Source organism: Castanea sativa, chromosome 2 (genome assembly GCF_040712315.1).
Source record: "Castanea sativa cultivar Marrone di Chiusa Pesio chromosome 2, ASM4071231v1".
Classification (NCBI taxonomy): Eukaryota; Viridiplantae; Streptophyta; class Magnoliopsida; order Fagales; family Fagaceae; genus Castanea; species Castanea sativa.
Window position 1 is genome coordinate 24,129,409 of NC_134014.1, and position 71,315 is coordinate 24,200,723.

The window sequence follows — 71,315 nt, forward strand, 5'->3', positions numbered from 1 at the left end:
ATCCCGCCAATGAGCTCTAGCTCAATTGGCACCTCCTTCCCTTGTAAGTGCTAGGTGGAGGGTTCAAGACCCTCGTAACTTAACAAAAAAAAAAAAAGAAAAAGACTCCTGATCCCAAAATATCTTTTTGCTTATATGAAGTCCATAAGTAGAGAAAAAAAAAATCTTATTAAAAGTCCTGTAAGACACAGCTTATACATATAACTAAATCTCCATCAATACCTTTTCAGATTTCAGTATCCAACCCTCAGTACCTATGTCGTAGTAATGCAACCATATGGATAGGTGGATACCATGATACAGCCTTGGCCAGTAATGATACCAACCCCAAAGAAATTTATAGAACGGGAAGCAAAAAAGGAAAAAGGTAAAAAGATTAGGAGGATCTTACCTCTTCATCAATAAGTATCAAGCTCAGCATTGGCCTCTTAAAACTAGACCTAATTTCTCACACCTATGATGTTCACAAACCCATTACCCACATTAATTGCCCCCCACAAATTTTCACAACCCAGAATTGGTACCAAAGATCAAAGAAAAGATGGAGCAAAGAAAAGAAAGATGAAAGGAAATGGAGAGAAGGGAGAGAGGCTTACCGGCGGTGTTACGGCGGACCGGCAGTCGGTGTAGCAGCAGCTGAGAAGCGAGAGAGAGAGGGTTCTGAAAGAGGAGAAAGAGCGTTTGAAAGTGACAGATTGAGAGAGAGCGTTTGAGAGACTGAGAGTTGAGAGATTGAGAGTACTGAGAGTTGAGAGACTGAGAGTTGAGAGATTGAGAGATTGAGAGATTGAGAGTACTGAGAGTTGAGAGTTGAGAGTTGAGAGATTGAGAGTACTGAGAGTTGAGAGATTGAGTGTTTCAGTTACGCGTTTGAAAGGTAAAGTGGGGGAAAATTGTGTGGATTTCGAGTCTTATAAACTCGATTTCTACGTGGCTAAATTCCGACAAACCCAATAACTCGAGTTTTAAAAACTCGATTTTTAATACATATTTCGAGTCTTATAAACTCGATTTCTACGTGGCTAAATTCCTCCAGGTGGAAACTTTGTCCACGTAATCGAAGAACAAACACGACAACTCGAGTTTTAAAAACTCGAGTTTTAATTAAATCTCGAGTTTCTAAAACTCGAGTTGTTAGTTTCCCACATACTTTCTAAACCCAGCCAACTAACGAAATCATTTGCATAGTAACGTTATTTGGAAAGGGTTTCCCTCTCCTCTGCCTTCAATGTTGGGACTCAAGAATAAAAAACACAGCTTTAAGCCTCTAACAGTAGCTAGTTTTGATTCAACTATAGTTCTTGCACTATCTATAGTCTCTGTTGCTATTTACTTGTTTAGGAAGATTAAGAACACGGACAAAGTTAAAGATTGGAGATTTGAATTAGGCCCACATCGTTACTCATACCAAGAACTAAAGAAACCACCAACCAAAAAAATAAAAGAACTAAAGAAAGCAAGTAAAGGTTTGGGAGGAAAAAAGATACTCTCATTTGGCCTAGATGGAAAAAACCAATTATTTTGAGAAATATCATTAACTATTTTGTCTCTTTAAAAAATTTAATTAAAAAATATGCTCCCACAGATCAATTAAGTATAAAGGCAATGTTAATAAATTAATAGTGTTTGACTTTTTAAACATAACAAATTTTGAGGCATCCTAAAATAGAAGAAATTATAAAGTCTTCATGGTGGATCACGACTCTCACCTATTTAAAATTGCTGAATCAATTTTTATTTAAAACTTTACAATTTTAAATAAATAGAAATCTTTTACTGAAATGATGTACCACATCATTTATGCCCAACGAGCACCATGTAATTTCTCAATACAGGCTAAACAATTTGAGAAAAAAGGAGTACTTGTAGCGGAGGCCTTAGTCAAGTTTACAAAGGTACCCATACCAAACTCAACCACAATCCCAAAGCTAGCATGTCCTTCACAACTTGATATAACCACATACCAAACACAACAAAATCCAGCCACATACCCATAACAAATCCATTACCAAACCCACAGCTACAAAGCTTTCAAAGAGAGTCAGAAAGAAATTAATAAAAGGAGCTTCAAGTCAACCATTAACATACAAAGAGCTTTAGATCAACCATTGAAACTCCACAAAGAGTTTCAGATCCGTCACAAATCCGCCATTGAAACCCACGAAGAGCTTCAGATCCACCATTGACACCCACCACCACTGACAAGTGACGACCCACAACCAAAGCTAAAAATGAGGGTTCGGTAAGAGTGAAAGAAGAGAGAGGCCTAAGGTGAGAGAGGAGTCTAAGAGAGTAAAAATAATAAACAACTTGTAGATCGTTTGTGTTTTTTTTTTTTTTTTTTTTTGAGAATAGATCGTTTGTGTTAAATGACTAATTTAATCAATACTGAAATGTTTTGAACCTACTTCACATTAGCTCAAATTTTATAATTAATTATGGGATTTTACTCAAATAATAATTAATTGTTCAAACTTAAGGGTCCATTTGGATATAACTGAAAATGAAAAAAATTGTAGTGAAATAATTTTTTAATGTGTAAAAAATATTGTTCACGCCTAAAATCACTATTCATAGCCAATGAACAATGACACGTGTGCGTCCAGCAAAAAAAAAAAAAAAAAAAAGCTGAAACGCAAACGCAATGTGTTTCAGCCCAAGCCAAACTCATCCTAAATATATAATTTATACGACCTACATTAGCTCAAATTTTATAATTAACTATTAGATTTTACCCAAATAATAATTAATAGTTTAAACTTAAATATATAATTTATAGGCTATCAAAATGGTACTATAAGTATAATAATTTGAGCAAGACTTATGTAGTGTTACTTAAGTTCCCCTTTTAAGTGATGTAGATTTTTTCTCACGGAATGGATGTGTATTTTTAGTTAAGTAGCCACATGTCTAAATTTTAAAAGAAGCACCTAAGAAATAGTATCTAAAATACTGTAACTAAATTTTTTCCTAATAATTTATATTTTTGTTTTTTTATGGACAAAATTTTTCACCAAACTACTTTGGAAAGAAACTTTTTAAACTTTTCGTATATTTCTTTTTTGGATGTGAATTTTGAAAATCCAACTATTAAATTTCATATTACTTATGTTCTTAAGATGCATATCAAATTTCATTCAAATCGGATATTATTTACTATTTGATCAATTAACTTATTTTTTACTGTAGATTACAAAAATTTGAAATTATAACATTTATTTGATAACATAATAATTGATCTTTAATTTTCTAAAAATTTTATAAGTATTAAGGATGTAATAAAAACATGCAATCTAATAGTTAGACTTTTAAAATTTACACTCATGAATATATATAGTTTGTAAGGTTTTTTTTTAAATTAATTTGGATGGAAATTTTGTTATTTTATTTATTTATTTATTTTGGATACTTACTTATACCATAAATAAGTACACTGCCAGCAACCACGGAATCTTTAACACCAAGCAAACTTGCATGGTTCTAGTGTTCTACACCCGGTAGACCACTGAACAAAAAGCATATTCTATTATTCATCACAGATATGCCATACTTCATCACCAGCCGATTCGCTTTCATCCCAAACTACCAAACCCCCATCTCTTTGATTGTTCACCATGACCAAACTGCTCTTCTCCCGACAACCTTAAAAAAACCATTACTACCAACAACAATCAAGAAAAAATAGTAACCCCAATGAAGGACTTCAAGCTACGGATGATCACTTTCTTGATCATCGCAAAGATGGTGGTCACTGAAAGCCAAATACCCACTACTCTAGATGGCCCATTTAAGCCTGTGACACGTCGCCTTGATCCTTCTTTACGTAAAGGCAGCTCGGACTTGCCAATGGATGATCCAAGGATCAAGAGAAAAGTCACCTCAAACTTCCCAGAACAGATTGCTCTTGCTATTTCTTCGCCAACTTCAGTTTGGGTTTCTTGGGTTACTGGTAAGTCTCAGAAATTCTCAATCTTTTACTACTTTTCTTGTTGTTCTTTAGTGATTTTGGTGAATTGGGTTTGTTTGTATTGGTTTAGGGGATGCTCAGGTTGGTTCAAATTTGACTGAGCTTGATCCTTCATCGGTTTTGAGCGAGGTGTGGTATGGGATAGAAAGTGGCAAGTATACGAGTGTTGCAAAAGGGGTTTCCACTGTTTACAGTCAATTGTACCCATTTAAAGGCCTCTTGAATTACACCTCTGGGATCATTCACCATGTGAGGCTCAAAGGTACAAACTCCCTTTTTAGTACTTTAAATTAATTTGTCATTGTGGCTTAGAATGATTTGTTGGTAGGCTTTTGCATCATTATCAATTGCTATAATGCTATGGCCTTAAACTGCTACCGCTTGATAGTTGGTCCGTTCTCTCGAATCGATTAGCATGTTCATGAGAAATTATGATCGATCTACTTCTCATATGTGGTCTTGTGACCTTCTATTATCAATGTATTACCATTAGTTCACATGTTAGAGAAATTATCAAGGGGGAGGAAATATTTTATGTAGGTAGTCAAACATGAAACCCAATATTTATACTCAGCTACCTGCTCAAACTATTTGTATACGTCTCATAGAGACCTAATCCCAACTGAAGTTATTTTATTTAGGTAGTCAGATATGCCAATGAGCTCTCAATTGGTACCTCCTCCTCCTTGGAAGTGCTAGGTAGAGGGTGAGGTTATGGGTTGAAGACCTATTGGGTTGTGCGTGTAAATTACCAATAAAAAAAATAATAGCTGTCAAATATGAAAACCAATATTTATAGTCAAATACTTGCCCAAACTGTATATATACGTCTCATAGAAACCTAATTTCAACTGAAGTTATTCCCTTTTGTGATGCAATTTGAGTGATGCTTTCACCTCAGTTGTGCAGCATTTAGTCATTTGATGTTTCTTTGTACTAACTTAACTCCAAAGTATATATATTTTCATCCATTCCTAATCAGCTAATTAGGTCTTTCACCATATGAAATATGATCATGCTTAACTAGAGTAATTTAAAAAACTTGGGTAAATTACACAACCCTCCCTTGAGATTTGAGGGAATGACACTCCAACCCAAATTTAAGGGAAATGACCCTCCCCTACCTTGGGGTTTGAGGAAATCAATACATTAATCCTTCCATAGTTCCATTAATAACAAGAATAGAATTCCAAATATTGAAAAGAGTCCATTGACCAAACCCTAACCACGAGTTAGTGACAAGGAACAATATTTAACCAAAAAACTTGAACTAACCATGGTTAGGATTTGGTCAAGGAATCTTTTCAAAATTTGGAATATTCTTTTATTGTTATTAACAGAAGGACTAATGTGTTGATTTTCTTAAACCTCAAGGGAGGGGAGTATCATTTCCAAGAGATTGTCATTCCCACAAACTTCAATGGAGGTTTGTGTAATTTACCCTAAAAACTATTTGTATAAAAGCAAGTATGAAATGGACCACCATATAACTGGGTGGTAATATTATGCTGCAAATTTCCTTCTTGAGGAATGCATGTTAATTTAATTTGGCAATTTCTTGAAAGTGCTATGTTACATCAAGTAGTTATTTTAAGTAAAATTTTACATTAGAGAATGGTCATCTCATTTATTAATCAAACACATAAGAGAAAGTGATAGAAGTTACAGTTCACCAAGTGGTAATTAGCCAAATTTCTTGTTGAATTCCATTAAATTGGGCTTTGTATTTCTTTGCAGATCTTCAACCCAAAACAAAATATTATTACAAATGTGGGGATAGCTCTATTCCAGCTATGAGTGGAGAAAATGTCTTTGAGACATTTCCAACGCCTAGCCCAAATAGTTATCCTCATCGAATAGCAGTTATTGGAGATTTGGGTCTCACAAGCAACACCACAACAACCATTGATCATTTGATTCAGAATGATCCTTCAATGATATTAATGGTTGGAGACTTAAGTTACGCAAATCAGTATCAGACAACTGGTGGAAAAGGAGTTCCAAGCTTCTTGCGTGCATTCCCAGATGCACCTATCAGAGAGACTTATCAACCCCGCTGGGATGCATGGGGAAGGTAACCTTTATGCAATTTTTTCAGTTATGCCTGTGTAGGTGGACATTTGGTGAACCCTTACCATGTACAATCATAGGTATGCTGGCTAAAGATATGCTTATGATATTCCACGCCCTAAGGTCTGTTTATCATTCTATTAAACAGGTTAGCTGCACATTTTGTATTGATGAATTCATTCTAATGAGATGGCTATCTGTCAACCATTGGCTGAGATGCAGTTGTTGAGAGGTATTTAGTTGAATATCAGGTTGAAAGCACCACTAGGCCAAGAGTCCTTGGGCAAGAATTAGTTAAATTATAAATGAGTAAGTAGTAACTGCGCTGAACTAATTTGTCACTGCTTGTTCCTGCGTTGAAAATGGCAAATTTTTATGTAGTCTTGACAATATGACTGATTGGTAAATGTATGATAATAAGTTCCCTGCAGTTTTTGCTGGCCAATTACTTCTTTAGAATAAAATATTTAAAAACATTTTTTAATTTTTAAATAAAGATATCCTGTTTATGAAAAGAGTTGGGGTATGCATCTGTAAAAGACCAATATTTTTTTCTCTGAATTTTAGTATTGTAATAAAAAAAAAAAAAAAGGGTAGAACTTCAAGGACCATTCCAATTACTCCAAAATATAAATAAAATAGAACTTATGTGAACTGTATAAATGGCATAAAACGTTTTGGTCTTAAGTGTTGTAATAAAGTTTTGGAGTCTGATCTCCAAAAGACTCCAAAACTTTTGGAGTTGTATATAAAAAAAAAGATTTAAGAATCTGTAAAAAAAAAATTTTGGAGTCTGATGTATGTTGTTCTATCAATCCTATTAATAATTTTTGCACTAAAGGGAAAAAAAATCTTGATGGAGGAAGTAAAATCAGGAAACAAGAATGCAACGAGGAAACTAAAATGGAGACTGCAACCAATTTGCATTTGTTGGATGGCTGATTTCAATTTTGTATGCTATCCTTTATAATGTGGTGGTTTAAATGATGTTTTTGTCAGAATTTTGTTCATTGAGGTCATTAAAATGGAGGCTTGTACTTGAGGGAAGTCACTTCTCCCCTGTAAGGAAAACTAAGACATCCTGCATCAGAATATCAACATGATCAATTGAAAATCTATTTTTAGAGTCCTATGTCCAAATCCTTTTGTCAGGTTCTTTAAAAAGGCAATGATATCTTCCTTATATGCTCTACACCATGATAACACATTCCCAAAAGCTTAAGCTGTAAATGAATGGCTAGATTTCTCTAATTAACATTTTATTTTTCCTTATCTCCTGCATTAAAGCTTGAATATGATCGATTGAAAATTTATCATTAGAGTCCTATTTCCAAATCCTTTTGCCAGGTTCTTTGAAAATACAATTAGATTTTCTTTATATGCTCTACACCATGATAACAAGTGTTCCCAAAATCTTAAGCTTTGAATAAATGGTGAGATTTCTCTGATCCATCATTTTCTTTTTACCTAAATCTTACTCTCACCAATAAAGTCTTCATATTTTATGTCACTCTCAAGTTCCATTGGAGTTTATTTATAGCCTTATAACCCTTGTAACAAGAGATAACTACCAGCTTGAGTAAGTTCCCTCAGGTACTCTTGACTTTATTGCCTCTAAACTGAACTATTTTCTTATATGCTAGATCTCAGTAGATATTTTTAATGTGTCTCCTTATGCACCATAAACCATTATTACCTTCTACACTTTTCCAATATCAGTACGGTGTGAATTATTGGTGTGGTATGAATGATTTGACAACCAATCCCGCATGCTTTAAATTAGAAAGCTAACAAATTTGGGTTGACTTTCAGATTATTATTAATGTGTTTTCAAATTTGGGTTGACTTTCAAATTATACTTGTGTTTTCTCTTCATATTTTCATTTGTATGTCTATTTCTGATTTCATTTTTTCTACTGCTGAGTTTTTAGTTCATGCAACCAAAATCACTAATTGGATTTTTGGATGCAACAGCGCTTGAAACTGATAGAAATCGTACAATCAGGCTCAAGTAAAGTGCTAGTGACCTTGCCATCTGTTTCATAGCCACACTTTGGAAATAAGCTCTAGATTGACTGGGGGGAATTTCTTCTGATCTAAAGATTACTTTATTATTATTTAATTCTATTGTTGCCTCTCGTCATCATTCAATATTTTGTTATTTTGCTAAGCTTCCATTTATTTATCCATTAACTTATAATCTGTGCATCCAAATTGAAGTTGAAGTTTCTTTTAGTAGGAAAAAAAATGTTATTTGAAACAAGATGAATTTTATCTATAAAATAATTTATTTGTGAATGCATATGTTACTTGATTTGATTGTATGTGATATGTATTTTTTGTTTACATCCTGTTGAAATCAGATTCATGGAGCCATTAACCTCAAGAGTTCCTATGATGGTCATTGAAGGCAACCATGAGATTGAGCCCCAAGTTTCTGGGATCACATTCAAATCATATTTGACGAGATTTGCAGTTCCTTCAGCAGAGAGTGGATCTAAGAGTAACTTATACTACTCTTTTAATGCTGGAGGAGTACATTTTATCATGTTGGGGGCATATGTTGACTATAACAGTACTGGTAACTGATACTGTCACTTCTATAAATATATAGACCAAAACCACCCAGTATGTTATTTTTTAGATTGTTTTGTGTGACTGGAGTTTTTCAATTAATCTTCTTTCAGGTGCTCAATATGCTTGGCTAAAGAAAGATCTAGATCTAGTGGACCGCACTGTAACCCCTTGGCTGGTAGCTGCATGGCATCCACCATGGTATAACAGCTATTCTTCACACTATCAGGAATTTGAATGCATGAGGCAGGAAATGGAAGCAATTTTGTATCAATATGGTGTTGATATTATTTTTTCTGGACATGTAAGTCAAACTTTATCCTATCCTACACTCATTGATTAGAGAGCATGTGATTGTAATCATTTAACATTTTAGGTGCTTATTTATCAGAGGTAAAGAATTTGATGTTAAATAATTGTCCTTTTCCGCCTTCCAAAGTATTGCTTAGTTTACTTCTGTTTTGTTATTATATAACAATTATCACACAAAATGGAGCAACAATGGCCATTTGCATAAATCAGTAGACATGTGGTGGTCTGTTCTGTATTTATGATATGATTGAGTGGATAGATATAAGGAGAACTGGAAAATACCTTAAATATTTCAAAAGAAATTTTCTTCTATATTGAATGAAGTGCCACATATTTTCTGCTTTGCAGGTGCATGCTTATGAGCGAATGAATAGAGTTTATAACTATACATTGGATCCATGTGGGCCTGTCTATATAATAGTTGGAGATGGTGGCAATATTGAGCAAGTTGATGTTGATTTTGCTGATGACCCTGGAAAGTGTCCTTCAGCTGGAGATAACACACCTGAATTTGGAGGGGTATGTCATTTGAATTTTTCTTCTGGTCCTGCTAAAGGGCAGTTTTGTTGGAACAGGCAACCAGACTGGAGTGCATATAGAGAAAGCAGCTTTGGGCATGGAATACTTGAGGTACAATCCTAGCCTGTCACATTATGTACTTTTCCGGTATTCCTCTCCTAGGTTTGTCAACTCATACCCAAATTTTTATCCCTACTGCCTAATCCTAGTGCTACTTGGGATTATAGTGGGGACATCTATAAAATTTAGTTACTTATTTGCCCTTGATGCAGAGTTGAATTTTCTAACTCAAAAATGTTATTTGAGCTCCAGTGGAAATCAATTTGTTCCTTCTGTTTATACAGTTTTTGTGTATCAGTTTCCTACTACCATTCTCTACATGGCCCCATTTAAGTTTATTGTAAAATATGGGGTTCTCAAGACTCTAGATGTACACCTCACACTTCATTGACCTAGCCCTTCTTTTAAATGATCCCCAGTAACATGAGTACTCATTGGTTCAGTCAATAAATAGCAATATGTTTATCATGAATGGTAGTAAGCCTAAAGTCTAAGCTCGCCTTTGATGGGTAACTTATGTATGAGGATCTTCTCTTTTATAATTCAACTAAATGGGACTGCTTTCTTGACCATGAGTGATTATGAGGTTCAACTTTTGTTTTTTGCGTTTGGAAAATGTATTCTTATAATTAAAAAGAGAGAGGTGTTTGGAACATGTATGTTGTGCATGCAAACGTTTGATAATTCTAAGCACATCATCCAGTCTGCAGTGGCTCAAATGAAAAGTTTACAGATTTTTTATCTAATTAAGAACAAAAAATGCTCAAAACAATGAAGAGCCTGTTGGTTTACATTTCCATTATGATCTTTTATGACGTCTGCCTTCATATACTTACCATTCTTAGTTCCTACTCCCCTCATTAATTGCGTTTCTATTTCTTAATGCAGGTTGTGAATTCTACATATGCTTTATGGACTTGGCATAGGAATCAAGATGTATATAATGAAGATAGCCACGGTGATCAAATATACATCGTGCGACAGCCAGAATTGTGCTCTAAAACTTTAAAAGTGATTTCTTAGTTCAACTTTAAACTTTATCAAACTGTTAAATTTTTTCTCTTTTCATCAAGCAGAGGTAAAAATTCTGTTCACACAATAAATGTATAGGTCATTATAGAGTGCAACATAAAACAATAGATACTGAAAGCATAATTGTTTATCAGGGGCCAAAAAAAAAGAAGTATGCTGAAATATCTTTTATCATTTTTCTATTCATTTAAGTTGTTTTTGATGAATGACCTCATTTTGGCCATTGATGGTAACCTTTTGCTGGCGGCAAAGTTCCTGGCAGTTAAAGAAGGCTGTCAGCGAATAATGCATTGTTAATTCTTCTTTTTTTTGTACCTGGCAGCCAAGCACCCTTCACTGGGAAAGGGATACTAACACAATGAATTTGTCAGCCACCAGCAAAAAGTGTCACTAAAAGATTTTGCCTAAAGGGCTTGTGCATTTCTTGCCATAAATTTCTGATGGGGGGGGACTTATAGTGACAAATGCCATTGCTAAATAATGTAGTCAGTAAATGCATGGAGCTCATTATATCTCTCTCACTTGCAGCCCTCTATCGCGCAGGCTCCAAGCTCTCTCCCTCCCTCTCCATCACTCTCTGAGGCATGTTTTCACCACCACTCTCTATTAGTAAGCTCTCTCACTCTCTCATGGAAAAATTTTGTGTTAATAACAAAACGTTTCTAATTTCAAATTTTGTTCTCTCAGATATTCTCTCTCTACTCATTACTCATAGGGGCTCTCTCTCTCTCTCTCTGCCACTCAGGTAATCCCTTCTTTTTGCCTATAATCCCAGGTCTATTCTTCTTCTTTTTTAAATCTATATTAGAATGATGATTTTTTTTTTCCTTTTTTGAAGCTTAATGAGGTCGTTAGGCTCATGCTCTTTTCCCCTTTTTTAAGAGGTAATTGATGCAAAACCATACGAAAATTGCTTGGATTTTTTTTGTAAAATTTGTATAGTGACTATTTGGTTGCTTTGGAAAGGTAGACATTTTTTTGAGTTGTGCAAGTGGGCAATTGGGTTTTTATTGATTGTTGCTGATTTAAACTCATTTGTAAGATTCTGTTTCAGTTAAATGAAAATTTTCTTGGTTTAGTGATGATAATCATATTTTGTGAATTTTTTTTATGCCATTTGGCTAAATTGTTGATAATGAATGACAAGCACAAGCTTTATAAACACTGGTCTTTGTTGGGTGGAGGCTTACTCATAAATGTCAACCGTCGAGCTTCTCGTACTACGGAGTTGATGAATAAACAAAGATGACAATGATGTTGCAAACTAGTCAAATAGATGGTTTTTTTTGGGCAAGTGCATAAATTTTGTGGATGCAAATTTGCTAAAATAAAAGTTAAGTTTTTTTTTTTTTTTTTGAGAAACAAATAAAAGTTAAGGGTGTGTTTTTGGAGAAATTATCAGGTCTATCAAGAAGATTGTTAAAGTGGTCCTCCTAGTTCTTTTAATCAATGAAATGTGGCTATATATACAAATGTAACATTACATAGTGGTTTTTTATTTTTGATTTTTATACTAATTAGGAATCTAACTCACATATTTACATAAATGACATTATGCCTGTTTATTTCAGCTTTCGCAACTCAAAAAACACGTTTTGAAACCATATATGCGTTTGGTGGAAGCTAAAAAGCAACTTTTCAAAAAAAAAGTTGCGTTTAGCTCATGTGAAGAGAATGCCTGTTCTCTTAATGGAGTTGTGAGGAAACTTTCCAAAAGCCCGTGCATGTTGAGAAATCATACCGTTGGACCCTTCATATTTTATTAAAAATCTAACTTTACCCTTTGATAAATCAAAAGATAAGTTTCACACCATTCCTCATTCCTCTCATCTCTCTGCTCTACCCTCTGCCGTCTCAATAACAAATTTCCAAATCCAAACACAAAAAAAATCTATAACAAATTCCCAAATCAGCTAAGGAAAAAAAAAAAAAATCAATCCCTTGCAAATTAAGATCCCTCAAAATGCAAAAAAAAAAAAAAAAATCATAATATAGTAAAATCTTTCAAATGGAGTTTGTACCCATCTTGTAGTAGATGGATTATGGAGGTTAGGAGAAGAAGTTGAAAAGTCTCTTCAAGAGGACGAATGAGTTCTTGCAAGCACTTATTGATGAGCAAAGGCATAAGGAGGAAGAGGGTAACTATATGCTTTCACTTGCTCTGCTCTAATCCAATCTTCCTGATCTATATCATCCTGTTTGTAAGTGGTTGAATTTAGGGAAAAAGAAAAGAATAAAAAAGATCAGGGTGAAGAAGTGCATGGGTGTTACAGACAAAGTGCTAAGAGGGGGAAAAAAAGAAGAATGAGAGCTATGTGGAACGTTCTGGAGTTTGGAGGAAGTGGTAGGAAAAAAAGAGGAAAGAAAGGAAAGAGTAAGGGTACATGTGTGGAGGAGAAAAAAAAAGAGGGGAAAAAAAAGGAAAAAAAAAGAGAAGGAAATGTGGTACGTGGAGGAGAAAAAAAGTGGAAAAAAGAAAAGGAAAAAAGAAGAAAATATTATCATAATACTTTCATAATAAATTTTAAGTGGTAGGTTATTACTTGCTAATATTGGTGAGAAAAAAATAATTTTTTTAGAAAAAGAAAAAAATAATTTTAATAGTACATTCAAATTAAAATTAGTATCAATTTTTATCACAATATTTTCACAATAAATCTTAAGTGGTAGGTTATTATTAGCTAATATGGATGAGAAAAAAATAATTTTTTTAGAAAGATAAAAAAAAATAATTGTAATAGTATTTTCAAATTAAAATTAGTATCAATAATCACAATATTTTCACAATAAATCTTAAGTGGTAGGTTATTATTAGCTAATATTGGGTAGAAAAAAATAATTTCACAATATTGATTTAAGTATGAAATAAACTCATTTATATATACATTGTATTTTTTGGTAATTTACCACTCAAATCACCACTTTTATAAGTGCTAAACAAACACTCAGCTTTTTTCAAAAAGAACTTGTTAACAATTTTTACCAAACATTCAGTTTTTACAAAAAACCTAGTTTCATACCGCACTTTTTGAAAACCCAACTTTTTGAAAAAACCCAATTTCAAAAAATTAAACCAAACTCACCCATTATTTCATTAGTTAGGAGAACCACTTTAGTAATCTTCTTGATGGACCTAATAATTTCTCATGTCTTGGCCACTACCTCAAAGTTCGGGAGGTTTGTGAGCATTTTTCCTGAATTTAATTAATGAAATTCATTATTATGTGAGAGGAGAGAATATGTATTTATTATTGCAAAATGCTAAAAAATGCTTTTAGTGCTTTTAGTGCTTTTAGGACATTGTTAATATTCCATTTAAAAAAAGTTTTTATGAGAAAAGAAAAAAAAATTAATGTTTTAACAAGTTTTTTCATTTCCCATAAAAATAGTGTTAAAATTTTTAAAAATAAATTATTAATCTATACTCTAAAGGCACTCGTTAGCATGACTTTTTGTTATTTACATCCCATCTCTTTCTTTCTTTTGAGAATGATTTGGCCCACAGTGGTAGAACCTGGTGAACAGGCCTACTACTTCCCAACCTTTGCCACTTTTTTTCTTGTTTGGATGGGAATATAGATCCTACTTACACTTCGATTGTTTCAACATTGAAATTTTATGAAAAAAAATGTCTTTTGTAGAAAACTACCTAATTTTCTTATATTTAATGGGTGTTGTTTATGTCCAGTGAAAGTTTTCACTGGACACGTTGAATGGTAGACACGTGTTCGAATCCGGACATATCCAGTGAAAATTTCCACTGGACACAAGCCTTACCCATATTTAATAACATCCTTAAAATAAGTTGAAAAACTATCACTTTACTTTCCTTATTTATCTTAGTATGAGATAGAGCATTGAGCTAAATAGAAGAAGCCAATAAATAATTTTCCTTTGAGCCTTTTTTTTCCCCTGATATTACCAAACCACATATAGGAAAACGCAAAAAATTGTTTTTACATACTATTTTCCATGGAAACAAACGTCAAACATCTAAATCAATAGATTTTTTATTGGAACATTATTTTTTGGGACCAATTATATATATATGAGCTGGCCTAATGAGCAGTCCTTTTAATGTTTGCATAGGTATTAATTAGCTATCATTTTAGGGAGTTTCTTGTGAGTTGTATTTCTTTTTTGCTATTGTTAAGCATTCCCATCAAGAGTGTTATAAATGATAAAATGCTATTTTTAGCATTAGCATTTATAACCACAAAAACTTACTCTATTAAAGATGTCGTATGCTAAAAAATTTAATATCCTGCTACAAAATTTAATATCTTGCTACAGTGAACTCTCATTTTTGAGAGCACACTGTAGCTGTGGGGGGGTAAAAAGATCCTGATGGGAACATGGGCCTTTTGGGCCGTGTTAAGGAGGGCCGACCTGACCCTGGGTTTAGAAGTTGTTAATACTATGGGTCGGCCCATGCGCCGAGGATCCGAGGACCCAGCCGAGGGTGAGCTTACCCTCGGGTGAGCACCGAAGAACTCGGGATTTCATAGTAAAGGTTAGGGGATGGCACAGTTAAGGCCAATGGTTAAAAGGGGGAAACTCTAGAATGCCCCAGAAGCACCGGTGTTGAAGAAATGTCAAAGATAAAGGCTGCTACCTCCACATTAAAGACCCTACACCTACCACCCTGGCCGCATTAATGGGGAGGTGACACTTGAACAGTGAAAGGGAAACTTCTAGTTACTGTTCAAAGGCACTAAGAAAAGAAATATCTAGGCTAAGGGAGGAGTTGGGGCAGCACGTGTAGAAAGTATTAAAAAAAAAAGAGTATTTAAGGGAGGACCTAGAACAGAAAGAAGGAGGACTTTTTGTAACCTAACAAGAAAAAAAGACAAAGAGAGAGAGATAATATAAGAACAGCTCTCGGCTTACGTCCGAGGAGACCTATTTACGTTACTCCTTGCTGTTTCCAAATACCGCCAATCTTTAGTTTGTCATTTAATCTTCACTCACTTCTAACCTGGGTTTCAAGCCCACTCTCTACAAATTTTTATTGTTTAAGGCTCATTGGGCCTGAGCCCATATCTGTTCTTGGGTCCAGGTGCAATTGTGCACTTACAATTGGCGCCGTCTGTGGGAACCTAGTCTAGAAGTAGTAGGGATATTATGGCAGGCTTAGGCTCTCACCATGCAGAGTCATAAGGATCACAACCGGAAGATCATTTCGAACGTCTTGAACATCTTAGGGATCGTGAGGGAAGCGTCCATACAGATTACCCAGGGGCTAGCCATACTCAAGGAGGGGGTAGCACTACCCACGATGAGGGCTCTAAATCCATGCGAAGGAAATTAATCGTTTAAAGAGGAAGTTACGCCGTGCTAAACGTAAGGTTTCCCCGTCCTCATCTAGTTCTTCCTCGAGAAGGATAGGGGAGTTGGCTACGGTTCAAGGTCATATTCCCCCACTAGCGCAACATCCTCCGGCGAGGAGGACGACCAATCAACTCGCGGACGTAAGAAGCTTCGTTCTAGGGGCTTGGGCAATGATACCATGAGTAGAGCGTTGCACCAACTCTCTAAATCTCCGTTTTCACGGAGGATTGAGAGGGGAGGCTTCCCGGGAGGTTCACCCGGCCCACCTTTACCATCTATAATGGCCGGACTGATCCGGTGGAACACGTGAGTCACTTCAACCAAAGGATGGCGGTGCACTCTCATAACGAGACTTTGATGTGTAAAGTCTTCCCCTCCGGCTTGGGACCCGTGGCTATGAGATGGTTTAACGGTCTCAAATCGGGGTACGTGGGCTCGTTTGGGGAGTTAACTAGGGCATTTGCTTCGCGCTTCATCACGTGTAGCGAGTCCCTCGGCCATTGGATTCGTTGCTATCCATGGTCATGAAGGAAGGGGAGACAACGAAAGCATACTCCGACAGATGCGGGAGATGTTTAATGAAATAGATGGCGACTTTGATGAGGTGGCGCTTAATACCTTTAAGGTAGGCCTCCCTGCGATCACGACCTAAGAAAGTCTTTGACGAAAAAGCCCGTCCAGGCGTACGCCGTCTTATGGATCGTATTGATGAATATAAAAGGGTAGAGGAAGACCGGCGGCAAGGAAAAGGAAAGGAGAAGGTTATCCCGCAGAGAGAAGGGATTTCGGGTCGGACAGATATCACAACAACAAGCCGAGGAGGGATTACTTCGGACAATCCGGCTCGGCGGCACCCAGGTGTAAATGCGTGTTCCGAGAACCAGTGCATCAGTTATTAGAAAAAGTTCGTAAAGAGCCCTTTTTCAGATGGCCCGGCAAGATGGCAGGGGACCTTGCGAGAAGAAATCAAAACCTTTTCTGTCAGTCCCATCAGGATGTGGGCCATACTCCTGAGAACCTGTCGGACCTGTGGAACCATCCGGAGCAGCTCGTCGGTGAGGGAAAGTTAAAGCGGCACTTGTGTCGGCCCACCGGGCAAGTAAGTCAAGTTGGTTCAAACAACCGGAGGAACGATTCATCTCGGCCAGCATTGGGAACAATTAATGTTATCTTCGCTGCACCTGGTAGGACCGGTTCGGGTCCCACTAGGATTATGGCAGTTTCTCATCCGCAGGCCGAGGATGTAGGTAGCAGGCCGAAGAGATTAAAGAGCACTTTACCTGTCTTGGGTTTCTCCGAGGAGGATAAAGTAGGGACTATCCAGCCCCATGACGATGCTCTTGTGGTTACCCTCAGGATAGGGAATTATGATGTGAGAAGGGTGATGATAGATCAAGGCAGCGGTGCAGATATCATGTACCCTGATCTATTTAAAGGACTGAGGTTGGAGTTGGAAGATTTAACTCCTTATGATTCTCCACTTATAAGCTTTGAAGGAAGGGCCGTTGTGCCGAAGGGACAAATCCGTCTACCCGTTCAATCCGGCACAGAAACGATTGAGGTAAATTTCATTGTGGTTGACGCGTACTCTCCATATACAGCCATCCTCGCCAGGCCATGGCTGCACGCTTTGGGAGCTGTTTCTTCCACTTTACATGTTAAGTGAAATTCCCCTCGGGGGAGCATGTTGAGGAAATCCTCGGCAGCCAGGTAGTTGCTAGGCAATGCATATCGGCTGCGGTGCTTCGTCAGTCAGAAATGGAGTCATCAACCTTGCCCATCCAGGAGTCATAGCAATTAATAGCTCCGGAGGCACCTGGAGCGATGACAGAAGATGAGGCTGTCTGCGAGGAGTTAGAGAAGTTTGTAATAGCAGATGATCCAGAGAGGTTCTTCCAAGTTGGCATACTTTTGCCATACCAAGAGAAGATGGAGTTGTTGGAATTTCTGAAGGATAATTTAGATGTCTTTGCATGGAACCCCTATGAGGCTCCAGGTGTAGATCCGAACTTTATTTGTCATCATTTAAATGTCAATCCGGCCATTGTTCCGAGGAGGCAGCCACCTCGGCGATCTTCCCGAGAACATTCTGAGGCTGTGAAGGAAGAGGTTCTTAAACTCAAAATGGCGGGGGCTATCAAAGAAGTTTTCTACCCTGAATGGTTGGCTCATACTGTTGTCGTTAAGAAGAAGAACGGCAAGTGGAGAGTATGTGTGGACTTTACTGATCTGAACAAGGCCTGTCCTAAAGATTCGTTCCCAATGCCACGGATTGATCAACTGGTAGATGCTACTGTCGGACATCCTCGGATGAGTTTTTTGGATGCCTTCCGGGGTTACCATCAAATTCCCTTGGCGTTAGAAGATCGGGGAGAAGGCGCTTTCATTACACCAACCGGGAACTATCATTATAAGGTCATGCCATTTGGGTTAAAAAATGCTGGGGCTACTTATCAAAGAATGATGACCCGAATGTTTGAACAGCAACTGGGGAAAAACATAGAAGTATACGTGGATGATATGGTGGTAAAGAGTAAGACGGTACCTTCGCACATGACAGATTTGGCCGACACCTTCCGGATGCTGAGGAAGTATAAGTTGCGCCTTAACGCCTCCAAGTGTTCTTTTGGCGTGGGATCTGGAAAGTTCCTAGGATATATGATCACTCATAGGGGCATAGAGGTGAACCCAGTGCAGGTTAAGGCTATTCAGAATTTGCAGCCGCCTCGGAACCCAAAAGAGATTCAAAAATTGACCGGAATGATTGCTGCGCTGAATAGATTTATTTCTCGGTCAACTGACCGGTGCCGTCCTTTCTTTCAGTTGTTGAACAAGTGGAAAGGGTTTCAATGGACCGAAGATTGTGAGTCAGCTTTCCAACAGCTTAAGCAATATCTTTCTCGCCCGCCCATCTTATCTCGTCCTGAGGTGGACGAGGTTTTATTCGCTTATTTGGCCGTGGCTGTTCATGCGGTGAGTTTAGTCCTTATAAGGAATGAAAATGGAGTGCAGAGACCAATTTACTACGTTAGTAAGTCCTTGAATGAGGCCGAGGTGCGCTATTTGCCCTTGGAAAAAGCGCTTCTGGCAGTAGTCCACGCCACGCGCAAACTTCCTCACTATTTTCAGTCTCATACTGTGGTTGTTTTGACCCAGTTGCCTCTCAAGGCTGTGTTGCGTAGTGCTGATTATTCTGGCAAGGTGGCAAAATGGGGAACCATTTTAGGAGCCTTTGATGTTAAATACAAGCCTCGCACTTCGGTGAAGTGGCAGGTCCTCGCTGATTTGGTGGCAGAGTTTACTGAACCATTGTTAGAAGAAACTTCAAAGGAAGCACACATGGGTGAAAAATCAGTTGGTGTGATCACAGCCGTATCGCCCTCGGCTTGGAAAGTTTATGTGGATGGGGCTGCTAATCATAAAGGGTCTGGGGTTGGACTTGTTCTAATGTCCCCTGAAGGGATTGTCTTTGAAAAATCTTTGAGATTGGCCTTCTCGGCTACTAATAATGAGGCTGAGTATGAAGCAGTCTTGGTAGGCATGCGAATGGTACATAAGATGGGTGGCAAGGAAATCCATGTGTTCTCGGACTCTCTGTTAGTGGTCGGCCAAGTCATGGGGACCATGGAGGCTAGGGACCCCAGAATGCAGGATTATTTGGCCCAGGTTAAACGTCAGCAAGCTGAATTCGACTCCTTTGTCTTAGCTCATGTCTCTAGGAGTGGAAACACTCATGCAGATTCCTTGGCTACATTGGCCACATCCTCGGCTCAAGGTCTACCAAGGGTTATTCTCGTTGAGGATCTGGTAGAACCTTCTCTTGTAACTGCTGATGCACCTCGTATCCATCTAATAAGGCCTGGTCCTAGCTGGATGGATTCGATCATATCTTTTCTTAAAAATGACATCCTTCCTGAAGACAAGGTCGAAGCAGAAAAGGTACGTCGAAAGACGCCGCGTTTCTGGTTGTCCGAGGACCAGAAGTTATACAAACGATCCTTTTCAGGACCGTATTTGTTGTGTGTACACCCTGAATCAACAGAATCATTGTTGGAGGAATTGCACGAAGGAATTTGTGGGAGTCACACTGGGGGAAGGTCCTTAGCCCATAGAGCCCTGACTCAGGGTTATTGGTGGCCTAATATGCAGAGGGAGGCTTAGGACTATGCCAGAAAATGTGATCAATGTCAGAGATTCGCCCATAATATCCACCAACCTGGAGGGGTTCTTAACCCTCTCTCCAGCCCTTGGCCTTTCGCGCAATGGGGCTTGGACATTGTAGGGCCATTCCCGAGAGCTGCTGGAAACAAAAGATGGCTGCTCGTAGGGACAGACTACTTCACTAAATGGGTCGAAGCTGAGCCCTTAGCCAATATCCGAGATGTTGATTCCAAGAAGTTTATCTGGAAGAATATTGTTACTAGATTTGGTATACCACATACTCTTATTTCGGACAATGGCGTTCAATTTGACAGCAACGCCTTTAGGCAGTACTGTGGTGACATGGGCATCACAAATAGATACTCTACCCCAGCTTATCCTCGAGGAAATGGACAGGCCGAGGCCGTTAACAAGGTCATAGTCAACGGGCTCAAGAAGAGGTTGGATGATGCGAAAGGCAGATGGGTAGAAGAGCTCCCTCATGTCCTGTGGACGTATCGGACCACTCCGCGCAGGTCCACTGGAGAAACGCCATTCTCTATGACTTATGGAGCCGAGGCGGTGATACCATTGGAGTCTGGATTTCCTACTCTAAAGACAAGTTCTTTTAGTCCAGAGAATAACAAGGAACTTCTAGAGAGAGATCTTGATTTACTTGAAGAACGGCGTGAGGCAGCTATGGTCCAAATGGCTTATTATCAGCAGAAGCTAAAACAAGGACATGATGCCCACGTGAAGCTAAGGCCACTTGCGCCTGGTGATCTTGTATTAAGGAAAGTTGTAGGCACTTCTAAGAACCCAGCATGGGGTAAGCTAGGACCTAACTGGGAAGGCCCCTACCGCATTGTTTCAATAGCAGGCATAGGGTCGTATAGGCTAGTTGTACTGGATGAACGAGTTGTACCACGTCCATGGAATGTAAATAATCTTAGAAGGTATTATTATTAATCAAATAAGCTTTTGTCAATTAATGTTTCAAAGTTATGGCTAGCTCTCATATTTGAAGTTACAATTTTTAAGAATCAAACAGAAACTTGGTTAAGTGTAGTCCTCGGACTACAAACCTTGTGGAAATTGATGTCTTATCATTTGTTAAACAGAACCTTAGTTATGCCGGGTCTTCGGACCTCCTACTTTGGGAAAATTAACATTTGAAGTTACTGTTTTAAAGAATCAAACAGAAACTTGGTTAAGTGTAGTCCTCGGACTACAAACCTTGTGGAAATTGATGTCTTATCATTTGTTAAACAGAACCTTAGTTATGCCGGGTCTTCGGACCTCCTACTTTGGGAAAATTAACATTTGAAGTTCTATTAATAAAGAATCAAACAGAAACTTGGTTAAGTGTAGTCCTCGAACCACAAACCTTGTGGAAATTGATGTCTTATCATTTGTTAAACAGAACCTTAGTTATGCCGGGTCTTCGGACCTCCTACTTTGGGAAAATTAACATTTGAAGTTATTGTTTTAAAGAATCAAACAGAAACTTGGTCAAGTGTAGTCCTCGGACCACAAACCTTGTGGAAATTGATGTCTTATCATTTGTTAAACAGAACCTTAGTTATGCCGGGTCTTCGGACCTCCTACTTTGGGAAAATTAACATTTGAAGTTATTGTTTTAAAGAATCAAACAGAAACTTGGTTAAGTGCAGTCCTCGGACCATAAATCTTGTGGAAATTAATGTTTTATCATTTACAGTTACAATTTTGAAGAATTAAACGAAAGATTGCTTAAGATTTATCTTCGGACGATGACTTTGACTAAACTTAACTTTTGATTGTGTCTGGATGTTAATACCTTACTGTTTATTAACTCGGATCTTAAGTTTCATATCTTCAAGTGTTAAGCAATTTTGTATAAGGAATGGTCCTCGGATCTTACATCCTACTAGAAACAGTGTTATGCATAGTAAGGGCTTAATCATTATATGAAGTCCTCTTTCCTTTTTAATCAAGGCATTGTTCAAACGTATTAACTATCTCACCTTGTATTAAATCTTTAGTAATACACGCATGACTATGTGGAAGTTATGATTGTGCCATCCTTGGAGTTAGATTTTTATACTCTGAGAAACTTTTGATGTGACTTAATGGGAAACTTTTGTGATAAGTACAAAAAAAAAAAGTAAAGTAGAAACAGAGACAATCCAAGTGAAAAGTAAACGAAATCGTTCTTCATTAATCAATTGAGTATGCATTACATATAATTCAAAAAAAAAAAAAAAGGGAAAAAGAGAAGCCCTAAGCTAAGTCCTAAGCTGTTGGAGGAGGATCTTGCTGAGAGGTGCTAGTGCCCTCGGTCTTTCTCAACTCCAGCTCAAAAGGAGTCATAACCTGTTTTCCTTTATCCGCTGTCTTCGTTGAAAGGACGATGGGTTCCATTGTCTGGCTTAAATCCTTCTCTGCATCCCCTCCTCCTTCCTTCTCTTTGTTGGAACCAGAAGGTTCTGTAGGATCGGAAATTTGCTGTGGGATCATCGGAGGTAAAGCAGGAAGAGTCGTCTCAGGGGTAGGAGCAGCAACAGGAGCCTCTTCAATCTCCTGTATATCTAGGGGAAGCCAAACGTTCTCGGACTTCCTCAAATCCGAAGATTGGGGAACTCCTACTGCGTTTAAAGCTTCCCCCCATACTTTTTGACAGTATTCGCGGCATAAAGCCGCGAACTCCTCTGTCAGCTGCTCCTCGGTGGTTGCTACCCCTTCATCGAAACTTGCCTGCTTGGCAGCTTGAAGAGAGAGTTGGAAGGAGCTGGCTTCTTCCTTCATCAGCGCCGCTGCTCCTTCAGATCCGAGCACTCCCTTTGAGCTTGGGAGAGCTCTTCATCTCTTTCACGAAGGAGCTTGCGCTGTCCTTCTATCTGGGTCTTCATAGTCTTCAAGTTTGACTCGACCCCGTTTTTCTCTCTCCTCAGCTCCGCTACCTCCGAGGTCAGCTTCTCATTCTCGGCAAGGGCTATGCCCAAGGACTTCTCAGTCTCCAACCTTATTTCGAGCTCAGTTCTGGCTACTTTCCGAGTGTCTTCAATAAATTTTTCAGCTACAAAGACCTCCTGAATAGCCTGCAACAAAGTATGATGGAGTTAGGAATAATGAAAACAAACTTACTTATAAATATTGTTAAAAGGAGAAACACTTACCAGCGCTAAGTCTCTTTTTAGGGAGAGGAATAGTTGTGGCTGGCCCATTTTTTCCAAGGTCTCCATATCCTTGGGCAGCAGAAGAGGGCGTTCCAGGACCTCGGCCAGGTGGTGAGCATGGCCTTGTTGAACCGCCCTTATACTGGACTGGCAGGAGATGGGAGCGCCGTCCAGCCTTAGATCGGGGGACCAGGTGGTCGGTGCTCGGCGCACTACAGCCTCATCCCTGATTTCCCCAAGTTCAGCTGAACGGGCTCTACCCTTGCCCTTGTCCAGCTTCTGCTGCTGGGCCGGTGGGAGTTGTTGGCGTGGTTTCTTGGGGTCTTTAGTAATCGTCCCCTCATCATCCCCCTTCCTCTTCTTCTTGGGATCCTCGGCTGGCAGTTTTGGCTCAGCAGGAGGAGGAGGAGGAGGTAAAGCTGGGGGAACTTGGGACGTCCCCGTTTTCTTTTTCGCTGCAACTTTGGCAGCCTTGTTGGTGAGGAGACCCTCCATTCGTCCCATGTCTTCTTCTACGTCGTCCTCGGGAAGGGCAACCACAAACCCAGCAATTCCAGAGGCTTCGGTGGCTTCTTCTTCCTCGTCGGAAAGTACCACAAACTGGTTCCCGCGAGGTCTCTCGGTGTCTTCGAGATGGAATTGATCTATCTCGTCGTCAAGTGTGTGTGAAGAAGACACCTGCTCTTCTGGAATGACAGTTGTTTGTGAGTGCACGGCGAGGGGGACTGCTGCTATCGGCCAGTTGTACAAAATAGTGTTAGGAGTGTCCGGGAGGTCACGGTCGTCTAAAAAATGGCGCCGAGCTACGTTGATCCTCTTCCGTCTTCGGTCGCCTGCAATAATGGCGTCCTCTATCTCTTGGAAGTCTTTGGAAAGGGGAGTGTATCCGAGAATGAGGTGAGCAGCCCGGAGTTGTAAGTCTTCGCTGACGAACACCTCGGAGCGAAGTACTCGGTTTAGATCGGCAACGTTACAGTGACTCAGACGAGGACGCACGTGCTGCTTATCTGCAAAAAAGACGTCAAAACAAACAAACCTGATTAGATTCACACAAATATTTAACAAGTTTAAGTAAATACAAATACGCGTTTTTGTGTGTGTGTTAGGAGAGGTTGTGTTGTGGGGAGATTAATCCTAACGGCGTCGCACCTGGATCCCCCCACTGAACTGGGCAGTGGAAGCCATCGTGCCAGTTCCCAGACACGATCAAGTAGTCGTCCTTCATGCCTTTGTTTGATTTGGGCAGACAGGAGATTAGCCTAACGGTGCTGGACCGAGATTTCATGTAATAACCTACCTTAGAGAGTTTGTGGGACTCATATAGGAACACGACATCGTGCCATGTGAGGTTTAAACCCATCTGCTCGTTTAGAGCATCTACACTACCTAGAACTCTAAAAACGTTTGGAAGGCATTGGTCGGGGCACAACCGGTGGTTGCGAAGGTACTCCCTCATTACGGGTTTCATTGGAAGGGTCATCCCACCCTCTATGAAGGCTATCATAGGGATGATAACCTCTCCCTCTTTCCTAGAACCGGCCACGGCTGTTGCCGGGCAGTATTCTAGCCCTACGTCACTGGGAATATGGTATTTAGCTCTAAAGCCTTCCATCCCAGCGGCGGTATCAACTAGACACTTAAATTTTCCCATTACAGAAAGACGATAGACTAAACTTTAAAAGGGAGAGTGTTTGTATTGGTAGCCGAGGACAAATATCGAGGAGAAGAGGTTAAGAATAGGAGCAAGAACTTACAAGGTTGAAGGTGTGCAAATCTCCACGGTTTTCTGCAAGGTAAGGTATGATGACTGATGTCTTGATGGGATTACCCCCTGAGGAATTAAATGAAGGCGCGGGTTCCCGAAGCGTCACGACGTGCGAAAAGGCGGCCTCGAAATTATGTCTGTCCCGCCTAAAATTTTGTGGAGTAATGAGAACCGTTGGATGCCCATCTCACCGTTGAACGTGGGAGACAAAGAGTAACTTACAGTAATAAATGCGCGCGTTTTCGAAAATAAAACCGCCAAGTGTCATCTTCTGGGACGCGAAACGATTTCCACACGTGCCATCACTTATAAAGTGTGTAGAGCGAGTTCTCGTCGGATCAAAACCCTAGTTTTCTCCCCGGACGCTGAACATTAGAGTTGTGAGGGGCTATTGTGGGGGGGGTAAAAAGATCCTGATGGGAACATGGGCCTTTTGGGCCGTGTTAAGGAGGGCCGACCCGACCCCGGGTTTAGAAGTTGTTAATACTATGGGTCGGCCCATGCGCCGAGGATCCGAGGACCCGGCCGAGGGTGAGCTTACCCTCGGGTGAGCACCGAAGAACTCGGGATTTCATAGTAAAGGTTAGGGGATGGCACGGTTAAGGCCAATGGTTAAAAGGGGGAAACCCTAGAATGCCCCGAAGCACGGTGTTGAAGAAATGTCAAAGATAAAGGCTGCTACCTCCACATTAAAGACCCTGCACCTACCACCCTGGCCGCATTAATGGGGAGGTGACACTTGAACAGTGAAAGGGAAACTTCTAGTTACTGTTCAAAGGCACTAAGAAAAGAAATATCTAGGCTAAGGGAGGAGTTGGGGCAGTACGTGTAGAAAGTATTAAAAAAAAGAGAGTATTTAAGGGAGGACCTAGAACAGAAAGAAGGAGGACTTTTTGTAACCTAACAAGAAAAAAAGACAAAGAGAGAGAGATAATATAAGAACAGCTCTCGGCTTACGTCCGAGGAGACCTATTTACGTTACTCCTTGCTGTTTCCAAATACCGTCAATCTTTAGTTTGTCATTTAATCTTCACTCACTTCTAACCTGGGTTTCAAGCCCACTCTCTACAAATTTTTATTGTTTAAGGCTCATTGGGCCTGAGCCCATATCTGTTCTTGGGTCCAGGTGCAATTGTGCACTTACAGTAGCAATATGTTATAATTTTTTAATGTTTTTTTTGTTGAGAGAGAGAGAGAGAGAATAAAAAACAATAAAGAAAGAATATTTGAATAAAATTGTAAGAAAATAAAAGTTTTGATATTAGACGTATTGTAAAGTGATATGTTAAATGCTATAAAGTTAAGTTTTTAGATGTTAAATGCTAAAATCTCTAATGTGGCGTTTGGTATGTGAGAATCTACATTACTCTTGGCATCTAAATTTCTAAGAACGTAGCTATTCCTATGTTTGGTTTCATTGGGAATATCTTAAGATTCCTAGGAATGTGAGATGATAATGTTTGGTTTATTCTCATGAATCTTAAATGAATTATATATTTTTCTTATTCTATCCTTAGATTTGAATGTGAACTACCAAGTCCTTAAAAAAAAAATACTCCTCTAAATAAATAATGAAAAACCAAATATAAACAATTAATTATGAAAAATTCATTAAAATTATAGTCTAACATTTCAAAATAACAGGTATAATACAAAAATAACTATTTAAATTCTCAAATGATTTTATTCTTAATAATAATTTTAAAATAGTTTAATCCATAATAATTTGTTTTATATTTTATCTTAATTGATTAAATGATAATGAAAAAGGGTTAAAATTGTCAATCTATAAAAAATACAGTTTCCTTTAAGCTTGGGAATCTGGATTCCCACCTGTTTTAAAGAGAATCTACATTCCCACTGAGAGGGGAATCTACATTTCCCTGACATCTGATTCCTTAGCGTGATTTGCAACCAAACATGAGAATCTTTAAACATTCATAAGAATCCTAAAACATTACCCCGTACCAAACGCCACATAAATAACTACCACCGACCTTTTTTTTTTTTATAAAAAAAACTCTAAATAATAAAGATGCCGGCACACCCCTTGAATGTAAACAGGTGTGAAGTAATCTATCATGCATTATTTCAATCCTTTGAATCATATGAATTTAGTAGTTTAGTTTTTAATTTGCTTTTTAGAACCATAGAAATTTAGTAAAAAGGGTGAAACAGACTATAATGGATTTGGATTTTAAATATAGAATAGGAGAAACATTACTTTTTTTTTTTTTTTTGGTAAACTATATATTTGGTCTAATTTTTACCTTTAATGTCAATTTGGTCCTTATAATATTTTAAATGTGTCAATTTGGTACTTAATATTTTAGTGCTAAGTCAAAATAATCCCTACTATTAAGTGTTAGATGAAAAATATTCACATAGTGAAATGGACTGAATAAAATATTATTTTTTGTCACGTACGCTAACATCTGTGCTGCCATGTAATATTGCAATTTTTTTTTTTTTTAGTGTTATTCACGGATTTTGTTGATAATGAATAGTGTCAGTGTTACATGTTTACTATAGTGTTTGTTTATCTAGTTTTGTTTTGCCCAAATTATACTTGCATTTGTATCTTCAAAAAGTAATTAAAAATTTGGAAAAAAGTAAACAGACACCGTAGTAAAGAGCTAAAAATTAGGTTACTGGTTGACACATTCATTCAGGGTGACACCAGCACCGACGCCCCTGACCGTCGATGATTTTCTTGGGGATGCCTAGATCTTCACGCAACCCAAGCACACTTTTGTTGAGAGAGAGAGAGAGAGAGAGAGAGAGTATTGTCTTCACTTGGACTTGGTTGCCACACATCCCAAAGGACAAAACAGTCAATGTATCGAAACATATTCCACGCATGTCAAAATCTCAAAAATCTCACGTGGCCAACTATAGTCACTCATTCCATCCCAGTTGTCACACACACACACACACACATTAACTACTACTACATATCCCATCCATTCATTGTTCTTCTGTAGTCTTTTAACTCTTTGTTTGTTTGTTTGTGTTTGAGTTTGAGTTTGTGATTAATATTACCAGGAAGAGTTGAGAAAAACAAAAAAAATGCAGTACAAGAATGTGGGTCGGTCAGGGCTGAAAGTGAGCCAACTCTCGTACGGAGCATGGGTGAGCTTCGGAAACCAACTGGATGTAAAGGAAGCCAAATCTCTCCTCCAATGTTGCAAAGACCACGGAGTGAACTTCTTCGACAACGCCGAGGTCTACGCCAATGGACGTGCCGAGGAGATCATGGGTCAGGCCATTCGAGAGTTGGGTTGGAAGCGCTCCGATTTGGTGTTGTCCACCAAGATCTTCTGGGGTGGTTCTGGTCCCAACGACAAGGGCTTGTCTCGGAAGCACATTGTGGAAGGGACCAAGGCTTCGCTTAAAAGGCTGGATATGGAGTATGTTGATCTTATCTATTGTCATCGTCCCGATACTTCCACTCCCATTGAGGAGACTGTTAGGGCTATGAATTATGTTATCGATAAGGGGTGGGCTTTTTATTGGGGGACTAGTGAGTGGTCTGCTCAGCAGATCACTGAAGCTTGGGCCGTTGCTCAGAGGTTGGATCTTCTGGGTCCCATTGTTGAACAACCTGAGTATAACTTGCTTTCTCGCCACAAGGTCTCTCTCTCTCCCTCATTTGTGGAAATGGGTTTTTGTTGTTTTTTTTTCAATTAGCCATTTGATGAGTCTGTGTGTGTGTGTACTACTTCTGTGTTTTCATAATTTTAGGGGATTCCTAAATCCTAGGAACCCAAATCTATTTTAGCATAATCTTTATGTAGTGGACACCGTGTGTATGTATTTCAATCTTCAATTTCGTATCTCGTTTCAACTTTGTTGCAGTACCAGTCTGCATTTTCACATATTTTTCCCTTTCTTTCCTCCAATTATATTCATCCCTGAAAATATGAATCTAGTAGGGAAAAAAAAAAGAAGAAGAAGCAATTTGATGTTTAGAACTATTTAGATAAATTCTTGCTAAGAAAAATATTTATGGTCCTTGTTTTCAAACTCGAAGATGGTGTTTTGGATTTAAGCAAGAGTTTTATTAATCAGATTAAAAACTCCCAAGTAGTATCAGTGTATAACCTGTATACTGTTTCGAGTTTTTATTCTGATTAATAAAACTCTTACATACCTATCAACAAATGAAAAGAGCCATGATCTTGCACCATTATTCCGCTAACTTTTGTCTATAAAATCAGCCTTCTATGACTTGACTTAAATTCAGCTTAGTGATCAATGTGGGATGGTGTTCTGAATCTGTTCTCTTGGACTACAGAAAGCAATTAGTTACTTTGTGCATAAAAACTTCTTAATGCCTCTTTTTGTCAATTTTATCTCTGAAAGTACATTGTTTATAGTATACAGCTATCTGCAATCTTTGGCTACGTTAAATTTGTCTGGGATTCTGTAGCTTGAATAGGACTCATGACTATATGATGATGCTCATATACTTTGCTTATACTTCTTCCTTTATGGAACGGCTGCAGCTATAGGGCATGAGTGATGGAGCACTTGTACATGTATAAACTTGTGTATGATTTTAATCTTAATGGGTGCAGGTTGAGTCTGAGTTTCTTCCTCTCTACAGCAACTATGGCTTGGGTCTTACCACATGGAGCCCACTTGCGTCTGGAGTGCTCACTGGAAAATACAACAAGAAAGTTATACCATCTGATAGCCGATTTGCATTGGAAAATTACAAAGTATGTCTTTTCTAGGTTGAACGTTTTGCTCTTTAAAGTGACATGCTATTCTGTGTTCTCATCAACATTTGTTGTTGACTTGAACTATTTTTTCTGCTATATCTTTATGTTACTTTTAAAGTCTCATTATTGAATGTTAATTTCACCTTTGGTTGTTTCTTGGTGGCTGAAACAAAGTGCATTATATTGGGGTAGTGTTCCATCATCATTGGTTCTCTCCCTTCATAGACTTTGTGCCTATGTAGTGTGTGTGATAATGAATGCTTCTGTGATTACTGCTTCTATGATATCTGTGTATCCAAGAGCAAGATGGTTTCCACCATCAGCACCTATAAAAAAAAAATGATGGTTTCCACCATCAGCATGCATTATACTCAGGTATAAGAATGTCACAGCTTATGACATGTTCTGTAATGTGAAATACGTGGATTATACAAGACTCGGGGACCCTTTCTAAAAAAAAAAAAAAATTGTTTTAGCCACAGGGTGATTATCCTTGTGAAGTAGCACAGTTCTAGTCCTATACTGTGTTGGCTCACATGTAGTTCAGTTTGGATGCAGATCCCTGTACAATACATTTCTAATGCGAGAGCTCTCTTTCGATTGATGATTCCATTTCTTTTATATGGTGTTCTGTTGGCTTTGTGTGATGAATGCATACCAAAGGGTCCATGGTTTAAGGACCGGCACACACACACACACACAGAAATGGTGTTCTTTCTTATTTAAATTTAAATATTATAATCTGTCTGGTGACTGATAGCAAAACTTGATTTATCATGTCAAACTGTAATTTTGACTTGTAGAATCTTGCTAATCGGTCATTGGTTGATGATGTGCTGAAAAAAGTAGAAGGACTAAAGCCAATTGCAGATGAGCTCGGTGTGCCATTAGCTCAACTTGCGATTGCATGGTGTGCAACAAATCCTAATGTCTCTTCCGTTATTACTGGAGCAACAAAGGAGTCTCAGGTTAGTTTTAAAAATATCATATCCTTTTATTTTTATTTTTTGAGAAGTAAAAATATCATATCTTCAAAACATATTGTAGTTACACGATATGCTGCATTTTTTGATCTGGCATGTGTTTGCTCATCATTCTACTTTAAAAAAAGGAGACTGAAAGTTGGATTTATTTTTTGGATGAATGAAATGACTTTTATTGATTAAAACCAATCAAAACACACTGTACACTATACAGAGCTTAATGTTCCCACAGATCAGCACTAGTGTTTATGAAAAAACAGAAAGCAAAACCAGATCAAATTCTGTTTTCCCCTTATAAAAAAGACTACTGTTTAAAAGTAGAAAACACTACAATTACAAAGAAAAGAATCTCAGCACTATTTACTCTTTGAGATTTTCCTACTAATCATGCTTTCACAAAGTCCGTGCTCCCTGCCTAATTCTACACTTTCATCTGATTTCTTAAAACCACCTTTGACTCTTACTCTGTTTCACTTCCTGTTTAATGAATGCAAAATGCTCTCTTCGCTCCTGAGCTGTCCCCCATGAATTATGAAATTCCTTTGGCACCAGATATGGTGAAGCACCGCTCCTCAAGCTATTTTGATCATAATAGACTTTGCAATTTTTCCCTTAAGGCTTTCCACACCCCAATCCAAGAAGCATTTCATGATTCCTTCCCAGATTCTGCCAGTGAAGGTGCATTGGAAAAGCATATGTTCCCTGGTCTCAGTATTTCTTCTGCAATAAACACAATTCATCGCACTTTGTTAACCCCATTGGCTAACCTATCTCTTGTGGTGAACCTATTCTTCATACCAAACCACATAGAAAATCATGCCTTGGAATTGCAAGAGTACCATACCAATCTCCAACAGCTTTACCTCATGTAGCCTAAATCTTAGTCATTCCATGTCTCTGCACTAGAAAAGCAACCTGTCTTTGCTGGAGTCCAAATGGGTCTATCACAATCCCCAATAGGTACCAAAGTTAGCTTGCTTTATATGGTTACTAGATCCTTAGACATTCCTGGCCAGCATGCCCAATTTTTATCTTTCAAGAAAGAATTAAAATCCTGCTCTATCATAGTGATTACCTTCTTGGGGAGGACAAAACTGCTTGCTCAGTAGACTTCAATAGTGTATAAAACTGAGGGCAGCAACTGTAGTGCAAAGGACAGGTTCCTTGAATTCCAAGAGTTAATTCCGGAAGAGATTTTATCCCAAAATGTTTTTTCATCTTGAGCAGATAACTTACCTGGGATTAAGGGAATACCCATGTATCTCATTGGAAAATGACCTTCTCTAAACTGGAGGAGCTCAAGAATCAGTCTAGAAAATACTTCCATTGCCAACACAAATAGATAGGGAGGCAAAGGATCCTAATGTCTTAATCCCTTATTTCCCTCAAAATAGCTAGCTAGGTTGCCATTAATAGCCACTGAAAATTTAGGGGTAATAAGGCTTGTTCTGACCCATTTCACTAACCTTGGGTGGAATACTAACAGCAGCAAAACATTGGAGGATAAATTCCCAGCTAACTGAAGAATACACCCATGAACAATCACCACATTTTCTATAATGCTTCTATTAATAATAAATGCTGCTGTTTGATTATGGTATAACAGATTTTTCAGAAGGTTATGCACTTGTATATCACATTTGACATTACAGAATGAAATGGGCCTTAAATCACCCAAGTAGGAAGGATTCTGAACCTTAGGGACTAGGATTATAATTGTTGCATTGACTTTTCCTAACGGCTTCCCTGAAGAAAGATTCGATTGCATCCTCCATTTCACACTGTATAGCCCAAGATTTATGGAAGAAACAAGCCAAGAACCCATCTGGGCTAGGGCCTTATTACCATTAAGAGAAAAATAGTTCTTTGCATTTCCTCAGCAGTGTTTTTCTCTTCTGGCTTCATTAACCCCAAATTGTAAGTTTGATGTTCCAAGCTGGCTTTTATAGAACTCAAATGCCAGTTGTGTAACATCTGGTCAGATTCTCCATCATGTTTCCTTGATCATCTCATAAGCATTTGAGTGAATTTGTTATATTCCTTTAACAAATCTATAAAAGTAAGAGGTGTTGTGGTTCCCCAAGTTCAACCACTTATTCCTAGATTTTTGTTTGAAAAAAGGTTCCTCAGCCTTACTTATTGAAAGCATCTCATGCATGCACTCCTTTTTCTTCCTCACAAATACTCATTTCTAGGATTCCTCATCATGCAATTTTGGGTTTGTTCCAGTTTGGATCTAACTTGAATTGCCCTTTGAGAAATACTGCCAGATTGTGCAGATTAATCTGCCTCAAGATTATCTTCACAGCATTCAGTTTAAATTATAGCTTAAACTTTTTTTTTTTTTTTTGGTTTTGAAAATTAAAAGTTTTATTAGAAAAGGAAAAGAGAATGACACATAAATAGATGTGTACAACCCTTGTCAAAGAATTAGAGTATGGCTTAAACATTGGAATTCCTTCAACTTGTGTTTCTCAGCCTTTCTTACGCAATATAGGATTTCATCATTATCTGCACAGAAATTGAATAAATTCAAAGGTTTGTGCCCAAAAGTCATTTCTTCACCAAATGACATCACTGCAGATAAATGATCTGATATACCATGGCTTAAAAATTCCAGTGGCCTGGCTATATTTCTTCATCCATCTCTCATTCTAATTTCCCTGCCACAAATTCAATACCTTTTCTCTTATTACTCTATGCATAAAAGCATCTTGTTTAAGCCCAGTCCATCGCTTCAGTGTTGTATAAACACTCACCAAAATCCATTGCAAATGTTGAAACACTTCCAGAACCCCACTTTTCATAAGACTTTCTAACCACATTAAAATCCTCCATTAGCAGCCAGGTGTTCTGACCTACTTACCCTTTAAACAACCCCAAACTGTTCCATAGCTCCCTTCTGTTAATCCCTTTTAATGAAGCTTAGATACAGGAAAGGAAAGAAAATTCTATGACTTAGATACAGCTGTAGTTTGCTGTGAATTACCTGATTTGATTGATAAGGCTCCCACTTTTGCGGGGTCTGGAGAGGTCATGTTAGGCAGTTTTGTCCCCAACATTTTGGAGAGGCTGATTCTTGGACTCGATCCTACGCCCTATCACTTTTAATTGATGTATAATCTGAATCCGTACCACTTCCTTAAACCCATATTTAATTGTTTGTATCTTTTGACATGTAAATAAAAAAACTGCTTTTGAAATACAACACAACAGCTTAAGAATAATCTGTATAATAAATCAATGCTCCATGTCATTTCCTTCAAGATCAAGCAATTAATTTTATTAATTCACATTTTTTTAGCAATAAAATAAAAAAGCTTGCCTATGCATGCTTTATGCTTCTTCAAAAAAAAGGCCAAAAACTTCCTAAGGTGTGCTTCTTGAAATGAGCTTCACTTCAGTGCCTGAGCACACGCTTTTAACAACACTGTATGTGTCTAATGTGGAGCTTAACAATTGTGCTTCATGGATTGTCTGAGCTGTATTCATGTTGCCACAGGTCCTTTGTTGGGGCATATCTTTGCTTCATATCTCCCCTGTGAACCCACCTAATCTGTGAATGCATTTTAAAAATGAGTTTGTGATGTTAAAGGTCATTCTTTGAGGTTTTCCCCCAAAAATTTATTTTTATGCTGCTTGATTGAAAATGCTTATATAGCATCCTATTTTTCTCTCAAAGGTGCTAGAATATGAAGCTAGTAAGCATCTAAAATCTGAAAATGATGTAATCCATAAAGCATGCCATTAAAGAGCTGTTTTCTTCTATGTAGATTCAAGAGAATATGAAAGCTATTGATGTCATCCCGCTACTGACTCCTGCTGTGATGGAGAAGATTGAGGCCGTAGTTCAAAGCAAGCCAAAGCGTCCAGATTCATATAGGTAAAGCAATAATTCACGAGCTCCTCTGTGTTCTGCACATTCCGCAGCAGACTCCATTGTTCCAATATACTGGAATGCAATCCTATACCTCAACTGATAGGCCTGATTTCTTGTTTCTTTTCTCGGAACTATTCTTGTGATTTCACTGTGTACCTGGTCTTCTCTTTTTCTTTTCCTCTCTCTTTGGTTTTCTTGATTTGGGGTGTGGGGAGATCGTGAGTTCTTGTTTGAAGTACCTACATGATTGTTAGTGGCTATGGATTTCTATTGGACAAATTAGTGTTGACATCAATTATTTGCCTGTTAAATTAGCTTGAGTGTTTTTTCTTCGGGACTTCTATGCCTATTGTTAGGTCTGGATGTTGGAGGTTGACACCCTTTTGGCTTTTGGTGTCTATTCCCATACCCTCTTCGCCTGTATGCATATTTCGTACGTGTTCATGTATGCTCATCTGGAAGTTGGTATTATTTCGTACATGTTCATGTTCATGAATCTGATTAAATACATAGAAATGCTCTTTGGTCTACTGGGCTATAGGGTCGTGCTGTAGTGGAGCTTGGATAGTTCCAGCAATGGCCTAGCGCAGCAGTCTTTGCATGGTTAATGCCTTGCCCCTTCTCTACTTGTTTGATTCTAACATTGTGCCTTGCGTGATTGCCTTATCTTCATTCTCACCTGCTGCCAATTTTTCCCTTATCATCATTCTCGCCTGCTGCCAATTCTTCCCTTATCATCATTCTCGCCTGCTGCCAATTCTTTTCATGCAAGACCCCAAGATCCAGCAACATTTTCACCCTTTCTGCTGACTCGGGCTTTCAATGAGTTAGACTTTGTGGGATCTGGTAGGATCCAAGCTTAAAAAAATTATATAGTCTGAATCTGAGATGGATGGAATGCAATTTGAGCTTGAATCCAAAAGAATTTCCTTGCGGGAATTGATTCTTTTTCCACATGAAGGAAATCCGAAAGTAACCAAGTTAATTTTCTTACATTAACAAGAAAACTCAATTAACTTTCCAAGTCATAATAAAAATTCAAAGCAATTTCCCAACAATGGGATGAGAAGAAGGGAACCAGTTAGAAAACGATTATAACTTAGTAACTCTATGGAAACATCTAATTTCACAACATACAAAGATGTTAAGTTGTGATAGGACCAACATCACATTCACATGAATCTACTACTTTTATTATGCACAAATGCACAAATTATAACTTAAAACCTTAGCATGTTATAAAATTGTATGTGTCACTTATTGTGTAGAAATAAAAATAAACAAAATACTAAATATGAAAAAACATAAATCACTCAAATGGTTTGAGAAAGTAGAAATCCTAGAAGTTATTTACAAAACAAAACTAGATAGACTCTATTGGTTAAATGCAAAAAAATCACGATTACAAAGCAAAAAGCCTCACCAATATTTACTCTTTGAGCCTATCCTACTAAGCACGCTTTTTGGAAGTCTCCACTCCCTGCCTAGTTCTACACTTTCATCTGATATCTTAAAGCTACATCGCCAATCTGCCCTCTTTCTCTCTTCCTCCCTCTGCCACCCATGTCACCGATCTACCTTTTTTCTCTCTACCCATGTCGAGCGAACCACCACCACTGTGACCCAGTCGCCTCCGTTGCGCAATCTGCCTCTCTTTTCCTCAAACTATCTCTCTCTCTCTTCCTTCCTCTCTCAATTTGACCAGATTTGATGAATGTTTTTGTTTGGTTTTGTTTCTTTTGAGAAATGATATTATATATTTGTTTGAATGTTGAGAAAATGTGAACAACCTGTAGAAAATGTGTTTTCTATAGCATTTTCAACAACACAACTAAACACTTAAAAATATTTTTCAAAGCATTTTTTTAAATGTCACCAAACATTTGAAAATATTTTCTTTTCCAAAAAATATTTTCACCATTTTATATTTATAAAACGTTTTACATAGAACCAGACGCAAACCTACTCTATTTTTCACTTCCCATTTAATTAAATGCAAAATGCTCTCTTCACTTTGTGGGGCCCTTTTTAGAACAGTTCCCCAAGCCCAAACCCAATATGATATCATGGATTGTTGAAAAGGGCCAAAAGTGGAATAAGAGTACTGAATGGGCGAACTGGGCTTGGCTCACCACAACCTATTTTGGCCATTATGTTGAATTGGTCTGTTCACAAATCAAAGCTCCAAAAAAGCGAATACAAGGCAAATATAACAACAAATACTTAATAACTTATATTTTGCAAGAATCGAAACAGTGCAATAACATAAGCAAGTATAAAATAAAACGAGAGCAGTAACAATTTGTGAATTCGGCAGAGTTTCGCGTTTGGTGCGCTATGGCGCACCAGCACAATTTCATGCTTGTTTATATGGCGTGTGCCAACATGCTTGTGCTAGGACAAGCTGGAGCCCTTCAAAACATCAAACATACTGATGCGTGTCGCATACATGGGAAAATCGATATTACTTGATGACATGGATCAGGACGATCATACCGCGATGATTATGCATACAATATAGTGTGAATATGCACCTACAACAATTGACTTGGGCACATACCCACATTATGAGGTCAAGACTTAAGAGCACTTGTGACTAGAGAGGGTCGCTCATGTAGCCATAAGAGTCCATCATACAAAGTGCACGATCACCCACATACAAGCATATATAGACATACATACATCATGCACAATGCTATCACATAGAGCGGGAAAGTAAAGCTGACATCGCCAAAGTTCCAAGGGTATGGCCCAGCAAGGTACAAGAAATGTAAATTAGACATTGCCATACCTAGGGAACGCGGCCCAAGCAAAGAGTAGGAAAGATAAAGGATACATGCCTACATCCATAGGGTATGGCCTAGTAAGGTGCATGAAATATAAAACAAACATTGCCATACCGTAGGGATGAGGCCTAAAACTAGGTACAAGGATGATAAACTCAATACAATGCTCTAGAAAAGAGGCTAAGAGAGAAAGAGAAAGATGTAACTACTCGGAGTGGCTAGGCCTCCCAATCTACTGAACGTCGCCCTTTTTGGGTTTGCGTCTTCTTGCTTGCATTCTTGCCTTCGTTGCTCGTGCCTAGGAAGTCGTGCCCTTGCTCTGAGCATCCTCACTCCAAGCGCACATGCAACAAATAAAGAAAGTAGCCAGCAGACAAGCAAAGAGGATAACCAAGAAGTAAAGGGAGCATGCAAAAAGACACGCTAGCAAAGAAAGCCAAAAGGGGGCAAACAAACATGTTATCAAACAAAAGGGGGTGTCCTAGGAGGACAAATGTAGGTTTGGATTAGGTGTCCTTAGTTCCATTGGATTGGAGTATAGGCGACATACGTGCCATCAAGCAAAATTCTTAAAAGGGACTCGGGGTCTCTAGTATCAAAGACGGGAGTGAACCCGCACGAGATAGTAGGAATTATGCTTGATGACACAAGCAAACAAGGACTCATGCATGAACATATGGACAAGCGTGCAAAGATGCAAAGAAGCAGAGAGAGCCAATGGGTGGCACAAAGCAAGTAAGGAAAGTATAACATCGCACGGAGTGAAGAAAGGGTATGCATTAAGCAAACCGACATCACAGGGATGTGTTCTCACAAGTGATTACACCCCAAATAAGTGACAAATGGGATGGATGCAACCACACAAGCAAGTGGCCCCAAAGACCAATAAGTACAAACCCACAGAGGGTACAAGGCATGGCAAAGCTTAGATCTAAACAGACAAACATGGATATAAAGCATAGAAGCAAGCAAACATACACATGCATATAAGAAACAATCCAAACCCTTTGATATAGGCCTAGGTGTATGGATGTAGGCCTAGACCACAAGACCTAAATCTACACCCTACCTAAAGGGCCAAAACACAAGAAAGAGAACATCAAGAGACAAAAAGGGCTATAGAAGCACATGACATAGCATCCAACATGTAGATCTAGACACATAAACATGGCATGGAGCACACAAAGATATAGATCTAATCATAAACATGGTAAGAGCACATAAACATGTAGATCTAAACAAAAACATAGCAAAAAGCACCTAGGCATATAGATCTAAGCACAAACATAGTATTTAGGCATATCCTAGCCCAAGAAGGCTAGGACAACATCATCAAAACAGTAAAACATGTTTGAAAGCAAGGAGATTTGCTAGGAAAGTTATAAAACATGCTAAAGAGTAAGATAAAACAAAGATATACTATGGAAAGCAATAAAACATGTTATAAAAACAAGATAAAGCAAAGGGTGTAGATTGTAGCTAAAAAGCTACATCTATACCCTTAAAACCTTAAATCCAAGGTCTTAAGACCAAGGAGAGGAAAAAGAGTGCAAGAACCCTACCTTTTGATTGTTGAGAAAAGAAAGAAATTAAAGGTTTTTTGATGTGTTTAGGAGAGGATTTAAAGGTGAAAAGAGAGAGATTCGACCCAGAAAAGTGCTCTGAAAATCCCAGAACCATTTTTTTTTTTAATCTGAGGGGGGTCTGGGGGTATGAATAGCTAAAAAGTGACTGTTCGGCTTCCGGTGGCCTTTTAGTGGCCGCCGGGCCTGATGCTGACATCAACAATCCCAGCTTCTTCCCTTGTTCAACTTCGGATGCATATTTGAAGGCTTTCCCAAACTCTAATTGAGCCGATCTTGGTATCCCTGGAAAAATCTGGATGTCTAGTTTCGATAACACTAAAGAAATGAAGTTTTGACAGTTGGATCAAAAGTTATAGCCTCGGGAAGCGAGCTGATGCGCTTTGCATAGTTTTCAAGATATCTCAACCGTTTTAATTCCGATTTCGACTCATGAATAGTAGTTAGAAAAGGATTTCAATAGTATTTGCAATGACGTTGGTCTCAACCTAGTTTGACGGTCAAATTAAAATTAGGGTTTTTGGGGCCCCTAGAGTCAACCTCGAGCCAAATTTGGTCAAAGTTGACGAAAATCATCGAGTAGCTCAGATTTGATGTAGAAACATGAAAAATATTGTTTTGGAATGATTTTGACCAACTTTGACTTTTGATCAACCTAGGGTTGACCATGGGCATTTTGGTCAATTTGACCTTAGGCATTTTGGTCAATTTGACCTGGCATTTTGGTCAAATTGACCTGAAAGGGCACTTCGAGTGCTCCAATACCCAAACGGGTTGCGCCACGTCAATTAGATGTTTTCGCGGTCCCTCGGAAGAAAGTTAATATTTTTGAAATTTTCGGGCTTCGGCATGCAATTCAAGGGCAGACAAAATACGATATGTACAATATAGAATCGGTTCTATTTGTTAAACAACCAGATATTCATCCAATTCAAGGTTACTCGAGTTGGACCAGCCTGTCCGATTTGGTTTAGGTTTAACAACCTTGTTGTTAAGTGATATATTATCATGCTGATGTGTTTTATTTTTGCCAAATCAGCTCCAAAACTATGTAGTTTTAGTGAAACTCTCTCCACCTTAGCACCAAATTTGGTAAGACCACCTAGTAATAGTGGGACTTATGTAATATATCGAAAGACCATTTAATTTTTGAAAAGATCAACAGCCCACCTTCCCCTTCTTTTGGAAATCAAATTTCAGAATCTCTCTCTCTCTCTTAACAAACTCAGATTTGATTTTACAAAAGTGTCATATGTGGTTACAAAAAATACTACCCAGTACCCAGTACCCTTTTTCCATTTCCTTGGCTGGATTCGTAAACTTCCCTAACCCCCATCTTTAAATAGGCCAAAAGACCTACCAAAGCTCTATCAATTTTCACTCCCGTCGTTTTTTGAAGTCACTTAGCAATTCCAATGGCAGGTAAATTTTGTCTCAGTTAATGCCATATTTTTGTTATCTTATTTCAACTTTTGTGATTTTTTTTTTTTTTGGTTTCTTTTGTATACACAAATCATATATATTTCTGTTTTATTAAATTGGTGTGTGTTTGTATCAATGTTATCTTTAGGATGGATTAATCAAGATTTTTTTAAGGACAAAATTTAGCTGCAAAATTGGTTGTAGTTTAAGGCTACAAACTCACTCAATAAAATAAATATTACAACATATTTTGAAAATCTAACTGTTGAATTATATGCTTTTTATGCTTTTAATACACATGTTAAATTTTGTGTCAATTGGATATTATTTACTATATAATTTATAAGTTTATATTTTGTACATAATTTTAAATTACAAAAACTTGCAATTTAAAAAATTTATTGATGACATAGCTATTGATCTTTAATTTTCTTAAAATTTTGCAAGCATAGAGAATATAAAAAGAAGATGTAATCCAATGGTGGATTTGTCAAAATTCACCTCCAATAAAAAGATATTAAGTAAGCTTGTAGCTTATGGCTACAACTGATTTTGTAGCTAAACTTTATCCTTTTTTTAATCTTATAACCCAAGTTCTTTTTATTTGTAATACTGAAAATATTCTTTGTTTTCTTTGAAAATAAGTGTATATTTTTTATGACTTTTTAAGGATTGATTTGGCAAAAATAAAATACATTAGCATGATAATGTGTTACTTAACAGCCGGAACTAACCGTGGGGGGTGACTTACTAATAGAACAAAACTTTAGGGTGTAAAATAAAAAATCTGAAATTTTGGGATGTAAAATCCTATCAACCCAAACTTTAGAAGTGTAATTTCTAATATACCATTTATTTATTTATATTAGAACCAAGATAAAAATAAAACAATCAAGTTTATTTATTTAAATTTTCTGTTCATAAAAATACAAGTCATACTGGATTGATTCGACCCATCAAAGACTAGGTAAGGGTCATAAGATTTTCAACTTGTTTAAGTCTGTCCATTTTTTACGGTTTAATTTGAACCTGAACTCATTTAGTGAGTGTTTGGATATAGATGATTTGCCTCAACGTTTGCGTCTGGTGTCTGTCAGTGGGTCCCGTGCACTGTTCACAGGACCCACAAACCTCTTTTTTCAGCAAAATTTCATTAAAAATGGGTCCCATAGCATTATTCACACATTTAAAAATTATTTCACTATAGTATTTTCAGTTTTTAGTTTTCAGCAATAAGTGGTATCCAAAGAGATCCTTAGGGTCCGTTTGGATAGAACTTATTGCTGAAAACTGAAAACACTGTAGCAAAATAATTTTTAAATGTGTAAATAGTGTTGTGGGACCCACTTTTAATAAAAAATTGCTAAAAAAGTACATGCACAGTGCCGCACAGTACGCGCACAGTGCCGCACAGTACGCGCACAGTGCCGCACAGTGCGCGCACTGCGCACATGTCCCCTCTGCAGCAGAATCAAAAAAAAAAAAAACCAAAACGTAAAACGCAAAACGTGGAAATGCAACAACTGTATCCAAACCCCCTCTTAATCTAACATGTTTGCCAAGTCTACTTTTTCCCAAGTCCATACGGTCAATAATATATTTGAATGAAAACTTGAAGAGGGTCCATACAAATGAACTTTTAGGCTACACTAAGAGGCACTTTTCCCTAACATAATTTCATAATTGTTTTCATAACTTTTGATGCGATATTTTGATTGGTGTGTAACAAAAATGGTGTTACTAGTAGGGTCACTTGAAAATGATATCTTCTACGTCCTAAATTGTTGATCCTATTTAGAATATCTAACTTTTCAACGAAACATCATTTCATGAGTTGTCTTTTAGTTAAAAGGTATAAGTATCCAAAACTCCTCTCGATAAATTAAACTTTGAAAAAAGGTGGTATTGACTTTTTAAATTAAATAAGAAGTAAGACGATAATTTTATTTATCAACTTTTCAAAGAGAACTACATTTTTGGGTATTCCAAAATGAAATAGGTGACCAAAATTTGGGACAAAGAAAGTATTGCATAAATTGCAACTTACCACTTTAAGCAAGTTGTGAATATAGATTTTTTTTTTTTTTGATGCCCTAACGTTGTTACACTTCCACTAAACTTCTCTTCCTAACATAGGTAGAACTAGAATCTATTGTAGGTCTCTTGTGTTGAAAATAATAATAAAAAAGAAGAAGAAGAAAGGAAGTAAAAAAGCTACTGATATGTTGAATGATTATTAGTAAGTAAAAAAATAATATCAGTAGTGGGTTTAGATGGTAATCAGTAAAAATTTATCACATTAATAGTTTGTAAAAATGTTGTAAAATAACCCGTGGTTGTAGTATTACTTAAAAAAAAAGATTCATTTAATAAACATATATTTAAATAATTAGTTTAAAGGAGCGGGTTCCAGTTAGCTTAATTGGTAAAGTCTTTGATGGTTAAAAAATATATATTTAAAGTTTAATTCTTATCTATACTAAAAATTGATTAGTGTCTTATTTTAATGATAAAAAATACAATTATTAGAAACAAACGGTATAAGTCGAAATTCAATAATAATGAAAAAGTGAAAAAGAAAATGTCTAAATTACATAGCCAAGGAGAAAGAGGAGTATGGGCCGTAGACCCATGACATAAAATGTTTAGAATGAAGCAACCATGACCCAAAAAACTCTCATGGGCCAATCTAGACCAAAAAATTTTAAAAAGAATATTTAAGATAGAGACAGAAACAGTTATCAAAAGTTAGTTTACAGTTAGGCCCTCAAATCTAAAGCCATTGTTGTTCATGTTCCCTTCTGCCGCGTTATTTTAAGCAAACAATGTCGTTGTCTCACGCCCCCTCCTTTGAACTCCCGACCCTTATGCAACGGCCTCTTCTTCTCTCTCTCTCAAACCCAAACTCACCATTTTCTTTTTTTGGTTTTTCTTTTTAAATAATAAATTAAACTAATAATGTACGGACTTCAATCCAAATCCAATGCAACAACCTTTGGAGCTTAGTTCCATTCTATGTAGTTTGTACACGTGCACCATTTTCCCAGGTTCCCTTCTTACCATTCCTTCTCTTTGATGTTTAATTCAATTTTATCAATCTGGGTATTTTTTTTTATTATATATTTTATTGAAACATCAGAATCAGATTTTTAATTTCAATTCTCACATACCCTTCTTTTTTTTCTTTTCTCTATACATTTTTTTTTTCTTTGTATGGTTTTTTTTAAAAAAAAAATTTATATTCATTGCTTCATATATGATGTTGATAATTGATGTTATGCTATTTCTTGCACAGTTGAATTTGTAAGTTCCTTTGTGGAATTAAGGCAGAATCCCCTGTGATGTGTTTGTTGTGCAAAAAATGTGTCTGTGAGAGCCATGAATTTTGCTTCCAGTTTATTTATGATGGAGTAAACATGCGAAATACGGTGGAATGTTTGTTTGAAATTGTTTCATTTTGTTGCTTGTAAGGGAATATTCGTCGAAGACTGTTTCATTACGTCATATACAAAGTTTTGAAGCTATAGGGAGAGGCATTGAATGTGGATCTAATTTTGAAGAGTGGGGATGATGTACATGACCCTTTAAAGAAATTGTACAGTATCTTAAATTATTACTATTCTTGGTTCAAGTTTATAGTGAAAGTAAGCCTTTGAAGCTATAGGTGTTGTTGATAATTCCATTGGTTAAGTTTCAAGGTTGAGTTTGTACAAATGAACAGATTGTATGGCATAGAGGGAGTAAGGCATAAAAGACCAGAGAATGTTAATATGAAGCTATAAAAAAAGAAGAGGGAATTCTACCAAGACCATGACTAGTGAGGCTCCTAGTTCTTCAGGCCAACAGTTCCACAACGACACCCAACAATTTCCATCAAGTCTTAGAACTGCTGCAGAGAGAAAAATACATAATATCTGTGTGCAGACAGGTGAGGAATTTTCAACTGAGTTTCTGCAGGATCGTGTTGCTATGAGAAGACTACCACATCAGCCAAAGAGAGTGGGTTTTAATTTTAATCAGAACCATCAGCTATTTCATGAGGATCTCAATGGCATTGTTGAGCTACAAAGAATTGATTCTAATTGTGATTCTGAGTTCACAGTGTTCGTCCCAGGGACAAGATATGGGGCTGAGGTGGAGAAAAAGGCTTATGCTGATAGTATAAACAGAGTTTATTGGGAATATGGTGCAAATGGGCAAGTACCGGGTAAGTTTTCTGATGAGAGTAATCCTGATCGAGGCACTCCAGGACCAATTGCTCCACCACTCTATGTAGTGGGGTCCCATCAGCCACACTATCCTCATGGGCCAGGATTTTCAGAAGGCTCTTTCTCTGGAAAGATGAAATTTCTATGCAGCTTTGGGGGAAGAATATTACCAAGGCCGACTGACAGTAAGCTTAGATATGTGGGGGGGGAGACCCGGATTGTATCCATCAGGAAGAGCATCACTTGGGAGGAACTTATGACCAAGACTTACGCAATTTGTAACCAACCTCACACTATCAAATACCAGCTTCCTGGTGAGGATCTTGATGCGCTTATATCTGTTTGTTCAGATGAGGATCTTCATCATATGTTAGAGGAATATCAAGAGCAGGAAAGAATTGAGGGTTCTCAAAGACTCCGGATGTTTCTTATATCTTTAAATGAATCTGGGAGCCCAAGTTCTATGGAAAGAAGGGCTGCCCAGCCAAGCGATGTTGATTATCAGTATGTTGTTGCTGTTAATGGCATAGTGGACCCCCCAAGGAAGAGCTCTAGTGGCCAGAGCCAGAACAGCCAGTTAGGAAACACCTCAGATTATAGTCCAACTTTTCACAGAGACTCTCCTACATCTGGATATGCTTTGGAGACTAAGGATTGTAGTCCAAGTTCCTTGAATAAGGCAGGAATGTTCTCAAACCCTGCTTCTCAGTTTTTAACTACACTTCAGATACCAAGAAACTCCTCCAATCAATCGCCTCCTATATCTCCAGTTCAGAACAGAGATCCTAAGAAGTCTAATGTGCAAATTTATTTGGATCAACCTTCTGCTAATGGCCATCAAGGCATCAATCCATTTGTTATGGAAAAACTACCCTGTGACAATCCCTATTATGTTGATGCCATGGGTTATTGCCATAATCTTCCTCATGGGACTCCATTGATGAATTATCATCATCATTACAAATATTTGGTCGAAACTGACCAGGCTAACGAACTCAATGACAGAAACTTTCACTACTGTATCCCTAGTAAAGACGTGCATTCTCCATCATATGAGAGACAAATGATTAAGGAAAGGGCATTCCATTCAGAAAAGATTGCCCCTAATGCTGATGATATAATGAGCTTATGGTCAGGGCCTAATGATACAGATGGTTCTCATCGCAAATTAATGCATGTATTCTCTGACTCACATTTGCAGGAGCATGGTGAGAGGTCCAACTGCAACTTCTCTACTGGGAGAGAAAAATCAACTACATTTGCAATGTTAAATTACGCACAGGAATTGCCAATACGATGCAAAGAGAGAATTCGTGATGAACACCAAATAGATGAATATGAGAATAAGCCTACTTTCAAGGCGCCTAAAGATTTCAAGGAAAATTTTGAACTGGGTCAAGAAATTTTCAGCTGGAAAGATGGGATTACCCCTTATTCTGATCAAAACCAACAACAATTTGAAGGAAATTTTGAAGTTACATCACATGATAATGTCATTGAGCTTAAGAATTTACCAGACCTTAACTGTCTCCCCAGTGTTTGTCAATTCTCAGAAGAGCTACAAAGCCTCAGAGAAGGGATTTCTGTTCCAACAATCATTCCTTCAGAAAGGTCTGCAGATAGCATGAGCGAATGCCCCTGCGGTTACCAATTGGATGCAACTGCTCCTAAGGTTTTAATCAAGAGCCAAAGACCTGATGAGGATAAGCAGTGTGCTACAACTGAGACATTAAGTAGTCAAGTAGTTTCTGATTGGTACCCTGGAATACTACCTGTTGCACCTGAGGAATTGCTTGACCAAGAATCCATGGTCCCAAGCTCTGTAAGTATATCTCTCTTTGCAGAAATGTATTTATATCCAAAATTATGGTTTTATATGAATAACACTCCCATGTCTGCCTTATTTCAGAACTCAACCACAAGCACTGTTTTGAGTAGAGAGACTCCTGTACAGAAAGTTGAACTGGTAGGATTTAGCACACAATCTTATGAGGAATTAAAGATTGGAGATGTTATCTGTGTCCAATCACAGGAATCAGATGGTCATCCTGACAATAAGGTACTGGAACAGGTTATTGTTGAAGATGTAACCGATTGTACACCTCCTGGCATCCCCTTGTGCTCAAAAATTGTCCCATGTATAGAAGATGAGGATAGTGATGATTTGCTATCCCCTAGGAAAACAGAAACAGAGAATTCCACTCCAGAATCTGAATGCGAGGTAAACATATTTCCTTTGGAACTGGAGTTAATGTTTTATGAAAATTTGTTTAGTGGTCTGTTGAGCTTCCACCTTGTATTCACAGGGTGTGAGAGTTGATGGCAGAGATGTGTATGATTCAATCAGTGATGCTGCAATAGCTGAAATGGAAGCGGGCATCTATGGTTTGCAGGTTTGAAATTGCTATCTTATGGATTTATGCATGATATGATATTGGTCCCCTTTCCCTTCTTGATAGCTGGATTTCTTTCGATTCTATGCCTGGAAACTTGGTCCAATTGGTTGTAAATGTCCTTTTCTTATGAAAGGTTGGGTATTTGGGAAAAGCTAGTATTTTGCTCAGTATTGGAACTGATCCAGTACACAGAATGAGAGTAACAATAATATTGGCATGTTAAATTTGTTTTGAAATGAAACTGCTCTCTTATGGGCATGACCTCTTCATTTGTTAATATCAGACTATGGTTAATGAGTTACCATGAGACAACCACTTCCCCCCAGATTTTCTATTTTGCTATGGATTTTAAGCAAGCTATGCCATGATTCAGTATACAACTATACATATGGTGCTTAATACATGGGCTCCATAGATTTAGAATTGAACTCATGACCATCTGATTCATTGTAATTGGTATCTCCTTCCAAAGAAAATTGAAGGTTGAAAGTCTGTATTTGTAAGAAAAATAATGGCATCTAATAAATAGCTGTCTTTCTCAAAGTCCTAAGAGAATGAAATGCTCATGAATCATTATGAGAGCCAAGTAACGATGGTTTCATTTGTTTCTTCATTATTTTATCTTTTTTCTTGCCTAACTATGCGCCTTTAAGATATTGTCTTTGTACACAAATTTGTCTTGTCTTAGAAAGAAAATAGTCTTGCAAGGAAAAAATTATGATTACATATCTTAGAAATATTTTCTTAGTTTTCTTCACTACATAAGGCTTTCATTGGTCATGATAGGTAAAAGAAAATTCAGATTTGCTAAAACCCACCTGTAATCTGAAAGTAACAACCCTGTATTCTAAGATTCACTCCCTTCTCATGTTTCTATCATTCTTTTTCTTCTTCTTCTTCTTGCCACTTTTCTACTTTTTTTTATCCAAAAAAAAAAAAGTATATTTGGAGTGAGTTTAACTGAATGCTTCATTTGTTGATATCAGACTATCAAGAATGCTGATCTTGAAGAACTGCAAGAGCTAGGATCTGGTACATTTGGAACTGTATATCATGGAAAGTGGAGGGGAACAGATGTTGCTATTAAGAGAATAAAAAAGAGTTGCTTTTCAGGCAACACATCAGAGCAGGAGCGACTGGTATAATTTTCGTTTAATTTCTCAATGTACAGAAGTTTCCAACCTAAAGAAAAAAATGATTCTGCATGGAATTAGTGTCTCCATGACTTGAAGGATATATAGCATCACTTAGTTCAAATATATATTTTCTACAGTATTAAATTTGGGTTTCTGAATTTTTATGGATGAAAATTTCAACTCCACCTGTTTGTTCAGATTAAAGACTTCTGGCGAGAGGCACAGATACTGTCTACTCTTCACCATCCAAATGTTGTAGCATTCTATGGGGTTGTTCCCGATGGTCCCGGTGGAACATTGGCGACCATAACTGAATATATGGTAAATGGATCATTGAGGAATGTACTAATAAGGAAGGATAGGTGAGTGGATTCATACATTTTTCATCCCTTTCACCCTCAAAATAGTTTTTTAGATCCTCAGAATCCTTCCTGCAGGGTGCTTGATCGTCGAAAAAGGCTTATGATTGCAATGGATGCAGCTTTTGGCATGGAGTATTTACATTTGAAAAATATTGTCCATTTTGATTTAAAGTGTGACAATTTGCTTGTCAATTTGAGGGATCCTGAAAGACCCATTTGCAAGGTATTTAATTGTGGAACAAAATTTTGATTAGCCCAGTGTCTTCTGTAGTTGTTTTCATCCACTCATAATTACTAAGTTTTCTGTGGTATATGAGGTGTTCAGTAATTTGTTTTTCCTGCATAATTTTAGCTCACTGACTTATTAGAAATGCATACGGAAGCATTGTACAACTTACCCGTGGTTGTGACCTGCTTTGCAGGTTGGAGATTTTGGGTTGTCAAGAATAAAACGCAACACACTTGTCTCTGGTGGTGTTCGAGGAACCCTTCCATGGATGGCACCAGAATTATTAAATGGTAGCAGCAGCGGGGTCTCTGAGAAGGTATATGAACTTGGGATAAAACCTAGTATCTTCCATTACTGAGTTTATCTGCTGAATCAGAACAATATGTCCCAAACAATGTAATAACAAGATCTTTTGAATTCCTTTCTTTGACAGGTTGACGTTTTCTCATTTGGTATTGCAATGTGGGAGATTCTGACCGGTGAGGAACCATATGCTAACATGCATTGTGGTGCTATCATAGGTAGGTTCAGACCTATTGCAGTAATTAATGTGCATTTTTTTTATCTGTTTTGTTTTTAACCATCTCAATAGAGCTGTATTTAACCTACTATGAGTTTCATAGTGCATACGGCATACCATTGTATTAATTTGTTGAGTTACTTCAATTATTCTTTTAATGGGCAAAGAGGTGGTTACTGATTTGTTGAAACATGTTCACAACTATGGTGTTATTTTTCAACTTATGATCTTAAGGGTGTCGTTGATGGAGATCATTTGGAGTAACATTAATGATGAATTTCAGTGGCCTTTTATGGAGACCCATATACGCAGGGTAGAAGCACAACTCTTAAGGTGTGTCACTTGCATAAAGGTTCTCCTAGAAATTTTCGGTGCTACCCACCTCTTGTGGAACCTGCTTAAACATTGTAGTCCAATTAAAGTACATTAATTTCCTCCTGATGACTCTTACCAATTAACAATGTTTTTGACATAAAGTTCATTAGTTCTTCCTATGGGCTACCATCTAGTGCAATGGTGTAAATCTCATACTATCAAGCACAAGTTTGCAGGTTCAGCCTTTTGAGAATGGTCACTTCATGCAATAATGTCAAATGTTAGGACAGTAGTTTCTCTTCCCCAACCTTTCGTCTGCCCACACAGTATCCTGCTTTGGCAGGACCATGACTTGAGTTTTACCTTATTCAAAGTTATTCCTATATACAAAGCCCTAGTCCCTCTCTTGGTGCTGTTTATTGACAAAAATTATTTGAATACATTTTGGGGCATGATTCTCTTGAGCAGAATGTCAAAATCTTGGTTCAACATGGTTTTTGGTTACTTTAGGAAATCAAATAAATATTGTTTTAACTTTCATTTTGACGTTTAAATATGATTGACAGCTAGCTTATAGCTCTAAACATTTGATTTTTCTGGGTAAATAAATGTATATGTTTCTAGGTCATATTTCTTGAAATGCCTAATTTGTTAATATTCTGCCACTATCTTTGCTGTCAATCATTCTATACTTTTAGTATGGCTATGTTAAAATTTGGATGATCATTTTTGTGGTGTTGTGAACTTTGTATGAAGGAGGAATTGTAAGTAACACGCTCAGGCCTCTAATTCCAAAACGTTGTGATCCTGAGTGGAGAAAGTTAATGGAAGAGTGCTGGTGTCCCCATCCTGAAGGCAGGCCATCATTCACAGAGATAGCAAATAGGCTACGCAAAATGTCAAATGCAATCCAGAAGAAGCGGCATTCTCCTGCAAATAGATAAACCAAGATCCCCATGTAAGTCACATTTATACATACGCCAAAAAAAAAAAAGGTTAAAAGGTTTATATTTTCATGCACAGAGTCTGTAAACTTTGTGAAGTAGCTTCATACAAGCCATTCAACCTGTACATTGAAAGTAAAAATCAGATCTGTATGTTCTTTGTACCTTTCCACTTGTTTCCTTTTTCACATGAAACATTCATAGAAGGTAATATATTATTTGAAATGTCAGAGATTATTGTGAAATTCTTTTAATTTCTTAGAGAAGATGATGGGAGTGCATGGCTTATGGAGCTGTTATAGAGCTGCATTTGGAGTGAGGGAATTCTTGCATAGAAAAAAAGTTGTATAGAGAGCACAGACTCTTCGAATTTCCCACTTATAGGCACCGTTCACTGTCTGGAAACTCACTTCTCTTGCTGAGTTTTCTCTTGACCTTGCAATATGGAAGTTCAGAATTCTGATTTTAGTTTGTCTCAATTGAGTCCCATAACAGAGATAGGGGTGCTGCCATGCTGCGTACCTTTGCATGACAAATACAACACTATTAATCCATAGACAGTTTATATTAGTGTATATAATGTAATTTTTTAAAAATGTTAATTTATATGAGATGAATATGATGAAGTGCTGTGAGTTATGCCATCATCCAGTGATTCCAGTCCTCAGATGTTGAATCTTTTATAAAAGACAGATCTGGGTGAAATGATTGAATATATATATATGAAAAAAAATTCTTTTGGAGGAATCTCCTCCTCCCTCGTTACATTGCAATTCATAAGACCATCTACTGGTATGATTTAAATAAATCATATTACCAATTATAAAGGTTATATGACTAAATGTAGATATTGATGGTTTTTTTTAGGGTAAATTACGAAGTTGGTCCCTATCTTTAGTAGGAAAAAAGATGAAGTAATAAGTTGGCTTATAATCAAGACCCAAATGTACTTAATACAATTACAAAGAACAATAGTTGTCAAAGTTGAGTTGAATTGTTAAATACAAGAATTGTAAAGAGTTAAAACAAACTAAAAGATAAAAGAATTCTGAGCAATAATGATTAAAGTCCACTTAGCAATAATACTTAATATTTTTTATTGTATTTGAAAATAATAGATGATTTCCAAGATTTCATCTTAGTGATAATAATTAATATGTTCATTATATTATGAAACTATATGTCAAATGAACTAATAGTTTATATTTTATTTTCTTGCTAATATTATGGACAAATTTGTAATAAAGAAACATCATAGATCACAAGATTCATTTTTTTATCTAAAATTTATCTGTTTATTGACCCTCCTAAAAAAAAAGAAGCCGCCATGGATTGAACCCAATTATATTAATTCCAACACCTGAATTGCCTTAATTTGAGCTTCAACTCAAGGCAATCAACTGGAACATGTCTCCAATTCCAAGGAGATGAAGTGCTAATTTGGAATCCATCTAAGCCACCAATACTGGTTGGCTCCTTGGGTGCCCAAGAATTGTTGATCTGAGGCCTCGATTTTCTGAAGTAATTGCCGAACAATACTTCAGTCTTTAGGCCAAAAACTCCTGTTTTCCAGTCTTTTGGCTTCATATTGAGTTGGCTTGAGCCTTGAGTTCTAACATATATAGTCCTAACAATAAGTCCTCAACTATTTTTCTCTTTCTTAAATTTGATTAGTAAAAGAAAAAGATAACAATGTAATAGCATTAAAGTTGACAAGCGGTTAACTTATGAATATTAATTATATTTCTCCCACTTATAATTAACTGCGGTGGAAGGATACCTAGCCACGTAACGAGGGTTATCATTTCACCATCTACCATGCATGGAAGGTTGTCAACGAACAAAATGAGCATTTACAAAGCTTTTTCAACTCATATGGTGGACAGTATGCAGACTAAATTTCCAAATTGAAGTCCAACGTCTAGCACAATATATATACGTTGAATTCTGTGGCATTGTGGCATATCTTTATCTTCTTGCTATGTAGGTAAGCATTAACTTAAAGTTATGAGCACTTTCCTAGATAACATGAGTAAGAGTAAGAGAACAATATCTGCTATAACTGTGGTAAAACTTTCTTTCTTAAGAGAGAAATTATGTTTGCCCAATATTTAAGGTTAAAGTTAAATTATCTTTTGAAGTCGAAGATGAACAGATTTTCAATCATAAAAGTTGCATAAAGAAAATTTTCACTTAGCCAATAAAAGTCAAGTCGATGCTATATCTCTTGGTAAATCTATTATAAAGTATATATGAATGTTCAACATAATGAAAGTCAACTATGTTACTAGCTACTACTTACATTCCTTTTGTTGGCCTATTCAATATACTTTTGATAAAACAAAAATAAATAATTATATTATTATATCTCTTCAACTCTATACTACTTTGCCGTCATTTCCCATCGACCCATCCAATTGTCTCGTCTATGACGCCACCAAGACGAGCACATATGAAAAGAAAATAGCTGCAAGAAAGATTAGTGGCTAATTAATCCTATCCTTAATGTTGCCCATTGTAATGGCAATGGCATGGCAATTACTTAACCTTTGATTATCATGTCTCTACCCCATATCTTGTCCCCCCAAAATTTAACGGTGTTGACTTGAAATGCTGAATATATATATAATTATTGCTTCCAATTTTTTTTTTCTGCAAATATTAATTGTAGTGAGTGGCATTGCAATTTGCAAGACTCTAAAGTACTACCCTTTAGTCGTAGATCCTGAATTCAACTCCCACCCAAAAAATAAAAAATAAGGAAAAATAAATAACTGTTAGCTATCTTTTGTAGAGCCAAATGTGTAAAGTAGTTAAATAGAAAATATATATAGCACTAAAAGAACAAATAAGTGTGGCTTGGACATTTCTTTTTAGCAATGGCTAATGGTGTGTCAAGCATATATATATATTGGTGCCAAAGAGTTCCTACAAAAGATAATATGACTAATTCTATTGGCATTCATTAAAGAAGAATTTTGTGTAGTGACTATGAGCTTTTATTCATTAAAAAAAAGGAAAGGTAATAAGTTGAATAAGGATTAAACCTATTTTAATTATAGGGATTAGTTTCATTTGTCTTTTCCCAGACCAATTAAGCAATAGTTATTTTCCTTATCTTTCTCCTCCAAATTAGTTTGATTTACATGGGATTGAATAATTTTTGACCCAACCCGACCCATGAGAGGTGAAGATTTCATCTCCGTACAAATTTGAAATTTCTGCAATCCTAATTTATTTTTTGACGTGTTAAAGTTAGCTAGTAATCACAATTAGGTACGTAAAACGCATTGAAGCATTTTCAGGTAATTTATATCTCATAACCTGTGCTTACGTTTGACAATATTTTGTCAAAAGGTCTAATGCTTAGACTTAAAAAGAAAAATTGATTGGTGTCTTGATCTAATGATAAAGAGTTATTATCAAGAACGGACGTCATAAGTTCAAACTTAGAAAAATAGAAAAAAAGAAAAAGAGACTTCAAGGAAGGATATTATTATTAATTTGGGCTTTATGTTAGTCAACCTATTATAGTAGTAGTGCTTTCATTAGTCAGCCATTAAACTCTTGAATAAAATGGGGCAATAGGTCTTGCCACTTTCTTTCACTTTTCATATGACATTTTATTTTCTTTTCTTTTCTTTAACAAAGAACCTTTCGAATTTTCTTACAAAATGCTTTTTAATTATGATTTATCGTCACTAGTGTATTTGACATGCACACATTCTCTGATATTTTAGAAGGGTCCATTATTCTATATAATTTATATTCAATTTTTGGTCAGCTACTCAGCCTTCAAAGAATAGCTAGCACGAATATCATTAATTATAAATATATAATATATTGTATCTATACTAAGTAAAAGTCAACTACTGCACACTTTTAGTGCGATGATCCCTGTAGGGCAATGACAGGGTTCTATCTTGTAAAAATTAAAAAAAAAAAGAAAAAAAAAAAGAAAGAGGGTAAAAGCCAATCTCTATGTGATTGGACAACTTTTTATCTCCGACTCAAATGAAAGACACCTAATTAATCGAAACTGATTAGCCCCCACCTGGCAACTGCAGACGAGCCTCTTGTGATCTAGCTGACGCATGCCATGACGTAAAATATCCATCATATATATATATATATATATATATATGCGCCCCCCCTTAAATTTGGATTTGAATCTCTCCCGATCGTTAGTACGTTCATAACCACACGCAGGACACAAGAGATGAAAATTAAGGTCACAAAAATCCAAATACAAACAAATAACTGTCTTACAAAATTTAAAGGCCACAAACACACCACTATATACAATTAAGAGAGTCTTGTACGTAGAAAACTAACTAATGTCAGCATGAATGCCATTAAATATGAATACAAATCCATTGTTTTACTTTTTGCATTTTATTTTCTGCTCCATTACTCAAAATTTGTCAATTTTTTTTTTTTTACTTTCATTATAAAATAACCAAAATTAAAAATGAAAAAAAAACCAAACATATGGTAAATCACAATTAATAGAAATGAAATAAAATAAAATACAAAAAGTATAACAAATGATTTTTATTGCATCAAATACCATGAAACCACGTTTAATAATAATTTGCAAAAAGAGCACAAACCACTAATAGACATTATATTCAGCCACAGGGTAACATTATATCAATCGTATGAAGTTATTTTTAATTAGTTTACAAGTAGCTTAGAGCATTCTCATTAAGGGTTCTAAAAATGCTAAATGTTATTTTTTAGCATTTTTAGCACCTCAATTTATAAAAACATGCATCCATCAAACATTCTAAATCCTAAAACATTTAGCACGAAGCTACAGTGGGCTTGTATCAATACAAGCTCATATGGTGGACATGGGTCGTGGGTCAGACGGTCTAGTGGTCGTGGGTCACCGATCTACTAGTTTTGCGTGTGTGTGATGGGTTTTGGTTCACCAATCTAGTTTTGCTTTCTGTGGGTTTTGGTTCACTGATTTGCTGGTGGTGGCGATGGAGGTTTTTTTTTTTTTTTTTTTTTGCTGTGGTTTGTGGTAGTGGTTTTGGTTCGACGTGGGTCGTGGGTCACTGATCTTGGATTTGTGTGTGTGATGGGTTTTGGTTGTTTGCTGGTTCGGTGTGGGTTTGCTTGTTGTTTTTGTGGTGGTTGGTTGTGATTTTGGTGGATGGTTGTGGTTGCTACAATGGTGATTATGGCAAGTGGAGCGGTGGTGGAGGAGGGAGTTGGTTGGTTGCTATAGTTTTTGGTGTGGATGATTTATTATTATTTTAATGAGCAGTTTATATTATTTAAATGAAATGGTAAAAAATATAGAAGTTTTGATGTTTGATGAATCTTAAAGTGAGGTGATATAATCAATAAAGTAAGTTTTTGAAGTGCTATATGTTAAAATTTTTAAAATTCTTGATGGGAATACTCTTAGAGGAAGAGCCATGTTTGACTCAGGGACCGACCCCTCTCCTAAAAAATAAATAATGGTTCAAAAAAAGAAAAAGAACAGGCAAGTTACTTGAAAATATGAACCATTATAGTTGTCAGATTAAAATAGATTTAAAACCTGAGATATGGTCTCCCACTCTCACTTAAAGCAAAAGCCTAGGCTTTATTAGCCAAACTGTACAAGCTAGTATCCACGAAAAAAAAAATAATAATCTAGTACTAGCACAAAAAAAAAAAAAAAAAAACAAACAAAAACAAAAAAAAAGGAGTAAGTTTTGTCACAGCTCTCCGTATAGTTTATTGTAATTGGTAATATATATATATATATATATATATATATATAATAAGTTTATGTAAAAGTGATCTGCAAATAATTACAATCGATTATAAAATAGAGTTATAATAAGAATTGTGATTTTATTTATAATAATGAAAAGACTCCCACGGAAAAAGGACGGGTTGTGTTATTACACTATCAATACTTGCACCAAAATGGCACCCATACAAACTCAATTTAACATAAATATGAGAATGTGTATACACTAAACAGTGTGTGTTTGTCTGCGTGTGTGAGCAAAAGAACAATAAGGAGCATATGCCAGCAATGATCCATGGACATCAATTTCTTTTGAGGAGAAAAAAACAACAAATAAATGGATTATAAACGTACATATTTTCTTCTCTACAGGTCGCTAAAAATATATGAACAGAGAGTGCACGTTCCCCCAAGGGATTCATCTCGTTCCTCTTGAGCCCAATCATTTGGCAGAAAGATCATTCAATTTACACTATCCATCTTTTTCTCCCACTCAAGAAAGAAACAATAACGGAATAGCATTCTTATCAAAAGTTCTAAAAATTTTAGCATTTAGCATTTTAAAAACCTACTTTATTGATTTTAACATTTCATTTAACAATACATCATATATCAAAACTTCTATTTTTTTACCATTTCATTTAAAATAATATATACAATACTTTAAAATAATATAAAAAATAACCTCCACAAAATCCAACAGTAACAGTCACAGCCACCTCCGCCACAGCACTACTAGCATCAACCTCTACTGTGGCAACCAAAATCCACCACACGAAAGAAAAAAAAAAAAGAAAAAAAAAGACCCAGCCACTACCTTCCTCTTCCAAATCACAAATCAACCACTATCACAATCATTAAACCCAGATCGGCGAGAAGAAAGAAGACAATCACAAAACCCAGATTGCTGAGAAGAAAGAAGAAAGGCAAAGAGGCAAACCCATCATGCCGGTAAGCAAAACACACACACACACACAAACCCACCACGACAAACCTCCACAAAAGCAAACCCATCACGCCGATCCACTGCACCACGACCCACTACGACCCAAACCCACAAACTAGAGACCCACGCTGATCAAAATTTGAAGTCACAAACCCACAACCTAGAGACCCACGCCTACGCCGATCACAATCCAAAATCACAAACCCACAACCAGATCCACGCCGATCACAATTCGAAATCACAAATTTACGAGAAAAAAAAAGACCCAGCCACTACCTTCCTCTTCCAAATCACAAATCAACCACTATCACAATCATAAAACCCAGATCGGCGAGAAGAAAGAAGACAATCACAAAACCCAGATCGGTGAGAAGAAAGAAGAAAGGCAGAGAGGCAAACCCATCATGCCGGCAAGCAAAACACACACACACACACACAAACCTACCACGGCAAACCTCCACAAAAGCAAACCCATTACGTCGATCCACTGCACCACGACCCACTACGACCCAAACCCACAAACTAAAGACCCACGCTGATCAAAATCTGAAGTCACAAACCCACAACCCAGAGAGCCACGCCCACGCCGATCACAATCCGAAATCACAAACCCACAACCAGAGCCACGCCAATCACAATTCGAAATCACAAATTTACGACACACAAAATCAAATCACCCCGCCGTCAAGCTCAACCTCCATATCGGCAGCAACATTCCGAAGACGTTTGGGCTTTGAAGTTCCTGATTGACGAACCTTGGAGGGGAGGAGCTCAAACCGTGAACCCGAGAGAAACAGAAAAGCTACGGGAAAGAGAGAAGAGGAAAGTGAGAGAGGAGAGAGAAGAAAGAAAGAAAAATAAAAAATAAATACACGCATAGTTATTGTTGAAATAAAAAAATAATTTTTGGTTTAAGATTTGTGCTACAGTGAGGTTGTATTGATACAATCTCACTATAGCAGCATCTCAAAATTTTTGAGATTTGAAAGGTTTGATAGAGCATGTTTTTGAGTTAAAAATGCTAAAAAAATAAAATTTTTAACATTTAAAAGATTTGATAAGAATGCTATAATAAAGTAAAACCTGTTATTCACACGAAGTCAGTTCATGTTTAATTATTACAAAATCTAAACAACGTACAGTTCGTTCCTGCATTTGGCTGCAGAAAGCAAACCATGCATTAAATATTACACCTCGCATGCATGCATGTGTTTGCCCCCAAGCTTTCTTCAACGCGGCTCACCAGCCATTCCGATATTTGACTCCTTATTTCTTTGTTAAGTTGAACCTACTCTGGTGCGCGTACGTACAGCCATTTGGGAGAGGATTGATGTATCCAAGGTGTTTCTGCTAGCTGGGTCTGAATGCAGATTGGAACTAAGATTGAGGGATTTTCCTTTCCCACGTAATTAATTAGTTATCAAACTGCATGCTCTTCTATTCAAGGAGGTTAACAAATACACAAATAACCATCAGAAAATTTAGGGAGCAAGCAAAAACCACTAAAAACAATTAATTAAGAGATTCCAAATATACGTACAGAGATCTAACTAATGTCAACATGTAGCTAAGCTTTCCACTGCCACCAAATCAAATACCACCCAACCATGCATGTTTAATTTAACGAACGTTGTCATCCACGGGAAGAACACAGGCCTTAATTTAATAGACATTATATTCAAGTCACCGACTAACACGCACTAATATCGATCATACGGAATTATTTCTAATTACGTTACAAGTAGGGGTAAAGCAACATTTGGCTCGGAGACCATCCCCAATTTTGTTTGCCCTTTACTAATAAAATAGTATAATTAGAATATTGTTTCTCTTTTTAAATATCTATTCATTTAAATAGATATTTAAAAGTGTGTAATTGGTTATTTAATTATAAATTTGCTCTTATTTGTAGTAATGTTATTCTAAATCTCAATTTATTATTAATAATAATAATTAAAGAAAATCTAGTCCAACTCATGGGTCCAACCGATCCACGTGAGTTGGATTGGTTTGGATTTTTGTTAAACCAGTACAGTGGGTTGGGTTAAAAAACTACTCAACCCAGCCCAACTCGACTAATGCACACACCTATAATCATGCTTGAAGCTTCCACTATCACCAGCTGATCTAACCTTTCTCCTTCTCTCAACCATCACAAACTTAGGAACTATAAACCCTTCATCATTATCTTCATTATGATAATTCTCTGTCACGTCCATTATCAAACCATTAGTTCCAATACATATATTTGGTAAGCCCGCTAGATTTTCCAAATTATAATCTTGCATGACTGAATGGCCACGGCTCTGCTATTGCTAAATACACTTAGTTTTTTGTCCAAGAAGTTGCCTATTCACTTCCCTACTTCCAAGTTGATTCCTGATATGATGACTCAGTGCATCGACTTCTCACTCAAGATCTAACAAACACATAATATGAATGAAGAATATTTACAATTACACACAAGAAAAGAACATTAAAGTTTTACATGATTCGGCCTACACATACGCATCTACAAACGCATAGATATTTAAGCAGATTACAAGGACAGAAAGACATTTGCACAAAACCCCAAAATGTACACAAGTAACTATCACAGAATTTAGGGCAGTAGCAGACACCACCAAAGACCATCCAACCACAACTAATTTAATGTTATCAGGCAAGGAAAGAACTCAACGCACAACAAGAACTCAGACTTTAATAGGTATTATATTCAAGCCACCGATTAGCACGGCATCGATTATGCGAAGTTATTCAAGTCACCGACTAACACTGCATTGATCACGCAAAGTTATTTAAGCCACAAACTCACACTGCACCGATTATTCGAAGTTATTTCGAAATAACTTCTAATACCATAAATCAACAAATATACTTCCATCTTATGAGAAAAAATCCATAAGACAAAATTTTAAGAGGAAAACTTAAATAACAGTGTCTAAATACTGTATCTAAGCCTTACTTCATAAACAAATAGATATTTATGAAGACTACAATGACATAAATACACTCTCACAAATCCCCAAATACAAAAATAACTCTCACGAAATTTAGGGCGGAAAGTAGACACCACCAAATACCGTTCAACCTCAGCTAATTTAATATTGTCAGGCAAGGAAAGAACTCAATGCAATATGTAAGAACTCAAGCTTTAATAGGTATAATATTTAAGCCACTGGCTAACACTACTGCATCGATCATGCGAAGTTATTCAAGCTACCAAATCACACTACATCACTCGTTCAATGTTATTTCGAAGCAAATTCTAATGTGGTGTACAAACAAAGAACATATACAAAGAAAGCTTTCACAAACACATGATAAAAGAATATGTACAATCACACACAAGAAACGAACATTAAAGTTTTATGTGACCCGGCCTGCATACATCCATAAATGAATAAATAGATTACAATGACATAAAGAGACCTATGAAGCATTGGTACGTTTTCCAGATTCGAGTGCGGGTGCAGGACTGGGACTTGGCAATTTTTGAAAAAGTAGGATGTGGGTGCAGCGATTAAAAAATTATTAAAAAAAATATTTTTATATAGTGAATTTAATATTTTTTATATAAAAAAATTCAAATAAAGGGTAGAGTTTATTGTAAAAAACAATTATTTATGATTTGTTTTTAATAAAATCAATATTTTTGGTACTGTAAATAAAAAACCACATTTCAATAAGTTTCCTTTACTCCTTTTCCAATTCCCAAGCCTACCCACTTGAAATAATGACTTTTTTACCTACTTAATTTATATTATTTTGTTATATACCTTTATTCTTCATCCTCACCTCTTCTAAGTTCTAACCATTTCTTTGTGTCTTCTCATCTTCTTCTTCTTCCTTCTTTTTTTTTTCCCTCTCACAAGACCACATGAGGCAGAAGAATGGTGGCCAGCGGCCATTTCGGCTCCAGTTTCGGCCAGAATCGGGCCAAATTGGAGCGAATTGGCCAGTTTCGGCCCGAATCGTTACAACTCGAAAAAAAGAAAAGAAAAAAAAGGAGAATCAGTGCGTCAGACACCACGTCAGGATGAGTCCGATGTGGGTGCGGCAGCTCTAGAGCTGCACCCATGCTTTCTTGAAAGGGACTCTCACAAAACCCAATGTACACAAATAACTCTTACAAAATTTAGGGCGACAAGCAGACCCCACCAAACACCATTCAGCCTCAGCTAATTTTATGTTTTCAAGCAAGGAAAAAACTCAATACATAACAAGAACTTAGGCTATAATAAGTATTAAATTCAAGCCATCGACTAACACTATATTGATCATGTGAAGTTATTTCAAAATAAATTCTAGCTAGGTTACAAGTAAGGGTACAGTCACGTTTGGCTCAACCCCCTTCCACCCCCACCCCACTCCCTTCACCAAAAAAAAAAGATTTTGTTAATTCATAATACACTCTGTGTGTGTTTGGATACCGCTTATTTGCTGAAAACTGAAAACACTGTAGCAAAATATTTTTTAAATGTGTAAATAGTGCTGTGGGACCCAAATTTATATTGAAATATGTGTTTCGATAACTTTTGTGGGTTCGTAAACAGTACTCACGGGACTCACAGACAAAACACAGAACGCAAAAATTGAGCAAAACACCCAATCCAAACACACACTCTGTGTGTGAGCGAGAGAGAGAGAGAGAGAGAGAGAGAGAGATGGGGTACTTTAAATTACCCACAAATAAAAATTTGTGACTCCATCCTTGGCTACCGGCAATAAGAGTTGATAACATGAGAAATGGCGGGGAAGATTGAGAGAGAGCAAACAAGAGTCTAATTGTTCAAATTAACGGATGGACATACGCAGGGTCTGTTTGGATGCAGCTAAAAACTGAAAGCTCAAAATACTGTAGCAAAATATTTTTTAAATGTGTGAATCGTATCGTGAGATCCATTTTTAATGAAAAACTTTCTGAAAAGTGAAGTTTGTAGGTCCTGTGAACAGTGCATGGGACCCACTAGTGTGCAGAAAAGTCAAAAATCACAGCTAAAAAAGAAAAAAGAAAAAAGAAAGGCGTGAAACGCCAGCTTAGCACTGTTCATAAGCCTCTTGCACTGTTCATGGACAATGAACGGTGCAAGAGGTGCGGTCTAGGAAAAAAAAATTTTGAAACGCATTTTAAGCAAAACATGAACGCAATAATCCGGATCCAAACGCCATCGCACTAAGAATCAATCATGGTCAAGGAAACAAACATTTTAAGCTAGAGAAGAGAGTCAAGTCTCATCACCGAAAAGAAAGGAAGGGACGAAGAAAAAAAATCACAACCGACCTCTAACAATAATGTTGCTGAGAGAGATGCAATAAACGCTTCCTCATACTTGGTCCTTACTCTATTTTATGTCATTTTATAAAATGGTAGAGCTACAAACATTTTATTAAAATTTTTACAAACTATAAATATGATAAGTGATTAATAGTAAATAAAAAGGTAATGTAAGTAATGTTTTTAAATAAACACAAATAAGAATAAATTAACTTAAAATTTTTTAAAAATATTTGTGATTGTAATATTACTCTTTTAACTACGTAAGTTACTAAAAAATATTAATCTTTATCATTGTGGAACTAAAATAGATTTAAAAGCTAAAGCACGCTAGTGGCTTTATATATACACACGTACGGATATAATATATTTCCAATACAACATACTGGGAAAAAAAAATGAGAAAGGAAGCAAAACAAAAGTAAAAACTAAATAATGTATGCTTGATATTATTGTCTATATAGCAGTGAAGCTATATACACTTACGTTTACATCTATTGCCGGTGGCCCAGTAGCATTAGCTATAGAGCTATTTACATTTACATGCACCGTCCAAGGCCTAGACTTATTCTCTTGCACATTGAAATTTTCGTTGTTCGAAAGACGACACAAAAATTTCTTGGACAACACAAAATAAGCGTGGAAAGAGAAAGTAACTACTTGCTTGATAGAAAAACGTCGAAAAGATATCTCATATATTCAATATAAGTAACTTTTTTTCAGCCGAAATGGATAAATCTCATCTAATCGTAAGACTGAATTATTAGTTGTATCGGATACAGTATATACCACCTCCTACAATAATACTGCTTGTTGCTTTAAATCCTCGACGCTAACAAATGTACCGTGAAACCCATAAGGAACCCTAGTAGGGAGTCTCACTGTAGCCACTTGATTCATGCTTGAAGCTTCCACTATCACCAGCTCTGACCTCTCTCTTTTCTCATCTCTCACAAACCCCACTATAAACCCATCATCATCTTCATCAACAACAACATGATGATAATCACCTCCATTGTTACTATATTTCCTTTTTTTGGGCACGTAAAATGGTTCACCACCAAACAGTTCATTCCCATACATATATTTTGTAACCCCACCAGTCTCCAAATCAACCTTTGCAATGCCTGAACACTTTGGCCACGGCTCAGCTATTGCTAAATACACGTACCTAGTTTTTTGTCCAAGAAGCTCCCTATTTACTTGTCCTGCTTCCAAGTTCATTCCTGACACGATGACTCGGCGTGTGGACTTCCCACTCCTCGTGTTTAACCTAATTTCCGTTAACTCACTCCGGGTCGGGTCATCACTTTCGTTGAACACCGAGTCGGGTGGGCTCATGCATGACCCGATTACAACAATAGTACTTTCACCATCATCCTCCTCCTCCTCTTCCCAAGCATTCCATAAATGGAAACAAAAACATTCGGCTACATCAACCCATCTGATACCCGACCCGTCAACGTCATTTTTCGCCAAAACCCCGAATCTTGAGGTCTTGGATTGGTCATAAATAACCGGAGACCCGCCCCGAATCATTTCGGATAACTTGAACACCACCTGGTGATCCGGGACAATCACAAAGTTGTGAGTGATAGCAAAGTCGTGTGTCATCGTAGGTTGTTCCAGTGAGATCTCCACGTCATGTGACTTTTTTCCGCACTTGTCGAACTTGAAGTATTTCAGGTACGGTTTTTTCAGCACGTTGTAACTCAGCGCGTGAAGCTCTCCGGTGATGGGGTCCAACTTCGGGTGAGCTATCATGGGACAATGAAGCTGTTTATCGAAATCGAACCGTCCGATCGTTTCGAGATCACCATCACCGTTGATATTGACATGGTACGGAAGGTCATCCTCGGACATAGCTAATAACCTCCCGTTGAAATAAATAAGGCCAGCATTAGCTACACCCATGCCATGCGAGGCATCAACTAAGCCAGCTCTCGCTCGAGCAAAAAACAAAGCGAGCCGAGCCAAACCCGAATGGCCATGAAGCTCACCAATTGGCTTCGGAAATAGTGGCCTTCCAAATTTGGCTTCTTGAAGGAGCCGGCTGGTGCGAGTGTATCTACAGCTATAGCTGGCTTGGTTTTTGGAACTTAGAGTCACCGCGTGTATCATACCATCTCCATCAAACAAGTGGTGACCACCTGGTCCTGAGGGTGCGTACTGAGGATTAGCACCGTTTCTCAAGTATACGCCGCGTAGGCAGGATGGTATTTGACCCACCACTTCAAGATCATGCTGAACCGGGCACTCATGAACCGGGGCAAAATTACCCGATATCTGAACTGCCGGGTCGACTGTTTTGGGTAAGTCGTGGTTTTTTTCTAGTGGTAATATTAGGGAAGTCTCAATTTGGTCTAGAACTGAAGCTGCTAGCTTTTGAAAAGGGTTTAAGTGAGGTGGGTACGCGGGTTTTTGTGGGACTGTTGTTGATATTGGCGTGTTTGGCTTGAATGATGGTTTAGCTACTTCTGGGGTTATTGGTGGCAATGGTGGCTTTTTTGGGAGTGTTTTCTTAGAAGGGTTAATGAGAATTTGGGATGTGATAAGAGTGCATGGGATTGAGTTTTTGGGTCTTGTGGGTACCGGTGGTGGGTAAGCTTTATTTTTTAGATTAGAGGTTGTTGGCGAGGTTGATGGTAAGGTATTGAAGTGCAAAGAGGCTTGCATGGCTATCTGAAAATATTTGGGAGAGAAGAAAGGTGTGTGAAAGAAAATAATGGTGTGGGAAACTTTGGTTGCTTTGTTGGTGTTCTTATAGGAAATGAACAAGTACTGTGTCAAGCGGGTGCTATCGAGCTCTTCGAGCGAGTAAGAAGAGCAATGGACACGTGCAGGGACGGAGCCAGGACTTAGAGTTAGGGGGGGCGACTTTGCTGCTAGCTGTGTGCGGTGGCTTCGACCCTTGAGTCTATTTTTTTACTACTAAGGATTTTTGTTAAAAATTTTTTAAATGGCCAAGTAGTTTGTTCTAGGTAAAATATATTGATTGGACTTAATTTTTTTAGTTTTATTATATTGGTAATTTTTATTGTTGAGCTAATTTTTTTGAGTTTTTATATTTTGTTTTAGATTTAATCTATTAATTTTTTATGTTCTTTAAAAAGTGAAAAATGCTAAAACTACAAAATTTTTACAAATTGCTAATGTGATAAGTGGTTATTGATATATAAAAAGTTATGCAAGTGTACGAACTAATAAGAATTTGCTACCTTAATAGTTTGTATAAACATTGTAAAAACGTTTTTGGCTATAAGATTGCTCTAAAAAGAATTAATGGCATTATTAAAGGGGGCAAAGTGTAATTTTATTGAACAAAATTGTTAAACTTAGTACCTATTAATATAATAATATTTTTATAAAAAAAATTAGGGGGGGCCATTGCCCCCCCTAGTCCAATAACAGCTCCGCCCATGGACACGTGTGAGATGCGTTTGAACTTTGAAGGTTGGGTTATGTACTATTTATTCCACATTAACCTTTTCCACTAGCAAGTTATCATTTTTTTATTTTTTATGGTAAAAAAGCTGGTTAAAATTAGAAGTTTTGTAGAAATCAAAAAGAATACTTGTCCTATTCTAGGTGCTTCACCAACCAACCGTTATTTACCATATCTAATAGTGAAATATTAAGATTCAACAACCCAAAAAAAAAAAGTGAAATACTAAGACTCAAAAAGTAGTACCCAACTTTAAAAAATGTATATAATTTGATAGTTAAGAAGAATGATATTTGAACTCAAAATATCCTAATTGGAAGTATCAATGAGTACTACAAATTACAAAACTCTTAATTGGAAGTATCAATGAGATTTATGCCGATGATGAATTCAAATATTAGCCTATTGCAATGTATTGATTAAGACTCAAAAACCAAAACTAGCAATCACCCATCACAGACATTACTCCAAAATCCAAATCCAAATCCAAATCAACCCCACAATGAACCCAACCACCGCAATTACACCATCACATATCAACCCAAATACGACAAGCAAGTCACCATCTTAGCAAAGGCTAATCAAAAACCATGTTCCATGGTTGCGTAGAAATATAGCCATCCCCTACAAACCATGATGACATTTATAGTTATATATTTTAACTTTTACAACCATTTTTAGTGCTAAAGGTAAAATAGTAATTTTACACAGGTGTAAATTTCGTAAATGACCTTGACATGTAATTTCACATATCACTAGTTGTCATTATGCAATTAATAAGGAGTAATAGGTCGGTACAGTGGCGACTCCAGAAATTTTTTTCAGGGTGTTCTTTAAATTAAATTATTAGTTGCACTAGCATACATCCCATTGGTTAATTAAATTATTATTTATTATTTATTGGTTAATTAATTTATTAATCATTGTTTATTAGTTGCTTCCCTTAATTAATTATTGGTTAATTAAATTATTATTTATTAGTTGCACTAGCACACATTCGATGTGCATTTACTTCCCTCAATTCAAATACCTCACTTGGCCCCATGTGCCATGTGCCCATCCACCCCCACCCCACTTAACAGACAATGAGACAAGCTCCCCAATCATAAGAGCCAGCTGCAAATCAGAAAATTTCACAATCACAGATCACAATAAAACAATTAATTGTATCTCACCAAGTCTCACCAACATCAACACACACCCACACCCACAGATAAAGCCAAAAAGAAAAAGTCAAGAACATGGCCAAAATATTAATAAAGTTAAAGCTAAGCTGAGCCAATCATAGTTGTTCAAAAAAATCAGATAAAGTATTAAAGTTAAACTGTTAAAGTCTTAAAGAACAGAGAGAGAGAGAGAGAGAGAGAGAGAGAGAGAGAGAGAGTCATTATTTCATTTCAGATTTCACTTTCATTTTCATTTTTCATATAAAGAGAGAGAGAGAGAGTCAGAGAGAAAAAGAGAGAGAAGTTATAAAATACGTTGAGGTTGAGGTTGAAGGAGCACTGGAGCAAGTTGAGCGATGGAGTGAGCGACGTGACCGAGCCGAGAGACGAGTGACGGAGCGAGGGACGTGACCAAGCCGAGCGACAAGCGACGAAGCGAGCGATGTGACCGATCGACGATCTCTGATCATCCAGTGAGCGATCTCCAATGCCCGAATCCCGATGTGATGTGCTCTGGACTGGAGCTTGAGTTGTGTTGGCTGATCGATCTCCAATGCGGCGATGCCCAGTCTGTCTGTTGGCTTGTGTTGTAGCGTTGGCTGCATTACTCTATTGAAGTTTTTGTCTTTAGGTTTGCTTTAGTGATATGAGTTTTTTTGTTATTTGTGATTTGCAACGTATATTGGGTTTTGTTTTGTTTTGATTTTTTTTTTTTTGAGAATCCGTGGGTTTGCTTTACCTGTGTACCATCTCTTGGGTTGTTTTTTTTTGTTTAACATGGGTTTCCTTTACATTTAGGATTGATGTTGGGCTTTTTTGTGGGCTTGTTCTGTTACATTTTTTTTTTCCTTTCAAATTTTAGTTCAAAATTTTTTTTGGACTTTTTTTTTTTGCTTGAAAGTAGAACAAATAAATTTTTTTATTTATTTGAGGGTGTTCCTATTTTGCTTGAGGGTGTTCCTTATTTTTTCTTAAAGGCTAAATAAAAAAAAATTAATTATTATATATAATTTTTTTTTCAAGTCAGGGTGTTCCTAGGAACACCCTGAGTTCAACGTGGTGTCACCACTGGGTCCGTATATTTTGTGTACAAAACAATGCTTAGACTATTGTTTCATGGAAGCTTTGAATTTTATTGGTCAACCAATTATCTTACCACAGACATGCATGCGTAAGATTATCCTATATTAATTTTTATTGGTCCTAAAAATTAATTCTATTGGTCTGAATTTGTAAGGCACTAAACGATTCCAAGTTTTTTTTTTTTTTTTTTTAAATTTTTTTTAAAGAAGAAGGTTTTGGTTGTATCTTTCTTAAAACAATAGCCAAAATTGGCTATGTATTAATGTGAAAGAACATCCTCTATCCACACCAAAAAATTGCTAATACTTTATACCTCTTTTCATGTAAAGGATAAACATCAAATAGTATCTTCAAATGTAAGACTATTCAACCCTAAATACAATGAAAATGCCTCTTTCTATAAATAGTAGAGATATTTCAACAGAAAATGGCCTAAGTTTCCTCTTACAGTGATTCTTAGGCGCCCTAATACACTAAGTTCACCCACACACAACCCAAGCCACAAAATTTACTATATTTCTTTGAACTTTTTTTATCACACATATTATAGATATTCATAGGATTCGTCCACTTACAACAACTTTTAGTCATTTTCTAGCTTATCATATTGGTTACATAATCAATGGAGCATAGATTTGCCGATCGAAAGCATAATTATTTCGAAAAAAATCATTTAAAGAGCATGTGGATATGGGGTAGAAGAGAATGAATATTAGATATTGAATTAATTGCAAAAGCAAAGGAGTGAAGAGATCCTTCTGCTAATTTATGATCTACTAATTGTTCATGCATTCGGATGCATGTAGGAAAATTCTTGGTTCCATAGTAGTTAAAGCTTGATTTTTTTTTAAAACTATATTAATTTAGATTATTTTTATTTTATAAAAATGAAAAATCCAAAAATATGTGTTGGATTACTATTTCCTTGTTAGATCATTAGAATATGTTCTTTGATTAACCATGATAGTTTCTAGATCTAGATCTATTCGAAACTCACTTGTTAATTTCCATGTTCATGCATTGCATCTTCAAAAGATTTAGTTGTTATGATAGTACATTTAATCATGCTTTTTGTGGGTGCCTGAGGACCGATGATGAAGTTGTAGAGTTGTAGTATAAGTGTGGGGATGCCGTGGTCCACGGGCCCGAGGAGGCAAGTCACCCGAGGAGAGGAAGGGAAGAGTCAAGGGACTTTGAAGCGTTCTAGGTGGAAAGAGGGATATGAAGGGAGGGAATCAATGATCATAGGGGAAGTCTTTAGCTAGTTTGGAGTAGCCTGTTGCTTCCGCATTAAATGGTGGGAAACAGTTTTATCAGCTGCATTGAGGAGGAAGTGACCTGAATAGTGTAAGTCACAGCTAAGCAAACTCTTTCTGCCACCTTCTTCAGATGTAGAAAGAGACAAGTGTCATGAGAGGAGGCTTGTTAGGTAAGGATGGATGGATGAGATATGTGGTAAGGTGAAGTATATAAGAAAAGGAGGGTTTATAGAAAAGAGGATTGAGACACAAGTACTAAGAGATAGAGAAAAGAAGAAGAAGAAGAAGAAGAACGCTGGAGAAAAAGGGAGTGAATAGTAACATTTCTTATGTAAATGTGGCCTCCTCGGGACAGCTTGTATGAAAAAAGTGGTTCATCCCTTTAAGAATATCGGCCTTTTCTTCCTTATTTTTCTCTTAGGGCGGAGCCCCTCTTTTGTTGTTTGTTTCCCTCTCTTATAAATTCATTGTTTTTTGCCATTGTTGGACTGATCCAGCCACTATTCTAAGTGAGCTTGGGCAGTCAGTTTTTCTAATCCCTACACTTTTCATGCATATCTTGGATAGATTTATACATCTATATGCTGAAGATGATTATATGATATGAAATTTCGTTTCCAACATGTGTCACTGAGTTTACATCACGTAAATTATTAATTAATTAATTAATTAATTAAAGAATATGTTTTTTTGGGTCATGTTTTACATGTCGTTTTAAGATAGATCTATGCACCTTTTTTTTTACGTAATAATTATATTAGTTCACATGAAATTGGAAAAAATAATTCGAATATTAAAATTATTAGATTTGATTTTTTATAAGAGTTCTCATGATATATGTTTATTCATCATTCAGAATCCGGAGCTAGGGTTTGTGTAATTGTACATTTGTACCCTCACACGTTGATGAATTGTTACATGATTTTGTGGATGTCCTATCCTATCCTATTAGATCATAATATATTGCATGTTTTTCCTACTTTTTTTGTTTTCACTTATTTCTTTCATGACTAGCCTGTTTATGTCTTGATTTCCTAGTTGTTATTTTTAGCTAAGCAAACTTTATGTGCATGGAATTTGAAAATTTTTAGTTTTAATTTTCTGTTTTCTATTACATACTACTATCATGTAATTGCATGATTAGATAGGTGGTGTACGTTTTTTAGACTCCTAGTTATTTGACTAGATTAACCTAGTTATTTAACTAAGTGATTAACTTTGGTAAATTATGCAGATTTAGGTTAACACATAGAAATCATATTATTGTAAAGTGCGGAAAATAAAGAACACAACAATATGATAACCCAGGAAAACCAAACCGGTAAAAAACCTGAGAAGAATTTAACCTAGCTATCCTCAAGGTAAAACTGAATTCACTATGAAAGAATTGAAATTTACACAATAACGATTTAGACCACTAACATTCCATTGCTACATCGAGTAAGAAACTTACTACTACGACCACGTGACAGGTCCGAGTCCACGGACTACTTCTTTCTTGGATTCTCAGCAAGCACAAGCACTCTTGCTTGTATATCTTTAAGCTCTTGAATCTGCAACTGAATTGATCACCAAACTCTTGACATTAATCTAGATCTTGATAACCCTAAGTGTATGTGACTCACACATTTCTAGATCTCACAAGAGATTCACACACACAACATAAAGAGCATCAGCAGCAACTCTAAAAACGTAGCTAGGGTTTTCCCTTTTATACCTAGGGCAAAACATATAACCTTACACGTAAAACGGGCTTGGGTTGAGTTGGAAAAATCTACAAAAAAAAACAATCTGCATGACTTTCGATTGGTCAAGTCTAATTCTCGATCAATCGAGTCCAGCAGAATTGCACAGTAAATCCTGCAACAACTCGATTCCAACTTTACATAAAAGACACATACTTTGAGCACGTCTAAACAAGACTAAAATGTTTTGATCATGGTTTGCTAACATTACAAATTAGA

At 36.9% G+C, this 71,315-nt stretch overlaps 5 protein-coding genes across 13 annotated transcripts; 3 read left to right on the top strand and 2 right to left on the bottom strand.

Moving 5' to 3' along the window:
• The first annotated feature begins 3,537 nt into the window (after positions 1-3,537).
• LOC142626415 (purple acid phosphatase 23) lies at positions 3,538-11,622 on the top strand. 3 transcript variants are annotated; one of them, XM_075800237.1, is made up of 10 exons: positions 3,538-3,949; positions 4,038-4,229; positions 5,705-6,041; positions 8,401-8,618; positions 8,725-8,915; positions 9,272-9,553; positions 10,391-10,513; positions 11,063-11,143; positions 11,222-11,279; positions 11,373-11,622. In XM_075800237.1, exons 1-10 carry the CDS (start codon positions 3,694-3,696, stop codon positions 11,375-11,377), a joined length of 1,743 nt encoding a protein of 580 aa, XP_075656352.1. In that variant the 5' UTR covers positions 3,538-3,693; the 3' UTR covers positions 11,378-11,622. The 3 variants fall into 3 exon arrangements, with proteins under 3 accessions (XP_075656352.1, XP_075656353.1, XP_075656355.1); XM_075800238.1 differs by having other exon boundaries at positions 11,078-11,143; XM_075800240.1 differs by lacking the exons at positions 11,063-11,143; positions 11,222-11,279; positions 11,373-11,622 and adding an exon at positions 10,857-11,056.
• Positions 11,623-22,791: 11,169 nt separating this feature from the next.
• LOC142625102 (uncharacterized) lies at positions 22,792-23,895 on the bottom strand. The gene is made up of 2 exons (XM_075798807.1): positions 23,164-23,895; positions 22,792-23,085 (listed from the first exon to the last, which is right to left on the bottom strand). The coding sequence occupies exons 1-2, from the start codon at positions 23,665-23,667 to the stop codon at positions 22,792-22,794; spliced, it is 798 nt and encodes a 265-aa protein (XP_075654922.1). The 5' UTR covers positions 23,668-23,895.
• Positions 23,896-27,855: 3,960 nt separating this feature from the next.
• LOC142625615 (putative voltage-gated potassium channel subunit beta) lies at positions 27,856-34,832 on the top strand. The gene is made up of 4 exons (XM_075799275.1): positions 27,856-28,561; positions 29,509-29,652; positions 30,459-30,623; positions 34,412-34,832. Exons 1-4 carry the CDS (start codon positions 27,998-28,000, stop codon positions 34,523-34,525), a joined length of 987 nt encoding a protein of 328 aa, XP_075655390.1. The 5' UTR covers positions 27,856-27,997; the 3' UTR covers positions 34,526-34,832.
• Positions 34,833-43,086: 8,254 nt separating this feature from the next.
• Positions 43,087-51,063, top strand: LOC142623434 (RAF-like serine/threonine-protein kinase 20). 7 transcript variants are annotated; one of them, XR_012842142.1, is made up of 11 exons: positions 43,087-43,356; positions 43,605-46,339; positions 46,427-46,738; positions 46,824-46,910; positions 47,900-48,052; positions 48,248-48,411; positions 48,487-48,634; positions 48,834-48,956; positions 49,074-49,161; positions 49,395-49,493; positions 50,232-50,349. XR_012842142.1 is itself a non-coding variant. In XM_075796847.1 (11 exons), exons 2-10 carry the CDS (start codon positions 44,120-44,122, stop codon positions 50,417-50,419), a joined length of 3,483 nt encoding a protein of 1,160 aa, XP_075652962.1. In that variant the 5' UTR covers positions 43,087-43,356; positions 43,605-44,119; the 3' UTR covers positions 50,420-50,433; positions 50,682-51,063. The 7 variants fall into 7 exon arrangements, 6 of the variants coding, with proteins under 6 accessions (XP_075652962.1, XP_075652963.1, XP_075652964.1 ...); XM_075796847.1 differs by lacking the exon at positions 49,395-49,493 and adding an exon at positions 50,682-51,063 and having other exon boundaries at positions 50,232-50,433; XM_075796848.1 differs by lacking the exon at positions 49,395-49,493 and adding an exon at positions 50,687-51,063 and having other exon boundaries at positions 50,232-50,433.
• A 12,073-nt stretch (positions 51,064-63,136) lies between these two features.
• LOC142623269 (9-cis-epoxycarotenoid dioxygenase NCED6, chloroplastic) lies at positions 63,137-65,086 on the bottom strand. Its single transcript, XM_075796660.1, has one exon. The coding sequence runs from the start codon at positions 65,072-65,074 to the stop codon at positions 63,194-63,196; it is 1,881 nt and encodes a 626-aa protein (XP_075652775.1). The 5' UTR covers positions 65,075-65,086; the 3' UTR covers positions 63,137-63,193.
• Positions 65,087-71,315: the final 6,229 nt, after the last annotated feature.

What these genes read in the sequence shown, in the direction of transcription:
- LOC142626415 (XM_075800237.1), top strand. Translation starts at nt 3,694, where the DNA reads ATGAAGGACTTCAAGCTACGGATGATCACTTTCTTGATCATCGCAAAG. An exon ending in TCACCATGTGAGGCTCAAAG is followed by an intron (nt 4,230 to 5,704) that starts GTACAAACTCCC and finishes ATTTCTTTGCAG; the next exon opens with ATCTTCAACCCAAAACAAAA. An exon ending in TTCACCACCACTCTCTATTA is followed by an intron (nt 11,144 to 11,221) that starts GTAAGCTCTCTC and finishes TTGTTCTCTCAG; the next exon opens with ATATTCTCTCTCTACTCATT.
- LOC142625102 (XM_075798807.1), bottom strand. Translation starts at nt 23,667, where the DNA reads ATGGGACGAATGGAGGGTCTCCTCACCAACAAGGCTGCCAAAGTTGCA. An exon ending in TAAAAAGAGACTTAGCGCTG is followed by an intron (nt 23,086 to 23,163) that starts GTAAGTGTTTCT and finishes ACTTTGTTGCAG; the next exon opens with GCTATTCAGGAGGTCTTTGT.
- LOC142625615 (XM_075799275.1), top strand. Translation starts at nt 27,998, where the DNA reads ATGCAGTACAAGAATGTGGGTCGGTCAGGGCTGAAAGTGAGCCAACTC. An exon ending in ACTTGCTTTCTCGCCACAAG is followed by an intron (nt 28,562 to 29,508) that starts GTCTCTCTCTCT and finishes TAATGGGTGCAG; the next exon opens with GTTGAGTCTGAGTTTCTTCC. An exon ending in TTGCATTGGAAAATTACAAA is followed by an intron (nt 29,653 to 30,458) that starts GTATGTCTTTTC and finishes TTTGACTTGTAG; the next exon opens with AATCTTGCTAATCGGTCATT.
- LOC142623434 (XM_075796847.1), top strand. Translation starts at nt 44,120, where the DNA reads ATGACTAGTGAGGCTCCTAGTTCTTCAGGCCAACAGTTCCACAACGAC. An exon ending in CGGGCATCTATGGTTTGCAG is followed by an intron (nt 46,911 to 47,899) that starts GTTTGAAATTGC and finishes TGTTGATATCAG; the next exon opens with ACTATCAAGAATGCTGATCT. An exon ending in CTGAAAGACCCATTTGCAAG is followed by an intron (nt 48,635 to 48,833) that starts GTATTTAATTGT and finishes CCTGCTTTGCAG; the next exon opens with GTTGGAGATTTTGGGTTGTC.
- LOC142623269 (XM_075796660.1), bottom strand. Translation starts at nt 65,074, where the DNA reads ATGCAAGCCTCTTTGCACTTCAATACCTTACCATCAACCTCGCCAACA.